Here is a 66106-nt window from a genome sequence, read left to right as displayed (position 1 = left end):
GGAGAAATTTTACTTCATAATATAAAAATCATTACAGGCTAGGTCAGAGTAAAGTGATCATCAGTTACTGACGAAACTATATTTGGGGCCCCGAGAGAGAAACTACGACTGTCGTTAGCGCGCAAGCAAGAAAAATGACGACAGGCTCACTTTAACTAGTCTTTTAGTCCGATTTATTAAAAATATTCAAACCCAAAACAGCCCAACTTGCTTAAGCGGAATTCTAAATAATGTAACATTGAATGGGCAAACGATCCAAAGAACCAGGAACTATACAACATGGAGTCATTGAGTAGTTTTTTATGAATATGGTAATAACGTCCGTGTTCTATGACGGAGAGGTATTTGTTTATGACCCTTTTTCAAGTAAGTAAGTCTATTAAATAATATCAAATAAAATGTATAGTTATTTTTCGGTAAATGACCCAAGAGGGCATTTAACAAGCAAATTCGATAAATTGGTATCCCCCGCTGAAATGGTTTGTGGTGATGAATGGAAAAAAATATACCCGGCAAAAAGTTAAGGATGTTACTAAGAAGCAAATAATTTCATAAGTCAAAATCAATTTAACAGAAAATGAATAAATGAATGTTTTGTTTTGTTTTTGTTTTTTTGGGGGGGGGGGGGGGGGGGGGGGGGGGGGGGGGGGGACAGCGGGGGGGTGCCCAGGTGAGGGTATAAAACTTCCATATTAAATTATAAATAATTGATGGAAAAAAGAAAAAAGAAAAAAATGGGGGGGGGGAAATGCATGATCGAGGTGGTAGGCATGACTGGGTAGAGGAGTGAGGTGGGGCAACGGTTCAACTTTGCATGTTGATAAATATACATGGAAGGTTTGAAAAAAAAATTAAAAAGGAATGAAAAAAAAATTGGGGGTTGGGGGTGAGGGGTTGGGGGGCGGGGGGAGGGATGTGACCAAAGCAAGGTGGTGACTAGGTGTGGGTACACAACTTCACATGCTTATAATTAATGTTCATGGAAAAGAATGAAAGAAGTTTAATGAAATTCTACCAATTGGTTGGTTTTTTATGTACAAATCTGTGGATTTTTAAATAATTAAAGGGCAATAACTCTAAGTAAAACTGACCAATCCAAAAAAAACTTGAAGAGTATCATTGCAGTATGTTGGTTCATGTTTATTTCAAGATTTATGAAATTCTACTTCCTAGTTACTGAGAAATGGCTGCGGAGGGACAGTTTTCATTAAATCATGGGCAATAACTCTAAAGGAAATTGACCAATCTAAAAAAAAGAACTTGACGGGTATCATCGCAGTATGTTGGTTCATGTTATTTTAAGTTTTAAGATGCTAGTTATGAGAAGTGGCTGCGGACGGACAGTTTTCATTAAATCAAGGGCAATAACTATAAGAAAATTCATCTACCAAAAAAAAAAATTGACGGGCATCATCGCGTATGTTGGTTCATGTTATATCAAGTTTTATGAAATTCTACCTCCTAGTTACTGAGAAATGGCTGCGGACGGACGGACGGACAATGCCATTTCAATACCCGCTCCCCCATTTCATCGGCGAGGGATAAAAAAACGATTGTCCCTTTCTACCCGACTTTTGACTTGAAAAAATTTTATTAACATTGAACAAAAAGGGCCAGTGCAATACATTTTGTATAGTGTCTGCCCTTTTTTCGTTACGAATACAAACATTCTTTTTCGCATCCGTTTTCCCTCGAAAGCCTAGTCGCGTACTTGATATGAATACGCCTGAGTTTCATTTACAAGAAGATGGAGGGGTATTGTGATGACATGTGGGAAAGTTTAAAGATGTGGGAAAATATGCAGGAAAATTTAGGAAACTCGCCGATGGAGTCACATACTGTAAGTGTACTTATATTAGCGCAAACACCTTTAAAATTTAAAAGGAATTTTTTCGACTTATTAGCCCCCCGTATTGTATTAGCGAAAGTATCACCCAGGTAAAATGCCCAAATTGGCGATTAAAAACCAAAAAATTTTCCCGATGAAATACGGAATCCCCCTCAAAACGTGCCGTTATAAAAAAACAGTTTCTGCCCGGACATATAAAAACCCCTTTTTTTTTTTTTCTTTAAAGATATTATTTTAAAAAAGTTTGCTTTATTATGTATGTGTAATTTTTAAGTCCTTTTTTACATAAAATTCAAATAAATATATACTTTAATGCATGTTGATCTGTATTCTTTTATTTTTTTTCTCTTACGGGGGAAATATCTCTTTTAAATAAATGAAAAATTATCCCCAATTTAATTTTTTTTAAACACCTTTTTAAAGCGAAAATTTGAACTGAAATTTTTGTACATTTTCCCCCCCAACCCCCCCCCCCCAGAAGGGGTGAAAATTTAAAATTTTTTTTTCAAATTACACGGGGTTTTTTCAAAGCAGTAAAATCCCTTTTGGGGGACACTCGCTTTTATCGCTACCAGACAAACTGGCGATCTACTCCAAAAGGTGTTATACACGATGTTTATGAACAATGGCAAAATTTAAAAAAAATGCAACTTAATTTAAAAAAATAGATGACTTTTGCTTAAAGGGTATGTAACTTTTTGTATTTCCGTGAATAACAAAAAAACCCCAAAAAAATATTCGGGTTTTTTCCCAAAAACCTTTAATATTATGATTAAACCCAAATATTTTCCCTTTTGTCTGCCAAAAAGGGGACAATTCTTTTATTTTAATACGAGTTTTGGGTTCCTTTTTATAACAGACAATAAACTAAGACAATAGACTTTAAAAATGTGACTTCGGGGGCCCAAAAACAAAGAAAATTTGAAGCAAAATATTAACGGGAAATGTAAAGAAAAGTTTACACACAAATACCCGACCAAGATACTTTAAAAAATCAATGCATTTGCAGAATAGAGAGAAAAAATTTTGACAGATCGTGAAAACAATGAAAATTTTTACAGGTATATGATGACTAAAGAGCAATTTTTTTTTTTTTTTTTTGGAAATTTTTTAAACTTCCAGTTTGATTTTCATAACATGGGTTTTTCCAAAAATTTTTGCTTAAACCCGGGACTTTAAAACAATAAAAAAATAAAGGGGTTACCCCCAACTGTCGTTTTGGGGTTATCTTTTGCTCTTTGGGAATTTCCAAATTTCCCCTTTTGGGGGCAGTAATTAGGGGGCAACCACGGGTTGGTTTGCTTTAAAAGGAAACCCAAAAAAAATTTCCCCCTTAAAATTTTCCCTTTAGAAAATTGAGGGATTTATCAAATAAAGAAAACAGGGGCATTTGGAAAAACAATTTCAATCCCCGCTGTGTATTGTAATAATGCTAAACAATCTCAGCCGGGGACGTTCCTTATTTTTTCAAACGGGTTTTTTTTTAAATTCTGTTCAAAATTTTCTGCGGAAAAATTAGTTGGGGAATGCAGTTTTTTTCATATTTACACAATAAAAAAGTTTTTCTCTGTGTTCGTTGAATTGAAATTTAAACGGAAAATTATTTTTTTATTGGGAAAAAAACCTTTCATTTTCAGTCTAATTTTTAGCGCAAGAATAAATTTTGGCCCCCCGACCCCGCAAATTAGCGGGGAAAAATTAATACCCCCGCTAATATCAATAAAATTAAACATAATTCAAATTTTTCTTGTTTTTTTTGGGATCAAGTTTATTTGAAGCTTTGGGCCCCTAAAAGAAAAAAAAATCTTTAGTTTAAAACTGAAAAATTTTTAAATTTTTTTGGGAACAGACCTCTTAGTAAAAGATACACTTTGAAAGTTTTTGGTTCAAATCAAAAAAAAGCTATTTTTTAAAAGACGATACACCCCTTTTTAAGTCAAATTTTTCTCCCGGTTAAAACAATTTTAAACATACTTTTTGTTGAAAATGCTTAAATAGTTAAACATACAAACAAGACAACACGACAAAAAGCATTTTTATTTACAGAAAAAATTAAGGGAAACACCCATCAAATTCAAATAAATTTTTTCAAATTTCAAACTAAAAAACCCGGTTGGGGAATATTTAAACACAGAACTTTTTCTTAAAAAACAAACAGCCATACTTATATGTATCTTAAAAACGTATTTTGAAAAGGACCTAAAAAAGATAATTAATGTTTTTTTGGCACGTTCTTTTTTACTTAATATTACGGGAATTAAAGTGTTTTTTTTTCCCAGTTAAAAATGCTGTTGAATTTTAAAAGATATCCTCCTCTCAAGTGTTTTAAACTTAAAATCCTGCTTTTATCGGTCTTATTTTTTTCCCCTGTGTAAAAAAAATTCATCCCATTTTTGGGTCTAAACTAAAAATTTGGGTTTTTTTTTTTTGGTTTTTTGTGGGCCCACGAAAACATAAACAGGCATTTTTTAAACTGTTATTACCCAAAATTAAAGGGTTTTTTCAAGTCATGTTTTTTTAAGACAAATATGTTTTTAAAATATTAAAGGAAGTTTTAGGACTTTTGGACCAGGACAACTTGACTCATTTTGGGCTTTGCAGCAGCACTCGTTTTTTTAGCGGAGGGTTGGAGGGGTTTGTAATTTTGCTTTTTGAATTAGTGCTGGGGGGCTTCAAATTTTTTAAATCTGTAATTCCCTGAAGGGGAAATGCTTAAGAACTGCTCAAAATGAAACCTTTCCAATGTTTTTTTTTTTTAAAAAAAGCCTTTTTAAAAGGGAAAATAAAAAGAATTTAAAAGGAAAATATTGGTTGCTTGCAGAGAAAAAAAGAACGAAAAAAATTTGTAATAAAAAAAACTTACCAGCTCCGCTTATTTCTTCCTACGGCTCGTCCGCGGGCGGGAAATCTAGAGCAATCGTCGGGGGTTTTCATTTCGTAGAAGAGGTGCCCACAAGGTCTGGGAGTTTTTTCATTGCAGCTTGGTAAAGAAACAATGGTGCCCTTATGGATCCTTCTCAAACGTTGAAAAAGCCGCCCCCTGTATTTATTTTTTTTTTCAAGGCACCAAACAAAGGGCCCCCGAAAAAAGTTTTTGTAAATTTTAGAAGGTGTGTCAAAGGTCAAAACCCCTAGGGTTGGGAAAAATTCAGAATCTTTTTGCAGCTTGTCAAACCCAAATTTACAAAAAAGAGGTCGTCAAACCGAAATGCCCCCCTTGACCCATTCGTATTGCACAAGGAACAGAAATTAAAATGTTATTTGTAAACAAATGTTCTATTTTCGGGTTCAAATCTGAGTGTTTTTAAAAACCCTTTTAAACCAAAACAAAAAGATCAAAAGAGTGATCTTGGCCCCAACCCAAGGGCCCAAATTTTTGAATTTTTCCAAAATTTTAAAGTCTAGCTCGAGTTAAAAATCAAGGTTAAATTTTTTTTGGGTTTTAAAAAAACACGTGCATGTGGCCCAAAATTTTGAAAGCTGGGGTTTGAAAAAATGTGAAAGAAAGGTCACTAGATCTTTTTAAAATTTTAAAAATTCTTTTCGGTAGACAGAAAAATGTTTTGCTTAAAAATTTTGGAGGCTGTAGCTTGAGAAATGGGGAAAATTAGATACTAGAAAAAACAAAATTGTCAAATCAAAAACAAAAATTTTTATGCATGCAGCCAAAATTTGAAGCCTGCAGCTTCAGAAATTTTGAAGTAGGTCTGGGTCAATCTCAAAATAAAAATTTTCTTTTTGGGAACCGAAGCAAAGGAAATTGTTTTCCCAAAATTGAAGGTTGAAGCTTGAAAATTTGATAGTAGGTCACTAGGTCAAAATAAAGGGTCAAAGTTTATTCGGAACAAAAAAACTACCCAATTTGGCCCAAAATTTTGGAGCCTGTCCCTTCAAAAATGTAAAATTAGGTCACAAGGTCAAGATCGGGTCAACTAAAGTAAAGGGTTTTTCACTTCCCACTATTGAAAAAATACATGGGCCCCCAAAATTGAATGTTGTGGGTTATAGTCTTAAGGGTTCTAAGTTTTCCCTATAATTTCTATATTTTACCATGTGCCCCAGGAGGGGGCCCCTTTTTTGACCCTAGAGGGATAATTTGAACCCCTTTGGGGTTGAAAACCAAAAAGATGCTACAAAACAAAAATAAAAAGCCCTATCTTTGGGGTTGGGGACAAGAAGATTTTCAAAATTTTTCCCTACAAAAGTCTATGTAAACAATGTGACCCCCAGGGCGCGGCCATATTTAAAACCCTGGGGAAATAATTTTGGACAATTTTAGTAGAGGCCCCCCAAAAAGTTTTTCATATACAAAATATCAAACCCCTTGGGAAAACCTTTGGGGGTTTTGGAAAGGGTTTTTTAAAATTTTTTTCCCTAAAAAAGTCTATAAAACCCATGTCCCCCCGGGGTGGGGCCCCATATTCCACCCCGGGAAAAATTTCTGAAAAATCTTGCTAGAGGCCAATAATTTTGCTACATCCAATATCAAAGCCCTGGGCCCCAGGGGTTTTTTGGAAAAAGAAGACCCAGAAACCTTTTAATTTTTTCCGGGTCCCGTGACCTTGACATTTGACCTAATAAACCTAAAAATTCAATGGGAAATCACTAGGGTTTCATGAAAAACCTCACTATCAATTTTCTTGGCAAAAGCCTAAGCTTTCCCCTTGAGTTTTTTGGGGCCCGGGAAAAAAATTTTTACTGTTCCTGGTCACTGTGCCCTTTTTGCCCTTTTGACTAACTACCTAAAAATCAATGGGGGTCATTTGGGGGTTCATGACCTCCCCGCTCTATTAATTTTCCCAAGGACCCTAGGCCCAAGCATTTTGATTTATCATCGGGGAAACCGTTTTACTGTTCAGGGTCACTGGCCCTTGCCCTTTTGACATACTGATCTAAAAAATAAATAGGGGCCTTCTGCTGGTGATGAAAAACCCTTCCCTATCAACTTTCATCCCCCTGGGCCCAAAGCGTTCTTGGTTTCACCGGAAACCGTTTTACGTTCAGGTAAACTGTGCCCTTCCCTTTGGGAATACTGACCTCAAAATCAAGGGGATCATTTGCGGGTTGATGACCAACCCCCCTTTTAAAAAATTTTCAAAAACCCTTTAGGCCGAAGCTTTCTTGAGTTACCCCCCGGGAAAAGGGTTTGGTTTCTCCATAGGGGCCCGACCGCCCCAACCCCGATCTGCAAAAAAAATTACCCCTCCTTCTTGGGAAGGGGGGGGGGGGGGGGGCAAAAATTTGGGGGCCTTTTTGAAATATTTTTTAAAATAAGGGGTTAGTGTTAAAAAAACTTTTTTACCTCTTGTTTTAAAGGGAAAAGGCTTTAAACACCTAAATTTTAATTCTTTTGAAAAAAAAATTAAAAAAAAAACTAATTGATTCATTCAACTTTAAATTTTGTTGCCCTCTCAACAAAATGTTTGGTTTAATGTCATTGATAAAAATTCCTTTGAAAATAAATAAAAGGGCCGCATTGTAAAAAATTTTAAATTTTTAGTAAAAATACAACATTTATGTTGGGGGGGGTTACCTATAACGGGCCCTTTTGTTTCACACCATCGTTTTTAAAAAAAACCAAATCCTCATACCCAAACCCCATCTTATTTTGGTGGCCCCCCTTTATCCTTTTGGACCCACCGTCCCGGAAAATTGTAATCAAGTTGCTTTGGTTGACACTGCAGGGACAGGGGAATACAAATAAAACCCGTTTTTCGTTATCCAACCCCTGATGGTGTTTTTTGGGACTGAATGCGAGGCTTTTCCCCGTTTCCATTTCTTAAAACTGCAAAACATCGGGGTCATTTTGCTACTCACGTTGAAAAATCCATTTCCCTTTTAAGACCTGGCAATATATTACATTTTAAATAAAATCACAAGAAAATGCATTCCAAAAAATACAAAAAGAGAAAAAGGGGATTCTTAGAAAAAATTGTTTTTGAGTGCCCCCGACAAAAGTTGCCGCCTTAAGTTTTCGCCCTTTTTTTTCCCCCCTACTGTCCTTTACCCTTTGTCCAGATAATTTTTCAATCTCCCTAAAACCTTCAACTGAATTTGGGGTATATTTCAAAAACGTAAATGATGTAAAGTGCCGGTTTTATTTTGCAAAACATAATTAAAATTGTACCCCTTTTTAAAAGTTTTTCAAAGGACTTAGCCGAAACAAAGAATTCCCGGCTTTTTTAGTACAGTTACTTATATTTCAGGATATACTTTACGGCCTTAGTTATAAAACCCTCCTTTCCCCCTTAAAAAACCCCAATCTCTTTCGTTTAAAAACAAATGTTTTTTGTATTTACTTATTTTCCTGTATACCATATTCCGCAGTATAATTTTGTTGAATATAAAATTTTTTCTATTTTAACCTTATGCCTTGGGTTTAAAAACCCCCCATAAATCAAAATAAACGCTTTAAGGCTTTTTTTGGTTAAAAGAACATTTTTTTTCAATTTTGGGTCAATATGTTTTATGCTCCTTTTATCAAGTAAAATTTTTCCAGATATACATGATTACCATATCACGGGGGAGGAAGTTTTCCGAAGGATGGAGTTTTCTGTTTAACCCCCGTCTTTTTTTTCTTCTGAAAAATGTTACGGATTTCCCGGAAAACGTTACAGGTTCTTTTTAATTTCTATATGACAAAACAAGGAATGGGTCCAAAAAATGGTTTTTTCAATTTTTAAAAAAAGGAGGGGGGGTTTGAAAAAACTAAATTTTTTGATGATCAAGGTTGCTCAGTTTTGTGCCAATTTTGCCCGGGAAAAAAACGGTTTAGTTTTAATTAATTTTCGCCACTTTCTTTGAAATCGACATTTTTGGGGACAAAAAATTCAAAAAGGGGGTTATTATTTTAAACTCATTCACGTTCTTAAATCCCACCCCCACGAAAATAGTTTAATTTTATTGCAAAGCTGAAAAAAACATAAACCCCCTTCTAACAATTTTAAAACCCGTTTTTTCTAATGTTACTCAAAAACACCATTTTCATACTTCAAATAACCACAGTTTTGTGGTTTTATGAGTATGATATTGTGTTTTTGATTTCCCAAATATAACGTTTTGTTTTTAAAATTTCTAATTCAAAACAAGGGTTATTTTTAAAAGGGATTTGTGTCCCGCCCCTTAATGATGATTACTACTCCCCCTTTTTATTTTTCCAAAACAAAACCAAAATTTGGACTCAAAAACGTCTTATACCCTTTCGGGAAAATGCAAAAGGTCTTTTTCTGATAAAGGGGATTGTATAGAAAAGCATTTTTAAAATTCACTTTAATTGCTTTTAATGATATTCTTTAAGACAAATTTAGTTATGAAAGTATGAGGAAAAAACCCCCTTTTGGAAAACGCAGTAGTCGGGCGCTTTTAAAATTTTAAATCCCACTCGTAAAAAATTTATGAAAATTAAAAATTTTAAGTTTTATGAAAAAATTTACCCCAGTCACTTTTAAAATTCACCCTATTTTAAAAGGGTCGCATTGTGACTGTTTTTTTTTTTCTTTTCCCCTTTAAAATTTTCTATAAATGAATAAATAGAAAAATTTATGATGGAAAAGTTAAAAATTATTTTACTGAAATATAAAACCCTTTATTTTTTAACATTTTTACATTTTATGAAAACTATTGATATGAATACAACTGTAAACATAGTATGCAAAAAGCTTTGGGTTTAAAGGTTTAAAATTTTTTTGGGTTATAAAAACATAAAAAAAAAAACAAAAAAAATTTGCATAAACACAATTATCCTTAAAAAAATTATATGAAAATTTTCCATGTACATCTAAAGCTAAAATTTGGTGGGGTTTTGGGTATAATTTCTTTTTGGGCCGTTAAAGTTTTTTTGTTTTGTTTTTGTACAATTTTTGTTGTTTATGGGTAAAACCCTATGTCGCGGGGCAAATTTTGGTCCTTACAAAAAATATCATACAATAAAAATTTTTAATTTTGAATTTTTCCTTCTTGTCTTAGCATGGTCACGAAGGGTTTTTAATTTTTGGGCCCAGGGCCTAAATGTTTTTAATCCGTTTTTCCCTTTCAGGGGAATTTTTCAACATGAGCAACTGTTTCAGACGTGTCGGGAAGTTTGTGACGAAATTTAAAATTGACTGCACATCTAAAAAAAGGGGGGGGGGCAATTGAGCCGTGCCCATGTAAAAACCCAAAACAAAGGGGCTTTACGACCGGGCATGGATCCAACCAGCCGGCGCATCCCGCAGTCGGGGTCAGGGCCCCTCCTGTCCGCAACGATTTCTTTTAATTCAATAGCCCAATGAAAGTGAATAGCACGGACCCCTGAACCAACTCGGGGAAATCCCAGGCGGTTTTGGATCCATGCGGGCCCACAAAGCCACTATTTTGGGTTTTTCCCCATAACACGGCTCAATTATCTAAAGCTTTACCTAGCATTTGGCCTTTTCAACCTCCACATTTTAAATTCAACGAAAAAGGTCATTTTATGAATATGCAAAACAAGAAACAAAAAAAATCCTGGATTAAAAACGGGCAGTCGTACATAGAAATTTGCAAAAAACCACTTCAGAAAAAACAGCTTCGGGAAAAATTAAAGCATTTAATGCCCCCAAATTTAAAAGAAAAAGGTTTTGTTTAAAATTCAAGATCAACCCAAAAGGGGAATCCACAAAACTTTTGGGTTCAAAAAAATTGGGCAATCCATTGTTTAGAATGAACAATAAAATTTTACGGGTTTTTTTTAAACCTATTCTTTTTTAAATATATATAATTACTTATTTTACTCACATTTTTTTAACTTTAAAAAAAGACTCAATAAACTTTATAAAAACCAAAATTACATCCCCGGGGGAAAAAATATCTTAATTTAAAAAACCTGATTAACCCCCTTTTCTAAAAAATAAAATTAGTTTAAAAGTATCTTAACAAGCTAAAAAAAAAACCCCCTGGAAATAACAAAAGTTATCATAAGAAAATCTGTGACCTCTTCAAATTTTTCACCTGAACTCCCCTAACATCAGAAAAATCGGGTATAAAATTGTTAGACAGTGGTTTATATTTGCAGAATTTTCACTAAAATTTGGATATTGCGTTTTGTGAGGTTTAAAAAAACGTGAAAGAGTAGATTAATATGGATGAATAAGCAAAAGATTTTTATATTGTACCAAAATTTTGATTTTAAAGAAGTGGGGGGATGATTATTAACTAAACCCGTTTTTTTTGACAATTGCACAAAAAAAAGAGGCAACCTTTATCATCAAAAATTTAGTTTTAACCCCAAACTTCTTTTTAAAGATTTATAAAAACCCCTTTTTACGACGATTCCTTTTTTTGTTACAGATAACAGAAGAACTCCGGGGAAAATTAAACAGAAGAAAAATGGGAAAGGGTTTTCAGAAGAAAACCCCCCCCCTTTGAGTAAACTTCCCCCCCCGTGCATATATCCTAATATTTTTTGGGTCCCCCCCACAAATTTAAAAGGGGCCCCAACCCTTTCCCTTTGGCTAACAAAAATATAGTATACCCTTTTATATTTTCAAAATTTTGTAAGCCTACCGTATTTTTTTTGGGCATGATATATGTCTTTTTTCGTATAGACAAAATTGCGGCTCCAAAAAAAAGCACCCCCCATTTTGTTTTGGGCCCAAAAAAAAAAAAAAAGGCAACTTGTTTTTTCTTAAAAAATTTCTTCCATGTTTTTTTAATGCGCAGACTCGCGAAACTTATAAGCGGGTTAAATCCTAGACAATATGTACCTGGGTTAAAAGTTTGTCCCTTTTTTTTGCTGACTTTATATTTTTGTGGTTTCTATTAAAAATCCCTTTTTTCGCGTAGGCTGGGAAACCCCGAGTGTGGATGTTTTTGTCCAATTTTTAGCGACCCCTGTTCTTGGTCATAGTTTTAAAAATAACATAAGAATAAATACCATCAGAAATAAGTTTTTACTTCTTTTTGGTTCGGAAAAGGGAAAATGAAAAGAAAATCAAAAAAATATTAGCATCCCCATTTTTTAAAAACCCCCCTTTGGGGGGCGGGGGGGGCTTTATAAAAATTAAGTATTTGGTAAAAATAATTTTTTTAGAAAGTTTCTGTCAAAAAACCTAAATAAGTCATATCTCCCGAGTTTATTTACACAAAGTCCCCCCTTTTTTAAATTTATTTATTAAAATTTTTATTAAATTTAAAATTTTTGCAAAACAAAGACGGTGCATGTAAAAAAACAAATTTGTGTTTTTAAAAAAAAACTGCGAAAATACAAAAAAAATGCAAACTTTTTCAAATATTTAATATTTCGGTGTATTTTTTAGGGGTTTTTCCCGATTGTTTTTATTACCTGCCCCGGTTTAAGTGGACGATTTGTGGACTTACGCCCAATTTCCCAACCCAAATGCAATTGTGGGTTTAAGTCGATTATATTTAAATAATCAGGAAAAATAATTTTCCCAATGCCCAAAGGTCCCCTATGTGGGTGTTATTGCGGCCATAATTGGTAAAAAACAAAAAATTGGATTTTTAAATTTCCCCCAGCAAGATTTTTAGATCATTTTTGTCCCCGAAAGGACTATCACAGTATATCCGGGGCTGAAAATTTTGCCAGTCCCTAGAGGGTTTTGGTCCCTAACCCTTTAAAAAGCGGGTGGGAACCAAGCGTTTAAAAAAGCCCTTATTTTTTTGGGGGGAAAAAAACCCGAAAGTTGATTTTTACTGCATTTTATTGAATGCTATACCAAAATCCCGGTTTCCCACACTTTTTCCACATATTTAAGAAGGGGAAGTTAATCACATACACTGAAAAGGTTTGTTTAAAATAACTGAAAAGACGAACGTAATAAAACAATAAATAAATTCCCAAATTCGCCCGGTTTTTACAGAAAATTTGTCCGTGACTACAAACCAATGTTGGGGAAAAATTTTAAACGGGGGGAGACCTTCACTTAATATTTGTTTGTGTATGCAAAAAAGCCCTACTTGAAAATTTTTAAAACCCCGAAAGAATAAAACAGAAACATTTGGGTTTTTTTTTGATCAAACAACCCATTTATGAAAAAAAGATTGGGGCCAAAGGGGAATATCGATAAAGTGTCCCCTCTGTGGTTTGTTTAAAGGTTTTGGTTTTCTTCTAAAATTTTAGCAAAGTCCAAATGTAGTAAAAAAAGCATTTTTATAAATTTAGAATCTTTAAAAAGAATGGCAAAAGGCCCAAATTTTGGTGAATAAGGGGGATTTGGGGGGTTCTGGGCAGAAAGTCATTTGTGGGTTTTTCTGTGGGACCTCGAATTTCTAAGATCAATTGAAAAACAACGTCCTGCAAAAAAATCGGGTCTTGGTTGAAAATGTTTTTTCTTAAATTTTAGTGCATTCAAATTTCCCTATGCTAAGGAGCGTTTTCAATTTGAACACTCCTCAAAGGAACCAGGGGAAAAATGGTACTTTATGAGAAAGACGGAATTGATAAAATGAATCTAAGATCCCCAGACAAAACGACTTTTTTATGTTTAATTAAATTTTAAAGTTAAACAAAAATTGTATTTTGGGATTATGTTTAAATTATTTGTGACAAAAAATTTTACTTTAAAAAATCCCCAATAAATTTTTTTTAAAATCCCCTTTAAAAATGGCGTTATCAAGGGGTTTTAAGGGTATATTACCTAAGTTTTAAAGTTTTTCCCGATTTTTTGAGAACAATGTTTTTTCTATCATATTGCAATAAAAAAATATACAGTGGGGTCTGAAAAAAATCAAAATTCTAACACATCCGATTCATTTTCCCATTAAAAAAAAGAAGAGGGAAAAAAGTGAAATTTTAAACAACATTCACTGTTCTGGGCGTCACAAATATTTGTCATAGCGTCCCAAACGGCGTAGGGCGCGCAAAAAAGAACCCCATTGAAAACGGGGAAAAATTTAATTCTGCCGACAAGGGTGGGACTTTAAAAATCCTTTATAAAAGTTTTTGAAAACGAAAAAAATATATCTCATTTTGTGAATTTTTCTCTTGAATTTAAAACATGTTTTTGTTTTAGATGCGTAGCATTATATCACTCGGGCTGCGCCCTGTGGTTTTAATTCCTTCGCATCTTTAACCCCAAAAAGTGGGTTTTTAATTTGCGACCCAAAACATGATGAATATATTAAAAACTTAATTTAAAAAAAATGTTCAATACAAAAATATCAAAGACAACTTTGTCCGACAAAAAAACCTAATGGGGGAAAAACCCTTTAGACATACCCCTTTTTTGAGTTATTCCACTCCAAAAAATGGGAAAAACGTTATGAATAGGGTTTTGCGTCAAACAGTTGGGTCGTTCCTCTGAAAAGGGGATACGCGAGTCCCCCAGTTTCTATGAGACACTTTCTGATTAAAAATAAATAATGTTTTCAAACAACAACATTTTGGTACAGTCCCAAAAAAAATAAACAAAGGTTTAATTTAAACAGAGTTCATTAAAAACGCAACATTTTGTCTTTCATATTTTGTTTTAAAACCCCATTTTTTGCTCCATGTTTGCCCTCCCCCAGGCGAACAAACCTACATTTAATTGTTTCCCAAACCCGATAGAGTTTTGTTCTAGTATGAGGTCAAGGGCGTTTGTCTCCTACTTCTTTTTAAGACTGTGGTCCTTTAAAATAATCCAGAAAATAGATAACGCCTTTTTGGGGAAACGGGCATGTTCCCAGTCCGTACTGCATAAACCGTCAACCTGGCTATTTAAAAAAATGATGCAGAAAATCAAAATTCGTGAAAAATTTTCGCAGGGACCGCAACATATTGGAAATTAAAGTTAAAAAATTTGTTGTTTCAAATAACTTTGACAATTTTTACTTACGGAATTTGCTTAAACTGAGGGTTGGTTTTTTTTTATAAGATTCCAAAAGGAGAAGGTATACTCGGGGAAAAAAAACCCCTTTTTCGCGGGGGAAAACTATGTGTAATTTTACCGGTCAAAGTTCGCCTTATTTTTTCCCCTTTTTTACGAAGACCAAAAAGTACTGGCCATGAGGGAAACACCGTTGTTATTTTAAAAACTCATTAATGTAATGTAACGTTAAATCCCTTTAAATTTCCAAAAGCTTTATTACATTTAAATTGTTTGCCCACGTAAATGTAAGGCAAAAATTTTCCTGGTTTTCAATTTCATTTAAGCAAAAAAAAGGAGTTTACGTTTCAGACTTGAAAAGGGAAATTTATTTTATCTTAAAATTTTTTGTATTTTTACTTTTTTTAAAATTTTAGATATACATGGATTGTATTTATTTCTTTGAAAGCGTCCCGATTTAAAGAAACTATTTGTACCTTTTAAGTTAGGGCAAAGAATGGGGCAAAATTTTCTTCAAGGACGTACGCTAGAATTCTCTGTATTAAAAGATGGGCGAAATGTTTCCCAAATAACAGAAATTTTTTCAAATTTTGAAAAACTGAAAGGGCAATTATCCCAAACACAAAAAATGCAATAGAATTAAAGGGCCCCGGGAAATTTAAAAAAAATCAATTTCCCCCTTAAAACGGCATTTTGGGGGTAAAAAATGTTTTTTAAGAACAGATATCTATTTTTCAATAATGGTGGCCTTTTGTTTTTTTTTGCATTTTTTTTTGTTTTTAATGATTGTTTTCAAAAATTTAAAGCTTTAAAAACAATTTGGGGGGAAATTTTGCCCCCGAATTCAAACGTAAGCCCCTTTTTAAATTTTTTAAAATAATTTTTGGGGTCCCAAAAATTCAGGGTCAAAAGGGACAGTTTCCAAAAATAGACTAAATTTATTTTAACTTTGGGGTTTTAACTAATTCCAAAATAAAAATTTTTGGGTTTTTAAATTTAAATAAAATGTAAGAAAATGAAACACAGAAAAAAATTTTTCTCAAAAATTTTCTTGGTAGTTTTTGAAAATTTTTTGCATCAGGAAATCTGAAGTAAGGGTTTAAAACGTTTTGTGCCCTTACTTTTGACTTAATTTTTTGGGTTTAGTTTTTAATACTGGTATAATACAGAATAAACTTTTCTTTGAAAAAAAATTGGATATACTTGACAAGAAAAATTATGACCATTAATCAAATAATGAAAAAGAATAAATGTGCATATACATTTTTTTTTTATGGGGGGGGGGGTATACCTTCCCCGCCATTGGCATCTCATCTAAACACCCTCAATTTCACCTCCCCCGTAAATAAGAAATATTTAAAATTATTTAAAAAAACTGTATTTACCTTTTTTTCATATTTTTGCTGCTTCCTGGGTTCACACGAATGCAAAGAATAGGAGAAAAACTGTGTGATCTCATTCCGGGAAAAATATTCACGGTTTCGAAAAAGGGGGATTACAAATCACACAAATAAGCACTAAAAAAAAGTTATGATCTTTTTTAAAATGTTTCTATGATTTTCCTACAGCTTTGAAAAAATTTTCAATATGTTCCCATAAAAATAAAAAAAACAAATTTAAATTTTTTCGATAATATTAAAAGAGCACATATACTTTTTATAAAGTAAATGTAACTTTTATGTATAATGTAAAAAAATATCCCCTTTTATCCAAAATTTTTTAAAAAAAAAATCAATATTATTATTTTTATTGCTTTAAATTTTTATTTTCTGTTACATTTTCCCCCTTTTTCCCTTTTCCCCGTTGTGAAATAAAAAATAATTGGGTTTTTTTGAAAAAAAATTTCCCTTTTTGATTTTAAAGTACAAAACATTTAAAATAAATAATTTATTTTAAAAATGCGAGAAAATCTAAATTTGGGCGACAGGGCCTTTACTCAGTAATTTTTGCTCCTTTTTGAAACGCCGTTGACCTTAAATGTTTAATCTTTTTAAAAGTGTTCCCCCAATGCCCGGGTTGAGTTTTTACATCTGGGACCACCATTAAACAAAATTTGAGCAAAAATTGTCTGCAAAAATTAAATTTGATTGGTTGTGAGGGGAAATTTTTGTATTATTTTTTTTACCCAAAGCCTCAAAAAACATTTAAAACAACAAAAATAAAAAAAACCCCCCTTGGAAAATTTTTCAAAATGAAGTTAAAAGTGTTACTTGCTTTTTAAAACTTTTAATGAGCACTAGAAAAACTTTACAAAAATTTTAACCCACAAAATTTTCGAGAAGCATAAATAAAAACCTTGGGACTTTCAAAGAAACAGATTTCGGTAAGAAGGAAAAAATGAAAGTTGGTTTGTTTAGGAAAAAATCCCCAACATCTATTTTAACAAAAAAACCCAAAAAAACCCCGCCCCGACAGGATTGTAACTTTCAATTTTTTTTTTTTAATTTTATTTAAACTACAAAAAAATTTTGAAAAAATTACAAAACCCCTTGATAATGCCAAAAAGGTTGGGCGGCACATCCCAAAACAATTTAACAGACAAAAAAGCTGTTTTTGCACCTTTCAAAACGAAACCAGTAATTTCAAAAAATGTTACCCAAAATCCAAAAGTTTTTCCATTTTTTTTTATTAACGCTACCATTTTTCCGGGGTGGTTTTTGGTTTAAGACAATCTAAAAACAGACCGAAATCATTTTTCAAAATTTAATATGGGCATTTTGTAAGTTAAATAATATTACAGCACATAAACATGGTTGGGTTTTTCAGGGATTTATTCAAGACTGACTGGTTAGATCTACGGGAAAGCCATGTCTTTCTACTAGGTAGCTGTTTGAAATCAGAATTCCCACAGAAAGGACCATCTAAAATGATATGATAAAATAATATCTCTGATGCCTTGGTTTGAATTCTGGAAATTACGTTTTAACTTACAAGCAATCTCGTTTTTATCGGTCTTTTTTTATTTGAGGAAAAAAAAAAGTGCTACACCCCCACGTCCCCAAAACAAACTTAAGTGGACTAAATTTAACGGACCCATGAACCCAAAGGAATCAAAAAAAATAAAATACACCCATACAAAAACATCATTTCTCTAAATTTCAATGCTATTTTTAGATTTAAATTGGGGAAAACCCGGGAAAAAAAACCCCTGTTCCTTAATTTTTTCATAAAAAGGGTAATTAAACGTATTCCCAAAAAAAGAGAAAAATTAGCCTGGGGCCCCGGAAAGTGACAAAGGACCTACAAGGGGGGGGATCAAAGGGCTTACTAAAAAATTGACCAGACAAAAAATGACTTAAAATCGTTTAGATCTTAAATGTTGTGGAAAAAGACCTTTTAAATGGGGGGGGGGGGGGGGGTGCCACGAAGCGACAAGTTTTTTCCCAAAATGGGGTTTTTTTTCATACCATATTAAATGAAATCTTTTGATGAACCCGGGCATTAGAATAAAATTAACCCTTTGGGCCCTTTAAGTGTGTCCCTTTTGGCTTGGGGGCTCAGGATCTAGCTCGGGGATGGCGGACACGTCCCAATCATTATTTTACAAAGATCCCGGGCTTAATTAAGGGCAAGTTTAAACCTTTTAAAATCCCAAATGTTTTCATTGGACTTACAGCTAAGATTGTGGGTCCCCTTTCTCTCGATTCGTCGTCATTTATCCGGAACATCAAGCCCGGAAAATCCCTTGATGTATGCCGAGGTGACAGACCCGGGCAAAAAGAGACCCTGCTAACACCCCCTGTTTGACCAACATCGGGCTAAAGTTTTGAAATTTTCGCCCGAATAAGACTCATTTTAACTCTGGGGACATTCGAAACCCTTGCAAGTAAAAATTTAAAATCCTTCAAGGTTTGGGAGAGGAATTGAACGAAAAAGAGCATGCTTAAAAAATTTTTTTTTTTAAACCCAATATGACAAATTTAACCCTTTGGGGGGCTAAGGGAAAGTTTTCTTGGTGCCCCACATCGAATCTTTTAAATTTCCGGGTGAAGAGACGGGCGAATGAGGGGAGCCCCCTTTTTTCATATCCCTTTTTTTTTCGGGAAAAAAGTATTGGGAAAAAAAAATATAAGTTAAAATAATACCATTTAATTTTTTCAGTTTACAGGGAAAGAACAGTCCCAAAAACCCTTTTCTTTACATATGGTACTGTTATCTCCAAATAACGTGTAGCCCTTTTACAACCGTAGTTTTCCCCCTGACTGATACGTTGTGCCCCTTCGATACGAAAACTTTTTTATTTAACGGGTTCGTCAGGGGTTCCCGCAGTCTAAAACAAGTAAAAGAAAAAAAGCTGTACTTTATAATTCAGAAACAAATGGTCGAGAGGTTTTTTTCACATGGCAGTGTGCTTACACAAAAAACTATGGCATTACATCAAGATGAAAAATTTCAAAGTTTTGATAAACGTTGTAATTTTTGCTTTTTTTTGGTTTTGGTTTAGGGGGCATTGATTGGGTAGAAAGGGAATTAAAATAACCAGTGTTTTTGGTTCCCGTACCAGTTTCTAACCCGTCTCCCCAAGTAAAACCACTTTTCCATACAAATCAATGAGGCAATGAGGGGGGACAGTGCGAAAGGTTTCAGACCCCTTTTTATTTTATGGATTTCCAAGGAAGCATAGTTTCGTCATCCCCGGGGAAAAGGAACGGGAAAACGTTTCTAAAGGGGTTTTTTTTTTAAAAGACAACTTTTGAAAAAGGGGAATTTTAAAATTTTTTAAAAAAAGTTTTAAATCCATATTTTACTAGACAAACAGGTTTTAATTTCTTAAAAAAAACTTTTTTACTGGGGGGATAATTTGTAAAATAAACCCCCTTTCCCCCTTTTACTAAAACCGGGGAATCTGTGATGAACGTTATTAAAAAAACACTTTTGTAATTGAACCGATGGCAATTTTTTTTAGTTGTAAGACGATATTGAAATGCTTTTAGACCTTTTCTAAATTTTCCTCTTTCACTTGTTTATAAGTTCTTACATGGGTATGACTCGATTGCAATTTATTATAACTTGAAAACGTTTGAACAAAAAAAAAAAAAAAAAAAACCTTTAAAATTTTACAATATGTTGTGCCGCTGCTCCAATTTCCCTTTGGGGCCCCCACAAGTAAACTTCTGGGCCAATCATTTTATATCCAGGTTTACAAAGTATGAAGCACTGGGGCCCTAACGGGTGTCAATTTTTGCATACGGGTCGTTTTCCCTTTTTCTGGATTTTTGGGAAAAGAAAACAAATCCCGTTTTAACACTTTTAAAAAAAAATTTAGCAAACATGAACATCAAACCCTCTACTACCCAGGCCCCGTTTTTTTGATACTTACAGATTTTGACTTTTGGGGGGGGGGGGGGGCATGAGTGCCAAATTTAAAAAGGAAAACAGGGTTTCATTTTAAAAATTTAAAAGTAAATTAATTCAGAAAAGCCGAAATACAGAAAGCAAATAAGGGGGAATAATAGAGACCGACTTGAACATTTGGGTTTTTCAAAAACAATTAATCTACAAAACCCAAAACGCCCCCAGTACAGGCATAATTTTAAAATTTAACCGGGAAAAAAAAGAATTTGAAATTCAGATCCGGAAAAAATAAGAGCAATAAGTCCAAGACGCTTTTTCTTCGTTTTAGATTGGAGTTCTTCTATCCTCTTTAATAACAGCTTCGTTCGTAAGACTAAATTCCATACGTATGTTTCGAAAATAATCTTACTGCTAATGAAATAAAAGAAATACGGCCGAGTTATAGCTTTGTATTCAAACATTACTTATTCTATTTCTATCCATTAAGTTCATATCAACTACAATTTCTTTTAAAATAAAAACGTCATGTTTAAATCAATAAGGAGTTATAATGTATTTGACATAGCCAATGTAATAACATCTGTAAGAAGACCCTTGGGGTGTTAAGAAATCAACTGGATAACTAACCTTGGCACTGATGACTCCTTTAAGGTTTGTTGGAAATCTTTACAATTGTGTAAGAAAAGTTGCCAAAAATATCTTAATATTTGACAAATAAAGGGCAAGAACATGTCGATGATATGCATAATGTACTGATAACTCCATTAAGGAATGGTTGCAATCTCCTACTATAGTATAAGAGAAATGTCTACAATATCGAAAGTTTGACGAATATAGGGCGAGACTCTGTCGTAAAACACTAAACAGGAATATGGTTATGATATGCGCAAGTAGGCTTGGCTATGACCACTTTTATGAAGTTTGTTGCAATTCCTCCTGGTGGTATTGGCCGGACAAGATTGAATGCCATAACCTTGCTCTAGATCGCTGAACCAAAATATGTCGATGATATATATAACTTAACTTGGCACTTAATACTTCTGTAAGATTTCATGGAAATCCGCCAAATTATATAAAAGAAGTGGCCAAAATATCATTACATTTGATAGATCATGGACCATAATTCTGCTGAAAATCATCGAACCGGAAAATGCCAGTGATATCTTTAATAAGGCTTGACATTGATTACTCCTGTAAGGTTTGGTGGAAATCAACACCATTATTTAACAGAAGTTGCCGAAACATCATACAAATTGATGAATCAAGGGCCATAATTTAACTGAAAATCATAAAAACAAGAAAATGCCGACGATATGCACAACTACGCTTGGCAATTATCATTCATATAAAGTTTGTTGTGAATCCATCCTGCGGTGTCGGAGGAGTTGGGCGAAAAATCTTTGTGGCATACAGACGGAAAAACTGACAAACATACGAACAGCAGAAAACCAATGTGTCTAAACCGCTTCATGTATGAAACATTACTATCTGCCATACTTTGATTAAATAGGAGCTGCGAATGTGTTCTTGGTTTTCAGTCGTCTCCTAGTTATTTCAATTATCAGAAATTCTTACTCTCTCAGTCACTGAAACATTTATTTAGGAAATCTAGTTAACATTAACTAATTTTTGTAAAAATAAAAAGATCATTTCTATACATACATATTACATTTTTATCACTATTTCTAAGTATTTGAAAGTCTACACCATAAGTAAATCTGCAACAAACAATGCTATTTCCTATGAGTAAAACAATTTCTGTATTTACTATTGTGTAGACAGCTCCACAGTAATAAATACAAACATTTCAGATTCTTACCAGATTGTTTTTTTTTATTTCTCCAATCGCACTATGATGAATCAGCTGTAACTGACGTTAATAAAAAGTGAAAATGGCAAATTGAGCAGAGATGATATGTCGGCATCAAACAATTATTTAACTGTTCTAAAAAGTGACGTAGCTCAAAGAAAGGTAAAAAAGATTTCTGTAACATTTAAGACGATTGTTTGATCCATATGTAATGAACACAATTTATAATTCAAATAGAAAAAAACTTAAATCAGATTCATTATCTCAGAATAAACAAAGGTATACCGTTTCGACCAACAGTAGTTTTTGTGCCACTAACACCTGTTTTCCTCTGAATAAAACACATTTATGCAGCAATAAAAATACTTTTGTAGTCATTTTGTTTTTATATTACTAAAACAGATAAAATGTACAGCTTATTTAAACTTCAAAACAAAACCTATGTTACCAACAAGTATTATGTCGATTAGATCAAGTACGTTCCCTCTTATCAAAGGTTTGGTTGATAAAGACGTCTAAAACAGCAAACAGCACAACCAAATTATTCTGCTTGAATAAGGAAAATTACAGGCCATAGCGACCTTCTGCCAAGGCATTGAGTACATACGTTTTTGGGTCTTAAGGTTTGCTTTTTATATATTTATACACGAGCATTTTTGTGTTTTACATGCCATGCCTTTTTGTTTCCATTACGTTTGTTAGAGATTCACCTGGAGGGGATTACTTTTATTTACACTGTCCCGTGTCTTTGGAACATGGTGGGGGTAAGAGTGAGGTTGGGTGCGCACCATAAACCGGTTTAAGCTCCCCAGTGGTGTTTTTGCCACTGACCGTTCCAAGGCGATGCCCCTCTGTGTTCCTTTGTTTGTTCGTTTTGTCCTCGTGTGTTGGCTTTGTGTGCGAGTATGTGTTTTTGTGTGTGTGTTTGTGTTTATGGTGTGCACATTTGCGTGCTGTGGGTTTCGTTTTGGGGAGGCTGCGTTTTTGGTACGTGGCATTCTCTGTTTGATATTTGTCTTTGTTTGTTTCTTGAAGATATGTATGCAACACTTAATCATGAATGGTAACAACTGCGTTAAGTATAAAAACATAAAACAGGTCAAGTACCCCATTTCCTATATAAACAAATTTGACAGAAGACTTTCCAATGATGGTAAGATCAAAATAAATGAAAATTTATCAAGACGTTCAAGGAAAACAGACATTTAAAGAAATTTCTGTTTTTAGCTAGCTATATTGTGTCCCCTTAATGATGCCAGATGTCCCCATGTTACAAGAGAGGACTTTATAAGAAAGCTATAGACAATGAATGAAGATCCATCAAGCGCTTCATGAAAAGAAGTTGTTTAAATTTATTTCGAAGCCCTAAAAGGGGGTCTAAGTGCTCCCATTTGAATAAAAATGAAGACAGGACATTATTATGATGTTACAGACCAAGTGTGATATAGATCTATCGAGCAGTATCATTTAAAGGTATTTCTATGGTAGTGCTAGCAGCCCCTAAAAGGGAAGGAGCCAGGGAATTTATAATACTGCGACAGACAAAATGTGATGAAGATCCATCAAGTGTTTCATAAGAAGAAGAAGTTGTTTGAATGTTTTTCAGCTCAAACTGCACCTACAAGAGGCCAAGTGCTCCTATTTGACTTTGGGAGAAGACCAAGGAATTTTACTACTGCTTGCAGATCAAATTGCCCCTTCAACATTTTTGAAATCGATAGAGTTGCACGTTTACGTCACAAAAACGGTGCAGCTGAAACTATTTTTGAAGTAATCCTGACAGGTAACCGTTAACCCCGCCTCATCCACAATAAATTATTCATTCACCTTGTCGTGAAACTTTTTTTCTTTATCTTGACGTCACACAAAGCGCGTGCTCTGACTCTATCTTTGAAGTATCGCCGTACTTGCATACATTGTAAGTATAGGTTATAGATCATTTATTGAACTTCTAATGCAATTAAGTTTGCTGAAACGGAGCGTAGCGTAGATACATTATTTCTTGTATGCAGTCCCTGCTTTGGTAATTGCTCCACCTCGTAGAATGTGGGAAATCCATAGTAGGCGGAACAATGAATACTCATTAATTTTGAACTACTTTATAAAACATTATCAGCACAATTAAAATCATAACTAAATGTATTTCATTTTAAGGTATTAGATCACTAATAGAGAACCTCCTTTTTGAAGAGTATTCAATTCCTACCATAAACCTACTTTTACTGCAATTCTTAGGGGTGCATAGGTTCAAGCCCTACTGGGACCAAATATTTTTTCCCTTATTTTCCTTTTTTACTAGTAAGTTTTTACTTCTTTTAAGACTTGTTATTGATTTTTTGTACAAAAGTGGAAAAAGATGAATATTATAAGCGATTTCTTGGTGTTCAAAGTGAATTTACTACTTAAACAGAAGGGGTAGAGTTACACATCTTTAAAAATATTGAGTTACACGCGGTGAAAGTTCTCTATTTTGCTTTCACTCTTAGATTATATATTGTGGAAGAAATTTAGGTAGGTTTTACATCTTCCCTAAGGTTATTTTTAAATGGAGTAAGCAAAATTCAAAACAGAAACACATCATTCGACCTTTTTTTTTCAATGTTGAAGCATGAATTCTGTCTCATTATATCCGTTTACTTGAGGCACCATAGAAAAAATGATATTGACATTTTTATTTTGTGTTTTATAATTGTTTTCCAATAGTTTGATGTTTCTTCTATTGAAATTAATGGTAAAATGAATTTTCTGCAAACGTTTTGGATAGTGGCTATCACTTTGAAATGTGTCTCTACATGAGCTTAAGGAGTTACCATAAGTTATTCAAAATTTATAAAAAACGGCACGGTAAAAGTTGTTTAAAATTTGCAAAATAGTGCAAAACACGGTTACCTTTCAGAATATACCAAGCAAAGGCCATTTTGTAAACATTACTATTAGTGACCTAATACCTTAAACTACTGATTCACACAACACAAGACGCAAACTTGATTATGATACCCAATGAGATGTTTGAGATGTCAGCTGTGGTCGGTGTCCGTCAAACATTTCCTTATAGTGAAAATACATATTTATGCATGATTTGGTAGAAATAAAAATGGATTTTCTTTAGATGAGCAACATGTTTTATCAGATAACACCTTAATATTACTACCAAAATCAAATATCTACATATGTCACACTAAGGGGTCATTTGTTATAAAACACAACATATGTATATCACAGAGTTGTTAATTGTTTCAACGAAGAACTGAATATGTGGCCGAAAATAATAATGTGTATGACTGTGTACTTTAACATATGGCACATATGTTGTTCATCACATTTCGAAATTTTAATAAATTTAAGTTATGCGATCATAAGATTTTTTTGCATTCACAAGTATTAAATTTATAAACACTTTATAAAAATTACAAACAAAAATATAATGTTGACATAGATTTTTCTATTTGACGGTAATTAAGGAGAACAATTTGATTTTTATTGTTCTCAGTTCCGTGAATACATTTTTGTTTTTATTAACGCTTTCAATTTGGTATTAACAAATTTTTCCGAGTGATTATATTTTTTCTCAATATTTTTTTTTTAAAAACTGGATGTCACAAAATGAACAGAATAATATAATAACATCATCCATTCATACATATATATTGATGAAAAATCGGTATGTTATTTCTAACATGGATATAAAATAAAAAGTTTCAGACTATTTAATTGAAATAAAAAGTGAAGAAAAAATATTTATTTGCGATGTGCAGGCTAGAACTTGAACAATTATAACGAAATCAGTGCAAAATCTATAGTTTACTTATGCCATTGCACAGTGAATGCACTGATTGTTTGTCCGCAAATCGAGTCCCGTGCTATTTTTAGATAGCAGACATTATCGGTGACGTCACAGATCCTTACATACGGGAGAGTGCTAATAGCATTTCTCGGTCATGCAGCCAATGTAAACAAGTTCATTCAGTGTAGATCCAAAAATAGCTTCAGCATCGCTGCTTTTGTGACGTAAAGGTAAAAGTCTGTCGATTTAAGAAAAGGCGAAAGGGCAATTTGATCTGCAAACAGTAGTAGTATTAACAACATTTGTAAACAAGAAAATATCGTTAAAACTGACGATTGCTCCCCGAAATAAGATTATTGCATATTAAAAGAACAAAAGTGGAATTCATCGACTGGATACATACCAAAGAAGTTTCTAAGAGCTCCAGCAAGAAGTTGAAAAGAAGCATGCACAAGATATGTACCTCCCTCTTGGAAATTAAGCTTCCTATGAATTTTTGCTGAATATCAGCCAAGGGATGCTGAGAATACTCAAGACAAGGATGGCACCATAATTTACTAATGTTGAATAATCAGGCAATAATCACAGGCAATAACTCATTGAAAAATTATCCGACCGTAACATGAAAAGAATAAGCGCATCTTCTCTTGAGAGAAAAGCATCTATTGAAGTTTCGATGAAATGTAGTTAGTAGTTACTGAAGAACACTGCGGACAAGTTTACTAATGTTGAATAATAAAAGGACAATAACTCAGTGAAAACCATCCGACCGAAACCTGAAGACAATATGCGCATCCCCTTTTGAGTGTGAAGCTTCCTATGAAGGTTCATTGAACTTCAGATAAGGGTTGGTGAGGAGTACTCTGGACAAGAAATGATACTACAGTATACGAAGCGGCGACAATATGTTCCCCTCTTCGGGAAATATAATACCACATGATAAATGCTCATAAAGATTCAATTACATAAATACCTTTCTGTGTATTGCAAATGTTGAATGACTTTGAATTCTACGATTACTGAGCAATATACTAACATGATCATATAACATAATGTAACGAAAAACAAGCACGTATAGTGTAATGAAATCTTACTTTTCGAATAAGTATGAACAAACACAAAACAATTAGTAAGCAATCAAAAAGAACTAAAAAATCAATATTGCACATAGAATTTTAATCAAATCCTACCTTAAATAGATAGATCTATATAAGAAATAAGAATAATAACTTACACTTACCGGTATGGAAAATTTCCTTTTTGAAAATGGGCGCGACCGCGGTAATATAGGGATATTTTGCGTGCTAGAAATTGATAACAGTCAACAGAAAAAAGCAAAAGATATAAATGTCATGAAAATGAAGAAAAAAAACATCTGATATAAATATATACAGAAATTAAAAGATAACAACACTGTGCACAACTGTCAAAGCTGATCTGCAAGAAAAACGAAACTTTTAACGTTTAGTCATGGCAGAAAAAATACATTTTATAAGTCTGTTAAGATAGAATTCAAGAGAAGAAAATTGAATACACTGTTTGCTACTCTGAAATTCAATTCATATAAGTATTTATTTAATTTAGGATTTCAAAAACATAAAATACTACTAGACGTTCAAAGACAATCAAAATCGCCATATAAATAGCAAGAAAAAGAAAAATAATTTGTCAAGTTATTTTGACTTGAACTTAATAAGTAAAGTGTAATAAAACGAAAATTGAATCTATTAAAACGATTGATAGAGTACGATAGAGAGATCTAGAAGATAACAATGTTTTCAAATGAGGCTATGATACTATGTAAATTAAAAGTATTAGACTGAATGTTGAAAAGGTTTCAAATAATTTACCAGATCCGCTTCTCATATATCCGATAAGTGAGCGCCTGTATCTTCCAATGGGCTCGTCCGCAGGCTGGAACATAGAGCAATCGTCAGACGGGTTCATTTCGTAGAAAAGGTGACACAAGTGTCTGTCAGTCTTTTCATCGCAGCATGCGTAGAAGTATTGAATGGTGTCATATGGATCCTTCTCAAACGTTGCAAAGCCACCACCAGTTCCATCTTTTTTCAAGGCACCATAACTGTTTAGCGTAAAAGAAACGACTGACGTAACCTTATATTAAATTGAGTACGATTTTGTGCTTTATATTCCATAGATATTCAAATAATTAACGATAATTTCTGATGATCTTTATGTTATGTTTGAATCTGGGTCATATGGAATGTGACCTACTGACCTACTTTGTTTGTTTTTTTAAGATACAGCATTGAAATTTGGATGACATGTGCATTTTTGCACACCGATCTTAAAACTGACTTCAGTGACCATGAATGTGACCTACCGACCTACTTTCTTGTTTTTAAGATACAGCATTGAAATTTGGATGACATGTACAGTTTTGCAGACTGATCTTAAAACTGAATTTCAGTGATCATGAATGTGACCTACTGACCTACTTTACATATTACTCAGGTGAGCGTTCCAGGGTCATCATGACCATGTTGTGTTCTTTAAACATGACGATATCGTGATATGATATATGCGTTGTAAGCCGAAAATCCGGGTATTCATCATGCTTGCGAATTAATCTTGTTTTACAGTGATCAATTTATGGCGGAATTCAAAAAATTATTTTATTATACATGATGACAGAAGTTGTCCATGTGACTTTTTTGTACAGACATAAGCCAAGACTTATGTGTAATACATGTGCAAACATCAGATGACGTCTTACCTATAACAGCACGTTTGTTTCACACCATCATTGTTAAAGAACCAGGCCTCATAGCAAGTCGTCCGCGATTGTGAGTCTTTATACATTGGGTTCACCGTGTGATAGCTATAATCAAGCTGCATCTGTTGCTCACTACAGGGACATGGATACGCTAAAGCCCGTCGTGTCTCTATCCAAATCCTGATCGTGTCATTTTGTCTGAATGCGAAGCATTCCGATTCGTTTCGCAAAGTTGCACTATTACCAAGGTCGTTTCTAGTAACGTTGTAAATCCATCTTCCTTTAAGACCTGTAAAAATAAGTGTTATTTCTGATCATCCGTTAAGTGTATGCATTTGCTAATGGTTATTTAAACTAAATCAGAAATATCATACAACTCAACAGATACCTGTTTAGAACACATCTATAGAAAAGTTTAAAATCGAAACCTTGTGAAAGTATGATGCCTCTATTAATATCATTTGTATCAAGCCCCCTGACATCTAACCTGGACCGTATATACTCTGATTAAAATATTCTTATTGTACACTACAAAATGTTTATAAAATCCAGAATGCTCATTCCACATATTCGGAAATAGATGGATGTTTCGCATATATACAACACTCATAAGAGTTGGTATATTTATAGCTATTTGATAAAGCGTGTCTGTTTTCGACTTGACCTCATATATATCTTTAATATTGAGAAACTTTCGGTAAATAACAGTGTGCAGCAGAAAAAAAGACAAAAATGCATGGAATTTTATGTGACAGTGTCGTTATTTAAGTATAATAACGTCAAAAATTGTTACTCTTGATACATTTGAGGGATGACATTAACTTTTGTCAAACAAAGTTTAGATGTTGTAATAGTGTCTGAAACCTGAGATTTTGTATGAAATAGTGTTTTATACTCATTGACAATATGTACCTGGATTAACGTTTGTTCCATTATTAAGCTGACTAACATTTTTGCTGGTTGCCGTTATGAATCCAGTTTTGTCTTGTAGACTGAAACCAGCAGAGCTTGGGATATTTTTGTCCATTTTGAGCGACCACTGTTCTTGGTCATAGTTAAACATTACATAGGAAAATATACCATCAGAAATTAGTATCACTTGCATTGTTGCGTTCTGAAAGCGAAAATAAAAGGTTATATTTTACAATTCATCAGTATTTGAAAAATGACTTACTACAAATATCCATTGATAGGATTCGAACAAACAACAACAAGAATAACTTTCGCTAAATAAGTGCTTGCATTATAACAGCATGAGCTCTCTTGTCATCAACTATGTTCTAAAAATGTAATATTTACTGTCTCTACTACTGGCACCACCTTTCATATAAAGAATAAGTTTCAACATAATATCCAAATAAGTAAATTGTCTGCTATTCTTGATGGTAACATATTACACCTGTTCTGTTGTTTATATAACGTATATGTACACACACATGCATACTTGCATATAATCAACAGACAAGGAGAACATAAGATAAGATAAAGAAACATAGTGGAATATTGTCTTGGAGTGGTTAGTGGTAAAATTACTATTATAAGTACTATTATTCCACATCTGTATATTTTTTGAAAGCAGCCAGCGTATCAGCTTCCCTAATCTTGACTGAAAGGGAGTTCTTTCTTGGGAGCAGTGAACGAAAATATGTGATTGTCATACATCACTGTTTTAGTCTTTGGCACAACTGCGTATGTTGTGGCCGGTCTATATACTATTATCATATCCCTTATATAGGCGGAGTACTGGTCGTGTAGAGTCTTAAAGGTGTGGGTAGGAGCCTTGTACTGTACCCTATATTTCACTGGTAAACAATGAAGCTCCTTCAGATCCGGTTTCATATGATTTAGACGGGACTCCCTAGTGTTAACGCGAGCTACCATGATCTAGACCTGTTGCAAGTTGTTAAGTGTGCTGTTCGAAACACAACTTGAAAAGGCATTACAGTAGTTTATCCGTGAGGTGTCCAGGAAATTGACAAGGGTTTTTGTGGCATAACAAAATGCAATTTGTGAGCCCAAACATGTTATTACTGGGTACTAATTTTGCTCCCTTTAAGAATCAAAGTATAGCATTTATAAACACGAAAAAAATGCGACGTGTCAAAAATAGTGGGATCATAGCCTAATTTAATGTAATGTTTTTATATTTTTTTCAAATACAAAAAGAAAAATTGTCATTGACAAGAATCCTGTAACATCCCAAAGAAAGTCATGCTGCCGTACAGGTAAAACTTTCAAAGAAAAATTCTAGTTTTGATAGTAAAGTAAAAGAAAACTAGAGCTATCACTAAAGGTGATGAATGTACCCCCCGCATGCACTGACAGTACATTGCAATTTGACGCACACAAGATTGCATAATTATGTGGACTGTATGTATATAGACTGTATGTATACAGTATAGTAACAAACAACAAAGTCCCATAACTATGCAGAATATTTATCTAAAAGAATGTAACATGCATCATGCACTACTAGGGTTGGTACTGATCACTTGTGTGAAGTTTCATTAAATTGTGTGTAAGGGTTTGGTAGATTAGGCACGCACAAGATTGCATATGCAGACTGTATGTACATAGTATGTTAACAAGAAACAAAGTCCCATAACTCTGCAATTTTTGTCGCTGAAAGAACCTAACATGCCCCATGCACAACTACTGTTGTTACTGATCACTTGTGTGAAGTTTCATTAAATTGTGTCAAGGGGATGAGGAGAGATGGTGCGCACAAGATTGTGTCTATGTATATAGTATAGTAACAAAAAAACAAAGTCCCATAACTCTGAAAAAAAAAATTCTGAAAGAACCTAACATGCCCCATGCACAACTACTGTTGGTACTGATCACTTGTGTGAAGTTTCATTAAATTGTGTCAAGGGATGAGGAGAGATGGTGTGCACAAGATTGTGTCTATGTATATAGTATAGTAACAAAAAAACAAAGTCCCATAACTCTGCAAAATTTTTTTCTAAAAGAACCTAACATGCCCCATGCACAACTACTGTTGGTACTGATCACTTGTGTGAAGTTTCATTAAATTCTGTCAAGGGGATAAGGAGAGATTGTGCGCACAAGATTGCGTCTACGGACAGACGGACAGACGGCCAGACGGACAGACAGACAGACAACCTGAAACCAGTATACCCCCCCTTACAACTTTGTTGTCGGGGGGTACAAAAAATATCGACCTAGTTTATGACAACAATCTCCATACTGAAGGGATGTATTGGTTATATAATTTATTATTTAGTTTTTCAGATTTTTCAAATGACTACATCTTCTAGTTATCTAATAAATGGAGAACATATATTCAATAGAATTGATAGCACAGGATAAATCCCCATCAAAAAGTGGAATTGAAATTCTTACCTTTATCTTAATGGATATTACCTTTATACATACAGATATATACGTGCAGAAAGGAGATCCAATATCATCCGAACTGATAGTTTTATTTAACTTGAACTCCCAGCGGTATAAAGAATCGTACAATGGAGTAAGCAAATGATTAAGAATGTTATCCAGACTATGTGATGTATTATTAACAATAATATGCAATAATATATGACTGCATATCAGGAGACAGCTTCAGTGCAAACTAGATTTTATTACATTACAACCAACAAATTTGCAAGCTAAACTCCAATTCATGACAAAACGAAAAACAAATCTGCGACGATTGGTACATAATTAGATTCCATGGAAATACAAACTACAAACCATCTGTCCGAAAACTGTATTAGAAAACCTGACAAAAATATTGTTATAAACAGAAGAGAACTTAGAATGCCAAATGCGTTATCGAAATTACATGCAGCCTCTTTAAAATGTATTCTTAATAAGAGCAGAACAGTTGTTTAAAAGAATATATCGAAAAGTGGTATATAAAGTATAAAAATCACATGTCCTGATCGGACCAGCCTACCTTGTAAATATCAATTTTGATTTTTACTGAGATTTTCTAACAATTATTTAGTTTTTGACTGACCAATCAGGTTAAGATTAGAGTTTTCATGTATTTGTTGCATAATCTTTAAGCTTTTGTTGCAGCAGTTAGACATGAAATTATCATTTTTCAATTATTGATGGTAATATATTGGCTGGAATTATTTTTGTTTCTGTTGGGTTTAACGTCGCACCAACACAAATATAGGTCATAAGGCGACTTTCCAGCTTTGATGGAAGACCCAAGTTGCCCATCCGTGCATTATTTCATCACGAGCGGGCACCTGGGTAGAACCGCCGACCTTCCGTAAGCCAACTGGATGGCTTCCTGACTTGAAGAATTCAACGCCCTGGGTGAGGCTCGATCCAACATCGGTGAGGGGCAAGTGATTCTAAGTCAGCGACCTTAACCATTCGACCACGGAGGCCCCCTGGATGGAATTATTAGGGACGAAATGACTTTTTTATGTCTGTGTATGTAATTTAAGAATCTAATTCATGGTTGGGCATCGACAACGTTGTACATAAAGAGGACTGAATGGAGTGCAAAAACAAAAGCTTACAAACGTTCATTTAATTATAAGCTTCTTTTAAACACGTATGTTACGGAGTAAACTATGGTTACCTGAGTTTTAATCAGTCTGACAGGTACTATGTATGACGACTTTGTCACGTTACGCCAAGTGGCTACAATTGCTACTCGTGGTTTGAAGTCAGTGAGGTTTAGATAATTTGAAAACATTTGTCCAAGCCGTGAAAGATTTCTGTGTTGGCTGTCATTTTGACCGTAATTGGTATAATATTCAAACAGATGGACATCAAGTCCTCCGGTAAGATTTGTAGAGTCAATATTTGTCCAGAATGGAGCTATCACAGTATATCCGCGGCTGAATTTCTGCCAGTCCGAGGGTGTTTCTGGTCCATAGTCTTCATACAGTGGCTGGTAACCAAGCGTAAGAAAGCCATTCATGTTTGGCTGCAAGAAATAAAAAGCAATCATCAAACTATATTACATTCAAACTTGCATTGTTGGTCATGTTATGGATATTGGTTTAAATCCATCAGGCAAATCAACAAAACTTTATGTTCTGTATAAACTTGATTGAGGACAACCCCAAATACCTAAGACGAAGTTTTGTGACGATCAACCAAGTACTTATCGAGAAGAAACTATTAAAATTATAGTTCTAGTAATACCTGTTGAGAACTCTATCGAACTGTGAAGCGGAACAATTTGAACAGTGTTTGAATGAAAGAATTAGCCAAGGCGCTAGTGATCACGTTTGATTATAATAAATCAAATAATTCGTGAGAAGAACTGGTTTAAATGTTTTCCGAAAACATGAAAAATTTTAACATTTACTAAGCGGTAAAAAAGCAAAAACGTTAGCTTCTAGACGGAAAATCGCTTTATAGTATTCAAAACAATTGGTCACGCTTATTTTAACTAAGAAATGCTGCTACGTATATTCAGGAAGTTCCGAAGAAAATACCCTGTAAGAGTTGTATTCCACTCCGAAGTATGGAAATCTGTTATGAATAGGTTTTGCGTCTATCAGTTGATCTTCTCCTCTGAAGCGAGTTACAACCGTCTCCAGGTGTATAATGACATTTTCTGGGGAAAAAGAAAGGACTTCCACCGATAAAGTTTTGAGACAAAAGGTTACATAATATTACTGCAAATTCAGTCATATTAGAAACCCTTATGAATATCAAAAAAAAAAAGCTTGTGTTTTTTCTGCATACGTCAAAAATACATGTAGCGTCGTCCGACATTTCATAAAATGCTTTCTCTTGATCTTGTGAATATTTGTTTTAAAGATTATTTTTTGAGTTCCAGACAATGTTTATTCAAAGAAATACGTATTCTTAAAATGTACTAAGAAAATTGTCCAAAGCGACACTGCAAATTTTCATTTAAGGTTGAAAGCGAGTTATTATCTTTATAATAACCTACGACCCCCTCACACATTACCTTATCCCCTTCCACTTGTTGGCTTCAGTTACATGTATTTCTTTAAAGTGTTTCATGTTTCATAGTATACATGCCCCCACTCGCCCCCACCCCCCAAATTAACCCTCAATCGTTTTATCTTTAACACCACTCTCTATATTTTACTATCTTGTGCTTTCATGTTCTTTTCTTTCTTTATATTGATATTCACTTGCCCTCTCACACCCCGAAATGGCAACCTGAAAGACAGTCACCATTCCAGACTGTGCTTTTGTTTTAAGTTTTCGTCTTTGCCGTCGAGTTCCGTGTTTGCTGACTACTTTGTTATATTTGTTTTACATATTTACCCACTGTTTATGAGAAAACAATATAAAACTGGAAAGAGACCATACCGTAACAATGTATTTTCGGATCTCCTTTAGGGAATTTAGGATCGCATGTGCAGTTGTAGCCTCCATCATAGTTTTCACAAGAAGCTAGAACACCACAAGTGGTATTATCCAAGCATTCATTTATATCTGTAATTTAAAAGGAAAACAGAAGTTGTAAAGACAAAGCTTACTATTGTATTGAAATTATTCAGAGGTTTGTCTGGATAAGCCAATATATCATTTTTATGAATAGCTCTTTTAAAACAAATTTACTTGTCACAAAATCGCTACTGACAGATGTTTGATAACATATATGTTATCTCGTGTTTCTTGCTCTTGATGAGATACTAAAATCTTTAAGGCGATTCTCTGGCAGCAAAGAATGATATCAAGTAAAAATTAGTACTCTCTGTTTGATTGAGTTAGATTATAAGAGGTAACTGATAGTACTACACCCCCTTGTCCCCTAGCACTGGCACAGAGGATCAGAAGTAATAAATAACAACATTAAGTATAGGTCCGACTTTATGGCCGTCATGTTGCTGTAATGATAGTAAAACAAATTGTTTCTTAGTGTAATCATCAAGATAAATCTCTTTTATTCAGAAACACTGATTGGATTCCATTACCCAAAGGGGCCAGTAACCGATTACGATGACATATTTCCATAATTTCTAAAATGTCTGTTGTGTACTGTTTCAGTATGCAATTTTAATTGCTCTTTTTGCGGTTATTCCGATTATACAAAAATGTAGAAGTCGAGTTATTATTTTATGGTAACCTTTTTCACATTTAATGCGCACCACTCAAAGAATTTCTCATCTGATAATATGGAAAAACAAATTCATTTACGTACGCTACTTTGTAACCCTTACCCTGCTAAATTGCTATAATGAACTTTTCCATCTTTCCATTTGGACAGTACCATTTACTGTTAAAAGGGGTGCTTACCATAAAGATACTGACTGAATGGCGAACAGTGCAGATTATGACCAGACTGTGCGGATGTGCAGGCTGATCTTGGTCTGCACTGATCGCCAGCAGCCTTAAGTCTAAACCATTAAAACAATGTAATATTTAGCTGAGCGTTTTTTCGTTAATACAGCAGACTTCTTTTGCGAGGTGTGTATCAGATACTGTCCGGCAAGCTGTATAGATGGGAACTGACCCAATCATTCGGCATTGTGTATTTCTGTTCTCAAATATGTATGAACTTTTACCAGTCATCGTTGTTCTATTAGTGTTACACGCTACATATGCTATTTATATAACACCTGTTACTTGATATACATTTTGAAATAATTATGATATGTATGTTTTGCTCTTGAATACTAGATGAACTAAAACAATCTAGCTATCTACCTAAACAGAACTATTAATTGTTTTCAGCTAAAAGCAAATATTAGTATGCCACAAAAATGGCTTCTTATAAGTCATTAATTTGCACTAGTATAATGAAAACATCTTGAGTCTAGGAGCAGAGACCTCAAAATGGATTCTTATTCAACCCATCTGGTAGAAAATTTCCAGTGGTACTTTTGAATAATACAGACATTCAGGCTTCGAAAAAAGGTGGATGCCAGATCTGAAAGTAGTGCAGATTTTCTTTAACAGGGGCAATAACTCATGCATCCAAACTGATATATGAAGGCTATTGACATTCTATGTTGAAATGTGATTTTTTTGTTTATGGGTGTAGTGACAAATATTTGCATGGATGTCATTCATTTGATAATGTACATCGAATAGAAATACAAAACAGACAGGTTTGAGGTCAAGGTCAAGGTCATTTCAAGGTCAAAATATATAAAAGCTAAAAGTTAATATTTCTTGTCTACCGTTCTTATTAAATCAGATGTTTTGAATTCAATTTGGTTATTAAAGTAAAAGAGGGGTCGGCTAACACATATTCTGTCATTATAAGTTCTGTTTTTATTCAAAATATTATGACTTAGAGAAAATTGCCGCTTTACGCACTTGCATAATGCCCGAGATGAGTTTGACATTGGTAAATTGCTGCTTTGCTGATCATGATAATTCTTGATACTAAAATATGACTGATTGTTTTCTAATGGTTTAAGGAATTGTTAGTATAAATATTTCTATCAACTTTATATTATTATACACATGTACAATGTCTCCTTAGTGGACAAAATACTGACCGCTTTAAGGTCAGGGTCAATTAAGTTCAAACAAAAATACCTCTAAATTTCATATTTTGTATCAAATGTTCATATTATAATGAATATACTGTACATTGTATTTTGGCCCATATGTCATAGGATATAATCTCGGCATATATTCATTCAATAAAGTAATATCTTCGACTAGGCTTATTAAAAATTTGAAATACATCATCAATTTCACAAAATGATACAGCGCATTTTTCAATTAGGCAGCCATAATTTTGTTTCCACTTATCATTTCATGTTGGAATATGTTTAACGTTTATTTCATATTGTTTAACAAGATTGTTACACAAATATTTATATCTAGTAGTGCTTACATAGCATTTTCGTGCAATGCTGACCATTCAAACGTCAAGGTCATAGTACAACAACTCCTTAGAATTTGAATTTCCACTTTTGTCTAGAAACTGGATAGATGGGTGTTATTTCTCTATCAAAGAAGATGATTTCTATTGATGAATAGCAAATACATAGACATTCAAATTAGGGCTGAATGTCGGAATCACAAGCTCTGTAATGTTTTGTTACAGCAATATTTTCGAACCCCACACACCTGAAACCAATTGTAAAGTTCAGAGTTGTATTTCTTCTTCCTTTTTGATAACATAATGTTTCCACTGGGAAACATCTGATGATATACGACTTCTATATTTCAATAGGTAGTATCGCACCCATTGAAGTGTTGTGATTTGAGTTGCAAAACCAGACATATGGAGGGAAGCTGGTTAATATATGGTTGATACAGTTTTGTATAAATGTGATTTTATCAACCTTTTGGATACAAATAGTCTTTATTTGCAACTGCTTAAAGTGGAGTAATGAGTATGTGGCAACATAAGTAGAACACGCAATGATATATGCCAAATAATGTATGTTTGGTTTAAACATTCTCATGTCAACAGTTGTATACAATTGTGTTACATACCCATATTAAACTAGGAATATTAGGGAAATGGTGAGTATCCCATAGAGCCTTGGATGGCTGTATTATGTAGTGGAGGGTGCCTTATAGGGCATTGGGTAGCTGTACTCTGTGGTAGTAAGTACCCATACAGCCTCGAATGTTTGTACTTTGCAGTGATGTATACCCTATAGGGCCTTGGATGGCTGTACTTGGTGGTAATGAATGCCCCATAGGATCTGGTATGGCTGTACCCAGAAATGGTGAGAACGTCTAAGTGCCTGATATAGCTGTAGTTGTAGTGAGTATCGCATATGGCATTAATGGATGGATGTACTCTGTGGTAGTTAGTATCCAGTATGATCTAGTATGGATGTTCTCAGTGTCGATGTGTCCCCATTAATGTCTGTCTGGATTGACTATTGTCCATGGTGGTGAATACACCGTAGGGCCTCGAATGCCTGTACATTACAGTGATGAATACACAACAGGACATGGAATGGCTGTAAATAGAGGTAATATCATTACCTCATGGGACCTGGTGTGTCTGCACTCAGAGATGGCGAGAACCCCTTAAGGCCTGATGTGCCTGTACTTGGCAGTGATGAGTACATCGTAGGGCCTGGGATGGCTGAATTATGGGGTGATGAGTACCCTATAGGGCCGTGGATGGATGTTTCCATAAAAAATACTGCCCTGTATAGCTAGTAACAGTGGTTGTTCTTGAAATTCCATAGGGTCTGGGAATTATATTTTATACTTAGATTCATTAATATTTTACAGCATAACATGTACTAGATTAATTTGATTGTTAGGGTTTTAAGGCACACAAACACATTATAAGTTATATGGCACCTAACAGGAAAAATGATTTTGGTTCCATATGTTATATATTTCGATCTAAAATAGCACATGGAACTAAAACCTCCACATCTGCTGGTGTCAAGAGTTGCATTGACTCCAAGCGTTCAGACTTATTTAGCCTTATACGATGCGCCCAAGGACCGGGCGGTGGTTGCCATTATTTGCCCTCCTACGGAAACCATCTACATCTACATTATACTCCCTAGCATTAAATTTTGATAACGAATATAATAAGGAGGCGCGGGTTAGTAAAACAGTGTCAGTTCTATTCTTAAGTGCAATCTAAGCCCCTGTTTGAAAGCCTTGAGGGTTGGGCTAGATTTGACCATGTAGGGTAGACTATTCCAGTACTTAACTACTTAACTATCCGTGGAAAAATGAATTCGAGACTGGGGAATAAGGAAGGTCAAATTTCTGGTGGGAGTGAGAAGATTATGATTACATAGACTAGCTGGTGATTGAATTTATATAGCCTTACAAGGGAGTTTTGGGTACTGCGATGGGCAAAGGTATTCTATTGTAGGTTATAGGCTATATGGAGAATAGTCGTTTAACCCCCAACCACATTTGAAAGTTTGCTGTTTTTTTATTTAGACAAATAAATGGACAAATATTCAACAAATACATGAACAAATAGTATTTTTCGATTCTGCAAGAACCTTCTGACCAAACTGAAAACAAGTTCTAAAAAGAAGATGAATAAGGGGATTGTCTGCACTATTAAATCTGTACAACAGTGTTATTCAGTAATTTGAAATAAAACTTTATATTCATTAAAAAAATGACCGAAACAATGTCCATTATGTCTGCCATATTGGACAATACATTGAATCAATTTGTGTGATCAATGATAATTTTCAAAATTTTGATACTCCCAGTTAAAGCTAGAGCATCGCTATCACTGACATAATTAATATCCTGCCCAGCCGAGTCCAAGGGCACGCAACTCTGCAATGCGTTGACCGACACGCACAAAAATTGTGTCGTGCGCACTTCTACACTTTATTATGACTACATTTCATCCCAGTATCTGAAGAAATGTGGACGACGTTTGCTCAACAACATTGTACACTTTCTTCCGGACAGACAGATCAACCAACCGACAGACAGACATGATGACTCTAATATACACCCTCTAAAACTTTGTTTTCGGGAGTATAAATATTACTTTTAATCAATGAATATACCCTAAGAGTATAACATATGGCATATTTGCCAAAATACAATGTACAGCATGATCATTATATATGTAATATTAGAGCATTTGAGACAAAATATGGAATTTACATGTATTTTTGTTTCAACTTAACTGACATTGACCTTAAAGCGGTCAGTATTATGTCCACTAAGGAGATATTGTATAATAATATAAAGTTGATAGTAATATTTGTACTAACAATTACTTAAACCATTAGAAAACAACAGTCTTATTTGAATATCAAGAACTATTATGATCAGCGAAGCAGCAATTTACCAATGTTAAACTCATCTCGGCCGTCATGCAAGTGCAAAAAGCGGCAATTTTCTCTAAGTCATAATATTTTGAATAAAAACAGAACTTATAATGACAGAATATGTGTTAGCCGACACCTCTTTCACTTTCATAACCAAATTGAATTCTAAACATCTGTTTAAATAAGAAAGGTAGACAAGAAATATTAATTTTTAGCTATTTTTTATATGTTGACCTTGAAATGACCTTGACCTTTACCTCAAACTGGTCTGTGTCTATGTATATATGATGTACATTATCAAATGAATGATATCCATGCAAATATTTGTCACCACACCCATAAACAAAAAAATCACATTTCAACATAGAATGTCAATAGTATTCATAATCAGTTTGGAAGCATGAGTTATTGCCCCTGTTAAAAAAATCTGCACCACTTTCAGATCTGGCATCCACCGTTTTTCAAAGCCTGAATGTCTATACTATTCAAAAATACCATTGGAATATTTCTACCAGATGGGTTGAATAAGAATCCCTTTTAAGCTCCTTTTAAAATGCGGCTCCTAGACTATTTCATACATAGCATTAAACTTATCAAAATAAACAAATACATATTAATCATAAAAGTTCGCAGGTCTCTAAATAAGTTTCTAGAGACGGCTGTATATCAAGTTTATACGAAGTGTATAATGCTTTTTTTTTAAACATAAATAAGTTACATTTGAAACAAATACAATACAATACACATGTATATTGAATTGTAGAATGTTACTGGTTCTGTCTTTACACATTTCAAGTCTATAAGTAAATCAGAAGGTAAGTAAGTAAATAAGTAAGTAAGAAAGTTAGTTAGTTATTTAGATAGATTTTTAGTTAGTTAGCAAGTTAGCTAGGTGGCTAGCGAGTTAGCCAGTTACATATATACTTACTAATAGTTAATTCAAGTATTTACTTATTTGGTTACAAAGTTAGTTTCATTTAGTTTGTTGCTTGGCTGGTTGATTGGTTAGTTAGTTAGTTAGTTAGTGTGCAGACTCAGACCTAATATTTCAAGAAACTGTATGGTTTCGGTTTTAAGTTATTGATATGCACAATAGTACAATAGTTTTATTTCATTTTATTGCAAACGAATTAAAACATGTTTAAAATATATGTTTACACCTCAAACATAGCACAAACATTAATTTTATGTTTGAAAAGTATGAACCGTACAAATCTATAGAAATAAAAAAAACAAGAGCACTACAATGCGGAGCAATATACACCCGAAGGTATGACCTTTGACCACCAAGTGTGACTTGACCTTGAAGCGAGTGATCCGAAACATGCACTCTGCACGTCGTCTTGATGTGTTGAACATTTGTGCCAAGTTTCTTTAAAATTATTCAAGAGTTACAGAGCGGACACGAAATAAATTCATATGACCTTTGACCCCAAAATGTGACACTGACCTTGAAGCAAGGCTTACATGTGCTCTGCAGGTTGTCTTGATGTGGTGAACATTTATGTCAAATTTCTTTAAAATCTTTGAAAGGGTTCAAGAGTTACAGAGCGGACACGAAATTGCTAACGAACGGATAGACGCTCCCACATAGGGTATTCATGTGGTTACCCTTTTGTTCTCTCTATTGTTCTTTTAGCCACGTAAAAGAAAATTAGCCACATAAAAGCCTTTCTGAATGAATGACATCAAAGAAAAAGTACAGTTATCTATTGATCCCATAGCCACTTAAGTATGCATATGTAGGCTCGAACAGACGGACACCGGCGTCATAACATAATACGGCCCTTCGGGTATTTTATAAAGGGACACAAGATTCAGACATCAGACGATATTCAATTAACCGGAAACTGTTTACCTGTACTGCAGTTTTTGTCAGTCCAGCCGTCGTCACATAGACACAGAAACCCTCCGGGATAGTTAATACACTGGGATCCTTTCTTGTTACAGGGGTTTGTCTTGTCGTTGGCACATTCGTTGATATCTATACGGGTATACATATCTTATTTAATTTTTATTTTTATGACGACAAGAATATGATAGCATAGTAGCTCGTACATGTAGCTCCCAAGTAAAATTGTAAAGTATTGTAGTCCCTCTAACAGGTATGATAACCCTTAATCCAGTTTTAAATAAAAAATACTATAGGACCATCATATTAAAATGAAAAAGAGATATATTCACCAATTGGGACTATTTAATGTTTCCAACAGAAATACTGTGTCGTTATGACATTGAACGTTGCACGTGACATTGCGGTGACATTGCGGTGATAAAATATATCAAAAATGGCTAAAGCAATATTGCAAAGACAGAAAATAGATATATCATTATTTTAATTTAACAGTGTTTTACCGGTGAAAATATTGCCTGCAGTGTTACAAGGTGGAAGATAGTTCATAAATAAACAAATCAAACGAAAGATTCTACCTTGACATTCAATTCCTACTTCCCCATTCTTAGAGATATCATCAAAGCCATCATCGCACTTGCACTTGTATGACCCATTGGTGTTCGTGCACTGTGCACGCCTATGGCACCTTGCTGTATATCGATCACATTCGTCAATATCTGCAAATATATCATCAAGTAATTTGATATGTTACGTGCAAGCATGTACGCTACTTACATGTAAGGTATCCGATCCATAAATAAGTAAGTTCTATATGAAAGGGCTTTATTGAGGATATTTGTTGTGTTTGTTTTGAGTGAATACGGAATATATCTCACTGATGTGAGAAAATTTTAAATATTTTCATGAGCGCGTAGCGCGAGTGAAAATGTGAAAATTTTCTCACTATGAGGTGAGATATTCTATATTCACGAAAAACAAACAAATTATATAAATTTCTGGAGACACAGATTTAATTTGTGATTCAACTGAAGATTTACAAAAGACTAACACTTGGACAAAAGCTAGGACAATGTTAAATGTGGAATTTCTTTGATTGTTCATGTGTATCATGTGTGTCATGTATGTCTTAACCAATACTTAATATAACATAACTAGCAGTGCTTAAATCATCACAACGGTATTATGTTGACGTCACGTCGACGTGACACTTAGCGCCATGTATCTAGAAATAGCACTTTCAAACGTAATGTCACATTGCACAATAGTCTGACTTGCTTAATTTACACACATACAGATTTGGTTATTCGCTTTGCGGAATATTTCACCATATTTTCACCTAGATTCAACTCTTCCGCAAGACGAGTTACCATTTTCGGTTTTGGCGTGAACAAACAAAGAAGCGTGATGACCTTCCATCTGGTGCCATGCATGCGCGAAGAAACAAATCTATCTCATTTGATCTAAATTTTACAATAAAAGACATATAAGAATCAGAATAACTTATAACAAAACCGTATTTGAACACTTTTTTATACACTCGGGCAGTTAAACGTCGTTCGAAATATTTTCACGAGGGCGCAGCAGTGCATAAATAGTTTTAAAACACAGTTTTGCTATAATTCATTTCTTAAATAAAGTTTAAATCAAAATGATATATTATCAAATACCATTGCACTTCGGTGGCAGACTACTCCATTTTCCAGATGAATTACATGTAATTAACGTGACATCAGCTGTTTCGAAGCCGGAATTGCATTTGTAGGTTACAGTATGATTGAAAACCGTCAACTGTCTTGCATCTAGCGAGTACTTTCCATTGGTTGTTTGGTTTGGTTTTCCACAGTCTTGTGAAATACGAGATAAGGTAAGCAAAATACAAATACTGTTACATGTTACCCATTAAATATTGTCGAATTTACTTAAAAAAAGCCCTTTGAGATTTATTTTCCGTTTCTGCAAAAAGATAATAATGATATACATATCTATCAGGTAAAATGCAAAGTTTAATTGAATTGCAATTACATTTTAACATTTGAGTAGTTTAATTTAGTAAGACATTTGTCACATACCTTTTATACTGCATGTAGGCGATGTTATATTCCAAGAACTACTAGCTTGACAAATGGCATGTCTTTCGCCTTCCAAATCGTAACCAGTGTTGCAAGAAAATGTTACAACAGACTCGAAAGTTGTTCCTTTTGGTGTGTCAACGCTACCGTTACCAGGCTGGACTGGAGAACCACAATCTAATCAAAAGAAGCCGACTGTTTTATCTTAACACACATCAGTATAACATACATATATATTTGTGTGTTGAATGTATAGCATTAAAAGACACAGACATGATTCAAAATATTGATTATTGGCTTCATTATAAGTATATGTGTAAATAAAATACATATAAACCATTTATTTAGAATTCCACCAATCTACGACATTCTTTATTGAAAGTCTTGGGTTTTGGACATGCTAATAATATGCCTTATTGTTTCAGTATCTCTGACTTGCGTTGAGAGTAAAGGGTTTAAAATCTCGAATGTATCAAAAGGGAAATAACAAAACAGATTATACAATTAAGGGACCGTGAGACAGACTACCATTTATTTTGCATTCCACGCTATGATTCTTCCAATGTCCTGTTTCTGTACATGTAGTACTGTTGTCTCCATTTAACGTGTAACCGGTGTTACATTTGTACTTTCCTACTGACTGGTATGTTGTGCCATTCGACATGTTAACTCTTCCATTGTGTAGATGGCTCAGGTTCCCGCAATCTGTATCAGTGGGCAAAGGAGCATGTTGACAATCATGAAGGAATTTAATTGACCACCGAGTTTTACTGATTTTGTACACATTTATAATGCCTATTCATATGTTATCCCAGAAGTTAAAAAAAAGAAATATGTAATTAGAATGCACATTTTAAAGGTCTATTCTTATAGAAATTTATTTACAAGTTTTATTATTTGTGAACTGCCTAGCTAATGTTCATATATCAATGATTCGGATCTTCCATCTATTTTCATGCACAAACTAGAACAAAGTTGTTACGGGTTTTTATGTCTATATAACGAGAAGATAATCTTGAAAATTATTCATTACACACAAAAAAATCAACGGATTTCAGTTGCAAATGTAAATGAATTCTTACTTTTTATTTCACAATGTGTGGTGTTGCCGCTCCAATTTCCTGATGCTTCACACTGTTTTATATCTGAACCATTTACCTTATACCCAGGTTGGCAAGTGTATGTAGCACTGGACCCGTACGTTGTCAGATTTCTGGAATAGGTGATCATTCCGTTTTCTGGAGTCGGTAAGTCACCGCAGTCTGCAGATAAGACCGGACTATATCGTTCAATTTTGAGTTTGAATTAGTACGCAGTAATATAAGTACATGAATATATGATATACATGCAGTCATTCAGTATGCCATTAGCGATACACGATCTATAGATACTTATAAATAATACTGGATATATTAACTGATAAATAATTAAATGCAAGGATATACATATGAAAACATAAACAACCGTTATGAAATTTTACATCCTAAAACACATATAATACTTTTATAATGTACGGTACTGTTGCGAAAATATTTTACATGTTACATAATTGATACTGTATGAATAAGAATTCTTATTCTGCAACAATAATTGTAAATTACTTTGAAAAACTAACCTCTAATAATGCAGCTAGGTGACGGCACATCCCATGAACTATTAGCCATGCAAAAGACACTGTTTTTGCCCTTTAAATCAAACCCAGTATTGCAAGCAAATGTTACAACAGATTCATATGTTGTCCCATTCGTAATACTGACGCTACCGTTTCCAGGAATTTTCGGTGGAAAACAATCTAACAATAGAACGAAATTTATTTATCTGTATTGTTTTCCTGACTATAAAGCGAAAAGCTAAAGCTACATAAATTTGAGGTAGAAACGAGCATTTCCCCCATGCATTATTTAAGCGTGCATGGGATTATACGTAAAACAATACAGTTATATTGCTTTTTTTCAAATAAAAAATCAACCCCTGAAAAACTAAAAACATGAGTATTTCAAACAAAGCTTTGTAATCTTATGGGAGCCATTTCTCCAAAACCTGCTACATGAACACACAGAAAACCAGTTACCGGTATCCCTGCTACCTATAGTAAAAAGCTTATCAGTTTTAATTCTTTGAAACTAAAAAAAAGGACAGAATAAAAACAGTACCATTTATTGTGCAGTTCACGTAATGATCGCTCCAATTTCCTGTGGCTGTACATGTCGTAGCGTTATCTCCATTTAATGTGTATCCGATGTTACAACTATACTTGACCACTGATAAGTATGTCGTGCCGTTTGACATGTCTGTTTTTCCGTACAACGGATCTGTAAGGTTTCCACAATCTAAAGCAGAAGGTCACAACAGCATATGAGCAAAATTGAGAAAGCGACAGACACTCCGGCAGAAAATTTTCCTTCGTTGAGAACAATTTATGCGAGCTCACAAGCAATGCACTAGATGTTGATATTGATTATTAGTTTTAAATTTTTCAGATGAAACTTCGGATATCATTTCAATAAAAAGGTGATAAAAAAGAAAAATAATTAACAATTTAGTTTATCCGAGTTGTCACAAATTCAAGCAAAGTTTCAGTTAAAATGCGTAAGAAGTTGTGCCGGACCTACTAGGTAGTTACTCAAAATTTCGACTTTATACTAACTCGAAATTTCGACTTATGTAACTCTAACTCGTACAGTGACCTTTGGGTTTAAGATGGTTCATCTGTCAGTTATCTGAGTTTTCTTGGACTTGCAGAAGTGAAACTGTAAATAAAATCCTTATAGGCTTTAGTAGCCAATTGGTTTAGGATGCTGGCTTCAAATTTCATACACTTCACTGCTGTGGACTTGCTGGGGTCTTTCTTAACCATGAAAAACCGAAAAGTCACCAATGAACTATAAATGTGTGGGTGTGATGTTCACCTCGATCCCCAAAAACACCATAGATAAATTATTTGATAGTCTTTGCTCAGCAGATGACTTTAGCTATCATGAAGTAAAAGGCCAAGTTCACCACATACTTAGTAACTAGGGTACCTCTGATAGGCTAGATCATACTGTAAAATCATTATACCCCCACAAACGAAGTTGGTGGATAAATAGAATTGAGCTTGTCTGACGGTCTGTGGATGGGTCGGTCGGTCCGTTCTAACCCAACATTTCGAGTATTAAGTAAGCCGAAATTTATTTAGAGTCAATTAAGACGAAATTTCGAGTTTCGTAAGTCGAAAAATTCGAGATATCAACTCGAAATTTCGGGATAGTAAGTCGAAATTTCGAGATAAGCATCTCGAATTTTCGTGTTATTAACTCGAAATTTCGAGCTACTTTCTCGAATTTTTGAATTAGTAAATAAATCGTGCCTGGAACTAATGCTTTTCTGTAGGTTCGAAATAAAATATGAAATTTTTTAAAAATTCATTTTTTTGAATATACAAATTAGTTTTAATTACATATGAAAATAAAAGGAAATGATTATTTGAGTTTGTGGCACAATGAATTTAAAACACGTGAATAGTTTGCACATATATGTCGTAGAAAATCTGTTCCGATAGTGGCATTGTGACTGAGAACAGTTTTATTATGAGAAACAATACGAAAATGTAAACGATGGAAACATCTTTTGTGATGAGACTATCTGAAGCTGGCGTTCTTATCGGTTACAAAGACAATCCTTACTGAATGTATTACTTCTAATCCATTATAACATATATTTATGTTCAGTAAGCGCTTAATGCATGTTAAATTTTCAGTTAAAGCATTTTTAACATGGAATTTTACATCCTGGCTTCGCAACATGATAAAATTATTTCATTTTGAGAATAACTTTGATAAACTTTCTTTTCCTGCGGACTTAAACGAATTTGAGACCTACTATCATATATTTGTCAAAGAGTTGAATCAACAATTATGAAATTCTAAACAATTCATTGCAAACGTCCCTCTGCAAAGTTAGTTTTACCTCACTTTGTCTGTCGTGGATAAACAAACAAGATAAAACGTAGATAAAGGCAACCAGAAGCTACATTCAATTTCAAATTTTAAGTTAGATTGTCAAGATAACCCAATAGTTATCAATGTAAATGTAGGAGTAATAATCAAATGGAATTATCAGCCTTTCAAACACTCTCATATTAAAGGAGGATAAGATATTTTTTTTTTAAAAACAAAAATGCACTTTCATATAAAATGGGTCTTTTTTGTTCCTTAAATGAATCTCTACAGAATATACAAAATGTGAAAACTACCATAAATTTTGAATACATTGTATATGTGATTATGTATGACTGAAAACCTTTCACGGATATTTGTTTTATCTTCGAGCAGTTAAGGTTGCTGAACCGATGAAATCGCTTGCCCCTCGCCGATTTGGGGTCAAGCCTTACTTAGGGCTCTTCATATCCATCCAGCTGTTTTACGAAAGGTCGGTTATTTTACCCAGATGCATCCTGTCCCCTCACCACCCGCCATTATGAAATAATGCTCAGAGGGGCAGTTGGGTTCTTCCTCCACGACAAGACGCTGGGAAGTCGCCATATGATACAACATTGTGTTGGTGTAACGTTAAAAACCCAAAAAACGAAAACAAACAAAAAATAATAATACAATCAAATGAAATAACCTTTTATCTGACAAAAAGTTGTGTTGCTGCTCCAATGTCCTGATGCATTACAATATATTGTTTCAGGACCAATCCTGTTATATCCAGGTTTGCAGGAATACGTAGCATTGGAACTATAAGATGTCATATTTCTGGCATATGTGATCACTCCACTGACTGGATCTTGCAAAACACCACAGTCTGCAAAGGAAGTGGAAATTACATGTTTGACAGAACAAAGTAAAATTGTAATGATACAAAAGGGTCACTGAAACTTGACTACTAAGAGTTCTACTAAATAATGTGGTGTTTTCTTTAAAATTGTTTTGAGGTACATTTTCTTACATTATTGGACAACTTTAGTTCTGAAATGGGTTTGTTATCATTATTTAGTTAAAGATCTGATATCATCTAATTAGTAATTTCAATTTTCGTTCATTACTACCCATGTCTGGATAATACATATTATTCTAAAGAACGAAAACAAGCTAAGTAGGTTGAGGAAAATATACATTCTTATGTGATAAGCTCCTTACAAAGCATCCAGGATATCATCAACACCAAAACTATTTCCGTTAGGACTTAGTGCGTAGTGTAAAGGGCAAACGTTCCACAAGAATTTTATACTAAATCACGTTTTATATCATTAAATGAAAAAAGATTCAATATCTTCTCTTCTTGAAACGCATAAGTGGCCTGCTTACTAATAGGCAATGTAAATGCTAATCATAGCGTTTAAGACAAGCATTATTTCGATGGAACTTCATACGTAAATAATTATTATATGCAATGAACTGGCACAACAACTTTATATTGGATGTGTGTATATACTTTTTACATTTACCAGGAAGAAAGATTCACCATGATTGGTCTTAAAATTTATATTTCCTGCAATGACATTGAAGAGATGTATTTTCCTGTAAAATAAACCAGATTACGAGACTGATAGAACCAACTTAGTCAATGTTTTGACAGTGATTTTCAAGCTAAATGAAATGTGCTTCAGTAAATGTTTATTTGGAATGATAATTTTGGCAACAGTTACATTTTAGTTGTTTGTAAGTCACAAACCTTTTATGATACAAATAGGGGATGAAACATTCCATGAACTGTTGGCTTGGCAAGCAGCGTGTTTTGAGCCTTTTAAATCAAATCCGTCATTGCAACTGAAAGTTGCTACAGATCCATATGTTGTTCCATTTCTTTTGTCGACTGTACCATTGCCTGGCCTGTTTGGTTGGTTGCAATCTAATAACAGAATACAAATTCTATTGACTCACAGAAATATCAAAAACAAATATGTAAAAAGATCTCTTGGAAGCATCGAATGCAACCAAGCAGAATTATATCAGACTCGGTTTGATTAATTCTGTTCAAGAGTGGTAATGGAAAGTGCAACGCCCCTTACCCCCCCCCCCCCCCACCCCCCCCGCCCCAGCATCGACTTAAGCGGAACTCTATTATATAGGTTAATGGACTCCATGAGTATATTACAATACTAGATAAACCTCGCTGCAAAATAGTATGGATATGAATAATGTATCTGTCTTATCAATACCCAAATGTAAATTAAAAATCTTAGGTATGCATTACCATTAATTATGCAGCTCACATAATGATCACTCCAGTTTCCAGTTTCTGTACATGTGGTACTGCTGTTGCCGTATATCGTATAGCCGGTGTTACAGTTATACTTTCCAACTGACAAGTAAGTTGTGCTATTTGACATATCAGCCTTTCCATTCGACGGATCTGTTAGATTCCCACAATCTAAAATATTTTTAGAGTTATTAGCTATAACAAACACAATACAATTTTATTGTTCTGTTCTTATATATAAAAATATTAACTCTGAAATTTCACATATTTCAACTAGAATGATGAATAGATTAAATTGCATTTACTGTGACATTTTTCTTGTTATGATAGGTAGAATATTTAATTTAAGTTAAACAAAAATTTCAGAAGAAAGATAATTTCTTCTAACAAACAAGCAGTGTAATTTAGCATTGCATCTATGCTGCCTATTTTTAATGTTACACAATGCTAAGCTGATAATCATTTTACATTTTGCATACAGACAAGCAGTAAAAGATTTAATTTCTAGCAGCATCAACAAACTTCATTTTCAAATTAACCGAATATATGAGAACAATTCTAATGTTTCAATCAGATAAGATCAGAAAACAAGTCCCTGTTACTAATAGTATTAAGAAATTGAAAAGACAAATTTTGACACATGTTAACACTAATTAATTTCCCATAGAAGTTATGAATGAACAAACCTTCATTAATACTCTCTTTCACATCTTTACCTACCTTTAATTTTGCAAACAGGAATTTCGCTCCACTTGCCAGAAGCGTTACATCTTGATAATGATTCACCATTTAGTTGGTATCCATTATTACACATAAATGTTGCTGTGGCATTGTATGTAGTTGCATTACCATTTAAATACACTTCACCATTTAATGGATCATATATCTGCCCACAGTCTAGAACGACAATGGCTGAGTACAATACCGTAATAAAGTTTGTAATGCAAATGTAGCTGTTATTTTTTTACCAAACTGGCGAGAAAATTTAATAACTATTTGTGACAAGATATTACTTAGGGTATTTTCTTTTCGGAAACCAGACAGACTTGAAAGCACTCGGAATTATAGAAAGCTATTTGCTGATTTTCTTATATTTTGAGAATTATGATATTTAGAATTCTACTCTCTTAACACATTACTGACTGTTAAAAATAATTTACGATTATGATATTGAACATTCTTACCTGTAAGTTTATTCTTTTTAAAGTCGTTTTCAGGTCATATAACAATACAATCATTATCGTTGTCGAATACTTTAACTTAAAGCCGACATAAATTCTACAAGATGTAAATAAATTACTCAGTATCACTGTCACAACTCAATTTTGCTACAAAATAAACTGTGTTAATAATACTCTTTATTGTAAACAACGTCCTTACCTTTAATTTTGCATGTCGGAGGTAGATTGTTCCAGCTACCATTAAGATTGCACACAAGTGTATTTGATCCAATTATTTCGAATCCTCTGATACAAGAATATACAGCTACAGAATTCTTACTAGTATTAACGTACCCGTTTGCTGGAGCTGTTACATTAGGACACACTGTTAATAAAGAGATAAGATGTTATGTTCATGTTTTATCGTGTATTAGGCTTAAAACGATTGTTTGTTTCCAGTAACATGCTAAACAAATTAAGGTAGATAGTTCGGTATTTTTGGTGATTATATTGGACTTTTCAGAAAGTATTTAACAAATAATCAAGGCCTTTCAGTGGTTTATCTTGTAATTTACCACGGTTCATCATTCAGATGCGTAGGCATTGAACCACGGGGGCGTTAGCTCGAGTGGTTAAATACCGAAGCATCTGAATGATGAACCGTGGCATATTAGACGATAAACCACAAGAAGGCCTTGATTGTTTTCATTCTGACATGCTCATAGAAATATTTTGATTATTATTCTGGACTTCATTTAATCGAGGAGGAATGAACCGGGCGTCATGCGGAAATTTGACATCATATTTGACGTCAGAAGGCTTTCTTACCGGTCCGCGCGTCAATCGTTGTTTATCGCAGAATATACAGAGCTTGATCTCCTTCTTTGTTTAACTGGTAATCAAATCGAGCCATGTTAGAATTTTGTGTAGAAAATATAAACAATTAAGTGGGGTATGCCTTAAGAGCATCAGTTAGTTGAATACTAACGTAAAAAAAAACATGTTTAAAGCATAAAAAGTGCAGTTTTGCAACTTGAAAAAAAAACTTCGCCAAGGCCATAGAACATTTAGGGTCGTGCCAAGAATTTAGGGAAGGTCGGGATACCGGAAACAAACACTTTTTTGTTAATTTGTGTCTACAATGTTTTGATGAAAAAAGATAAAAGTAATATAAACTATTTATCAGTTGAGTATATATTCAACAGGGGCTTTTACAGATGTAAAGTTCACACCTGTAAAATTCATTTACGTCTATTGTTGAAACAACAATGCATTGCCGGATACTCCTTCACCAATATTTGCGGACGGTTTCGTAATATTACGGGGTATTTGTATCCTGAGAATATCGACATAAACTAAAATAACATTTGTAGTTAACCAATGGCTCGGAAGCGCAGTGATATATGTTTGTTACCATGGGTTCGAATTCAGGTCAGACCATTTCTTCAATCGATGTAATGCTATTGTATCGATATAACTTTTGTTCTCAAAAGATTTTATGAAACAGGATGTAATCAATTGCAGATTAGTAACAGTTGATAGATTTAAGCATTCATTTGTATATCAGTTTCTATTTAATTTCTAGCTTGACTCCTATCATATTAACGAGGTTTTGCAAAATTCAAGTGCAAAAGGGGGATTAACTGAAATATTCAAGTGAGCGTTATGCGTCTTGTACACTGCAGTTCCTCTGATCGTCATCTGTTAAGGTACCATGCTTAATAAAACAATGTTTTGAAAATCGAGTTTAAAACGAAGAATATAACTCAGTAATTATTCAAGCTTGAATTTAAGTTTCAAGGCCTGCACAGTTGGTCTCATTACCTATCGTCAGTAAATCAAGTTTCTTAAAATTCTATTTAATTGTTGCATAGTAATTGTCTTGAGAACAAAAAGTAAAAAAAAAAAATACAAAAATTTAAAAAATCAAACATTTGTAAAACAATTTTTCTACAGCCGCCACACGGCACTTATAAACTGTTAAAAATATCTAAAGGAAGGCCTCTGGAACCATAAATTGTGTCGGTGTGTCGTTAAACAAACAAACTAACAACAAAAAAAACATAAGCAATCATAAAAGTAACACATAGCTAGAAATCTGATTTGTTATTAGTCTTTTTATCATACCATTCAGAGTGCAGCTGGTACTGAACGCACTCCAGCTGCCATTTGACAAACATTCTGTGATACTATCACCATGTAACGTATACCCTGGACTGCATTTAATACTAGCAAAAGATCCGTATGTTGTACCATTGGCTACATCTATGTCTACGTTTGAAAGTTGTTTTGGTATTCTGCAATCTAAAATAGAACCGGAAAAAAATCAGATGGAAATGATAAGGAACTAATAATCGAAATATTCACGAAAAGTGATTACGTTACTTGGAACAAGAACTATTGATTGCTCCTCTGCTAAGGAAGCTGCTGAATTAGACGAACAACATCTAGCACAAAATACCTCACAACGTAATTATATATGAACTCCAATAACATAAAATTATCTGACTAAAAGTAAATATTTGACTGACCACAGACTGAGCTACTGGCATAAATATCAAGAGTGACCACTACTGTTGTTTTGATACCAAGCTTACCTTCATATATCAAACTGATACAACATACTGGACTTTTACCGTCACATACTTGCACCAAAATCAATAAGGGTTATACAATTTTCGGATAAAATATTCTGATTGAAAGTCGGTTCCAGACATTCCCCGGCAATAAGATGCTTCTATAATTAATCGTCCTCACATTTTAATCGCAAACGATAAGCAGTTTAAAGTGTTTGTAATAACATCCTTTAACCTGATGACCTCTTACTAGAAATTATTTTGTGAAGTGTTACAGTCGTCAAATAAATTGCTGGATAAATGTCTGAAGAAAATTTCTATCAGTCTTTCCAATGACATTTCTGCATGTATCATTATTTCGTAAATGATGCCAATACATTGTTTGGAATTGACCAAAGTCAATATCAGAGAACATTTATGTTTAGAAAACTTTTAAATTACATGTTCATAAATATGACAGTCTATTGTTCTTTCAAAAATTAGGACCTTACCGTAAGTTATGAACTATTTACCCATACTACAAGTATTATAGTATATCTATGTTTCATGACTTTGTAGAATCATTACTGGTGCAGTTGAATCAAGTTGCATGATTATAGCTTCAGCTATAGAGTAAAATTAGTGTTTTATTGCTTTAAAATAGCTTAGTTGAAGAACGACTACTTTGTATTAGAGACTGTAATTTGAATGATGTTGAATTCGTGTTAAGAAAATAAATTACCGTATTTAACAAGAGATTTTACAAATATGTTTCAGCAGTTTAATCTAGGATCAATAAATCTACATGCAAGATAAAGAATGTAACAGGAAAATGGATGAAAGCGGATATTTCAAGACATTTCTGACATCATGAAATATGATGGATTTCATTTTTCTGAAAAGTACAATTGCATCAGTTTACAACCTGCAAAACATGCTCTTGTGTTCTGTGATTCAGTCAAAGTGAGTTTTATGGCTTGTGTCATTAACCAAAGAAATTATTATTTTAAGTCCAGTCTTCGCTGTAAGTTTCTATGCTACTTGATCATACCATTACACTAAGTTAGCTAGTATTTAGCCTGTATCCTTTTGTGAACACTTTCCTAGCTAATAACTCGGCTCAGAAATGTTTGTTGTATTATGTTATGAATCCGAGACCCGAAACGCCCTAACAAAGAATCAGGCCAGAAATCTTTCACGCTATAATTTCATTAACTCAAAAATTCTACCGACTATCTTCATACTTTAAACTGATTTCTCATTTGATGCGACAAAAATAAACCATGCCACTCAGTTCGAAGAAAAGTTCAGCGTAGAATATCGAACGAGTAGCATTGTATACAATATTTTGCACCCATTACTGAAGTCTTTTTATCGAAGTCGGGACAAATTTTTTGAATTTTTAAGAATCAACATGAAAGTATGTTTTTTTTTGTGGGCAGCGAAGCATACCCGCAGATTTACCATACAACAAATTTATGTTTTATTTGAAACGGAACAAAAGTAGTTCCATATCCTCCATACATTTTACGTAATTCAAGTCTGTTTTACTTTGAGAAAAGCTTCTGAGATTTAGAAATATTCCGTGTAATCCGGCAAGTTTGTAGCATAGAAATGGGTTTATGGAAACATATATTGCATTAATTCAATAATAGATGTATTATTTTATTTATTTTACATAGAGAAAGATACGAATCTTTCATAATATTCACGAAAACATTTTTTATTTGAACGACATAGGAAAATATTTGCGGCTGTAGCGGAGGGGCGAAAAATTCGCACCCGTTTCCCGAAAATACGAACTTATGCAATTCAATTTGATTATTGTTTACATTCTAGCTGGTTTTTGTTACTGATATATCATTAAATGGTATAAATAATACGAAAGAAACATTATGTTAAACAACTTCGCCTTTTAATCACTAGCAGATTTGCGGTGTTTTGTCCCCAAATATTCACGTATCAGCGTACGATTTTTTCCCGGTAAATTATACTATAGCGGGCTTCGGAAGACTGCAATGAAATCATTTGAGATAATTCAAACTTATTTGGAGATTTTTCAATTTTCAATATTTGCATTTTTAACAAAAACACGCATGTTAATTATGAGGCATATTAATAGCTACCTTAATCTACAGCTGAAAACATGACTGAATGCAACTTGAAGGTCATAATGTATGCTGATAATGGATGCACTAGTAGTTGTTTTAATTGTTTTGAAAATTGAATTTAAACATTTTAATTTCATTGTGAATTTTCTTTTATCGTTGATTTTAGTTTAGGAACTGTTCAGAAATTTCTTTAATCTATGTAATTCATGTGTAATATAATATTCATAGCCTGTTTTACCAAGATGAGATGTCATTTGAATTTATTTTTTTTAAATCCCTTGTCAAGGTCACAGGGGTCTGAACATAGGAAACCGTTTCTGATCACTAACTTGAGAACCACTTGGCCCAGAATGTTGAAACTTCATAGAATGATTGGACATGCAGTGTAAATTATTCCTATTGCGGTCAACCATTAGTGCCTCTTTGACTTCCGCTCCTATTCTCTATTGACTTCTTGCCTGTTACGACTATGCATTGGTGGAGACAAGGGCTTTTCTGCTAAAACATCTTCTAGTTTTAAAATCAATTGCTCTCCCACCCTACCTCCGAAGGAGGAGGGGTGTATTGTAAATATTATTGTTTGTCGATGGTTGTCGGTCGGTTTGCGACCAATAAGTTTCTGGATGATAGGCAGATGACTCCTACTGATTTTGCAATCAGTAGGCCAAAGATGAAGGACACAGTGACCCGGAACAATAGAACTTTGTTGCAAGATAACTAGAGAATGTTTGGTCTAAGATCACATTTAATACGGAGGTCACTTATGACTGGTAAATGACTCACAATTATTGATTTGAGGTCAGTTTGTCAAATGCCTAGTGCACATTGTCCAAATGATTGTTGTTCCTTGTGCAGTTACTGAATGCATTAATGGGTCATTTCGTGTTCTACGAGCGCTTGTTATAACTAGAATATCCAAACATTACATAATTATCAATTAGTGCATGACCTTCGTTCACATTAACTGTTATCCCCCTTGTTCTAGTAAAAACAAGTGTTTTCCTCTTGATTTGATAAAAAATGAAAATGCTTATAATTCAGAAAAGATTTTGAGCAAGAACAACCAAACCTCACAAATTTATCAATAAGCATATCAGCTTTGCTTATATATTTGAGTAAAAGCAGATTTTTCCTCATCGATTTAGTAAAACAAGTTAAAAATACTTATTCATCAAAAGTAATTTAACGATATCACGTATATATATGTGCGATAATTGTATACACTTGAAACAAAGTATAACCGATAATGTTATTTCAACTTAACACATTTGAAACCTTTAGTTTTCACGAAAAAGGTTTTCTTCATATATCCTGAAAATTTACGACAGTTAACAAACGAGATTTTCGTCGTCGGTCTGCGATTTTTATATTTTGTACTTATTTAAGATTGTTACATAATTTTTTTAAAATAACAACATTATCAAGATAAATTTCACATAAACAATCTAAGGCAACCGACATCCGGTTTTTAATTTATTTTAATTCGATCATCTGAAAATTCAGGAAAAATACAAATGGGGTTTTGTCCGCTATGTCAATTTTTTATCCGCGGGAATCTTGTGCGTATTCTTGTTTTCCTGATCATTTATTAACATTTTTCGAATTGATAAAACAACAATGAAACTTTTTCCAAATTTACAGGGTGTCTATCTACTACTGTGGACTCAGCCCGAGTTTCTATTTTTTAATACTTCTAAACATCGATAATTTTTAGTTGTCCCCTCAAAAAAATCATCACAGGGCGCCGCCATATTGTTTATATACAAGAAGTGAGGCGACATCATTTAGCATTAATGTCTATGGGAAAAATACAAAAATGAACATATTAACTTGAATTTTTTTATTTTATTTCATTTTATTTTATTTAGAAAAATGAAACAAGTGCCTAGAGATATTCATCATTACTATATAAAAACATATTTTAGGGCATCATAAGGCATATCATAATTTAAAAAAATGATGTTAACCAGATTGGTGGGACAGACTTTAGAATCACCAAACTTAAATGATAGAATAGGAATTATATGAAACCAATTTTGTTAACTATTTTGTTGAACTCAAATCATTGTTGTGATCAGACAAATATCTGATATAAACTAAATGAATAAAAAAACAAATGATTGTTCAAATATAAATATATAAAACAAATTTTGTTTAAAAATTATATTCTAAAAAGACTAGCAAATAACCTATACATGTAGAGCAAAATCTATCTCAGGTTATTCTGCAATAAACCACTCGCGTGCAATGACGTCATCCGATCCAGGTGCGTAGCACGGTCGTAAAAAGTAGTTACCATTTTTTCTAACACTTTTTATACTGTCGTGTTAGAATCGAAATAGTAAGTTCCCAAGTGTGATTTATCATAGAATAACCCGAGTTTTCCGTTCTTATGCGAAACAATATATCACTCAGGCCTACGGTCTTCGTGATATATTCTTACGCATAAGAACTCAAAACTCGGATTATTCTGCGATAAACCACGTTTGGGATCTTATTATTTCTTAAATAACCTTAAACTAATGGCTCATTAAAAACTAAATGCATGTTTTACATCAAATGGCTCAGCAAAAATATTGTTTCAGAACTAATATTTTTAACAGATCGTTCCGGACATTACAAAATAAATATAATACTATATTTTCCTCAACCTACTTAGAGTATGATTACGGGACACATGACTGTATGTATAGAATAAATTGTTTCCAACTGTATGCTTTGTTTCGGACTAATTAATATGTGTTGCTTCTCAAACCTCTACAACAAGAATTTGTTTTGTATCACTTTGTAATACTTTACGTGTTCCCGATATTTTATTGTAACTGCAACGCCTGCCTCAGCTCAGTCTGGGAAAATCTAATCTCTACCTGGCCTGTATGGAATTTGCGGACCGAATGACATAAAACTTCAACTTATAACATAAGCCGCTTTCTGTGTGATGGGGGATGTTAAAAGGGATCTTTTGCCCATTTCGGCAAATAGAAAATATAAGGTCGTCTGCTTGGTTTTTGCAAGTCTTATTTGTGGACCTTACAGATTTTCACAGTGAGAGTCTATGGGAAAATCACAAATAAATTATATTTTCGCAGGCTTTTTTCTACACCGTAGATTTTACAGAAACTTATCATAAAGTTGTAAATGTTCATATCGTCTATAATATGGTGAAATAAAATGCAAAGGTCCGTGTGCTTGTACATGTATTTGAGAAATTTGCTCATAATTATAGAGATCCGCACATTTAAAGCTAATATTAAGCCATTAATTGGAATTATTTAACATGTCAATATTTTTATTATCGTGGGTTGACATTTATTCTAGCATATATTATTATGTAAAACGTCACGAAGTTGTTTAACGAAACTCCGTATATCTGCACATAAGTTACGTATAGAGTCTGCCAGGTACGGCAGAGACAGGTTAGAAAGACACGAACGAATGTGTTAGTTATGTGATCTTAATGAGATTGAAGATGAATTTCATTTTGTTCTTAAATGCAGAGTTTATAAAGAATTACGTAACAAATTCATCAAACGTTATTTCTATATTCATACAAATATGTATAAATTCTTAGAATTGCTACAATTAAGTAATAAATCTGTTCTAGTTAATTTGTGTAAGTATATAACATTAGCTAATAACAAGAGAAATGAATTATTGCAAGGAATTTAAGCTCGTGTCTTGGAAATGCTTGTGAGTTTGTTTGTGTTGACATTAATTATTATATAACATATACTGCCATTCAGTTGATCACCAAGTATTAAACCACCTATACTTCTTGAATACGTAAATGCATAGTATTTATTAGTATTAATTTTTGTATACTAGTACAACAAGATTGATATTGTTTCTATTGTGATATCGTTGTAATATTCCTGTAACATACTGATGGTTAAAATCAGATTCATTCTCTGCAAATACTTAAGTCATTTTGCTTATCACGTGTATTGTATTATATGTATAATTTCACGTTGTATTAACAAGATACATGTATTGTATACGTTAATAAAATATCTGTTCTGTTCTGTTCTGTTCTGTTCATAAAATTGCTGTTATTGTCACTTTTTGGGGGTGTTTTAACAGGAGAGAAAACATGTGTTAACAGGGAGATTTTCGCACTCACGCGCTGTTATACACCTTATATATGCGCGTTCCGTGGCAAAGCGTAAACGCATTACGGCCTCAAAACGGATAACTCAAATGAAATGAGGTCAACGTGAAAATACAACGTACACTTTACCGCGCATTTCATGGAAATTTAATGATGTTGAGGGACAATATATTCATTTACCTGGTTTTTACGCGTTTTATGCTAGAATAGCGTTAGTGTATGTTCTTTTCGTGTTAAAACATCTGCAGAATCGCTTGAGAATCGTCAGTACCCTCGCCCTTACGGGCTCCGGTACCAACCAATCCCTCGGGATTCTGCAGATGTTATAACACGAAAAAACATGCGTTATCCCTACATTCATCCGATGAGTTTCGTTTCCCTATGCCGGGTCTGGGTTTTATTCTACGTTATCCGAAAAATTGACGTTACGCCTTTACTTCCGTTCTTTTTCAAACGTGCATAAATACCTTAATAAGATATCCATACTCCAAGGTGTTTCCTTATATAAGTTAGTTATTAATTTGTCCGGTTTGGTCTGTCAGTCATACATATGCAGACGATGGCCAAATGGATTAAGTATCAGTCCCGCAATAGTGAGGTCGAAGACTCGAGCCCTCTCAGAGGCTGGACTTTAAATTTTACTTAATAAAGACCGGTCCGTGAATCTCAAGCTACATGTAGTTAAATAATAGTTTGCCCTCCAGCCTGGTGCCTAACATAAAATTTTGGTACCAAGAAGTAATGAAGTTCAATGTAAGAAGTTGTCTCATTAGCCAACGTTGTGCTATAATCAGTCACATCAGTTAAAATATGGTCAACACTCTTTTATTGTTGTTTGTCAATTCGTATAACATACCATTTATTGTGCAGTTTAAGAAATGTCCACTCCAGGTTCCCGTAGCTGTGCATGTTGTATCGCTATCACCATATAATGTGTAACCGGTGTTACATTTATACTTAGCTGCTGACTGGTAGGTTGTGCCGTTTGATAAATCTACTTTTCCGTTTGAAGGATTTGATAAGTTCCCACAATCTGGAACAATTTAATTCAAATTGACAAAACTAAGACAGATATAAGTATGATAACAACAACCTATCGGACGTTGTTCTAGAAAGGAAGACTTATTTAATTGTTAACATGAAGTTTCACAAATGATGATTAACAGAAAAAGATGCATTTATTTGAAAATAACGCAAACAAGAGACTATCTTTATGTCGTAAAACTAAAACTAAAAAAATAAACAAGCACAAATAACTTTATAGTAGAATTTTCATCATAAAAAAATCTATCGTTCAATTATAAGCTAAAGAGCATTATGTAGACATTTATGTATGGCTTCTTAATGTATATGCTGTCAGAGCTGCAATTGCCAAATGGATTAAGGACATTTCCCGCAATGTTGAGATTGAAGGCTCGAGCAACATCAGAAGCGTCTCTTTACTAAACGAATACGGGTGTAACAGCCCAGTTTTTCCTCAGTCAATTTTTTCCCCGGGGAAAAATCAACCGGTTGGTTTTTCCCCCCTGGTTGGTTTTTCCCCCCTTCATTTTTGTACACAAAAGGGGAGAAAAATCCAACCAGCTGGTTTTTTCTCTCTTATGATTATTTTTATGCCCCCCGAAGCTGGGCATATTAAATAAAATAGCACTGTCCGTCCGAACATCCATGCGTGCGTATGTGTTAGTTCTTGTAACTCTGCTATCCATAAAGGGATTTCAAAATAACTTGGCATAAATATTCACCATAATGAGTCGATGTGTCATGAGCAAGACCCAGACCCCTAGCTTCAAGGTCAAGGTCACACTTAGATGTCAAATGTTAACAGGGTGTGTTTTAAGTCCAGAACATAACTATGCCATCCATCCATGCCATGAATATACTACCACTTTAGATTTTTGTTAACTCAGCGCCGGGTTATAGTGATGAGTACAGCCAGTCTACCTACCCCTCTGATCCGTGACATTCGGTGCAAAGCATAGTTGTAAATACATGTACACTACTGACAAGTGCACGAATTAAACCCACTAGAGCTAATGCGGCTTAATATATTATGTTATTATTAAGCTATTAAGCATATATCTATTTTGTGAATTTTAACAAAAAATTGATAATTTTAGGTTTTTATTTATTTATTAATAACTCTCTTTAAACGATGTTTCAGCAAATAACTTTTTATTTACGCTACAGTTAATTCTTTGATTTTTATGCCCCCGAAGGCGGCCATAATAAAATTGCACTGTCCGTCCGTCCGACCGTAACTTTGCAAATTTTTGTCCGGGCTGTAACTCTGCCATCCATGAAGGGGTTTTGAAATAGCTTTGCATAAATATTTACCTTAATAAGACGACGTTTCATGCGCAAGACCCAGACCCCTAGCTCCAAGGTCAAGGTCACACTCAGATGTCAAATGTTAACAGTGTCTGTTTTAGTGTCCGGTCCATAACTCTGCCATCTATGAAAGGATTTTGAAATATCTTGGCATAAATGTTATCCATAATCAGACAATGTGTCATCAGCAAGGCCCAGATTCCTAGCTCCAAGATCAAGGTCATACTTAGAAGTCAAAGGTTAATAGGATCTTTTTCGTGTCCGGTATATAACTCTGTCATTCATGAAGGGATTTTAAAGCAATTTGGCATAAATCTGTACCATAATGAGACAATGTGTCACGCGCAAGATCCAGACCCTTAGCCCCGAGATCAAGGTCACACTTAGAAGTCACTTCTAAGGTTAATAGGGTCTGTTTCATGTCCGGTTCGTAACACTGCCATTCATCAAGGGATTTCAAAATTACTTAGCATAGATATTACCCAAAACGAGAAAACGTGTCATGTACAACAACCAGACCCCTAACTCTAAAGTCAAGGTCACATTTAGAGGTTAAAGGTTAACATGGTATGTTTGTTGTCCGTTCCATAACTCTACCATCGATGAAGAGATTTTAAAATTACTTGGCATAAACGTTCCCTATTTTGAGTTGACTTGTCAGACGCAATACCAAGACCCCTAGCTTCAAGGTCAAGGTCAAACTTAGAAGTCAAAGGTTAACATTGTATGTTTGTTGTCCGATCAATAACTCTGCCATTCATCAAGGGATGTTAAAATTACTTGTCACAAATGTTCCCTATAGTGAGTTGGTGTGTCATGCGCAAGACCCAGATGCCTAGCTCTAAGGTCAAGGTTTTTTATCTGGTCACAAATGATTCATGCCTTAACTATTCTGGCATATTTTAGCATTCTTGGGCACACTTCGGGTGCATTTGTCACTAATAGTGACAGCTCCTGTTTGAGGTTCAATTTTAAGTACTTTGTATATTTTGAGAGTTATATCACGCCTGGTAAACAACAGAGCTACCTCTTTCAGAGATATACGGTAAATCTCTCTGTCGCAACTTCCGAGCTAGTACATGTCGCGATAAAAGAACGTCAACAAAGGTGAGTGTCATCATATTTTTGTATTTTTACACGAATTGTATCGAAAATAAAAAATCGGGGAATGTTAGGCGATGTAGATTTGACTTAACTTTACAGAGAACTTAAAGTTCGCTTATTTATTTTTAATTTGTGGTCGTGGCGATGTTTACAAGCAAGCTGATTTAAAGGTAAACTGGGCCGTTCCGTCATGAAAGCACTTTCTTTCTCACATATTTGCATTTTAACTGATATCAAGAAGCAAATCGAGTAAGTGTGAGATAGCTGTAAAGTGTACAATGTGTTTGAAAATAAAATTTGTACTGAAAATGGTTTGTGAGAGGAAATATTCACTTTTTAATGTGAGAGACAGCTCTGTCGTGAAGGAGATAGTCATGTCGCCAAAGAGTTAGCTCTTTTTTTATAAGATAGCTCTGTGTTCATAATTTTTTATGCTGTATTGAGAAGTTTACAATATTTACGTTCGACAGTTTTCTTTTTAAAATAATATACAGGCACTGTTCCATTGAACATACATATATGTATTAATTTGCCTAGTATTTTGATAAAGATGTTTTATAAGTTTGAGGGTCACGCTCGGACAATAGTTCCGCTAGCTAATCAGAGCCTTGCTTTCAACTTTCTGAAAATGAAAGTAGAAATTTAAAAACAAAATATATATTTAACCTGAGATTCCAGCTTTCGAATATAGGATTATCACGGGTTTATAGTTCTATGGAGAGACGTAGGAATAAAATGTTTTTTCATTTTTTTTTTTTTTTTTTTTTGGCTTTCAAAATTGAAAAGCGTTTGTAACGGTGTAACGGAGGTGAACTGCCTTTATTTTAACCATTTTGAACTACTATTTTATCGCGGGAAAGATTTTGTTGCCGCAGCGGCCCTGGTTCGATTACCGGCTTGGGCATGTTCTTTTTTTATTTTTTTTCTTCTTGATTTCGCATTGTATGATGCTTGTGTTCTTCCATCATAATATGACGAAATTTCAATTTTAAAGAAAGATAATTTTACCCTAAATCTGGAGTCCAGTCCCTTTCAGCCAAACGCTTGTTAATAACTCGTCTGATTGGTTCGAACAAAAAAAGATAGGTTGAAATGAAAATAGCAATATTAGATTTCCAATTATTAGTCATTTTGTCAGTTATTGTGTGTGTAATTGAGGTTCCTATTTTAATGTGTACATTGTTAACACACTAAATACATCATAATAAGCTTCTACGAAAAGTTGTCATATAAATTTTATTTAGCCGATAAATCAGTATGACTGTTTAAAACTTAAGATTTTAGATTCACAAGTGCATTTGAACGTGCTCGTACAATGATGAAGTCACAGCGTCTCTGTTATTTGTACAAAGTATTTACGTACAGACAAAGTGGCTGTGTCCACAAAAGTAATTACGATATCATTATATTCAGATTTGATTTTACAAGTGTAATACATAATGTAAACATGTTTCAGAGCCATTGCCACTAAAGTTGGCGTCTTAAAAAATACGGATAACCATGCACACGCATCTGTTGCTTTTCGAAAGCTAACATCACATAGTACATTTTCTCGAACTGAATTTATTCATTTTAGACAAAAAGTTGCACATGTACATTCTAAGAAAATATAGCCCGCTTAGCTCAATACTGAGTGAAGATCTGATCGCGGGCTTTGAGTTTGATCCCCAGTTTAGGCGTATGTTTTCACTGAATATTTGACAGTGTGACTGAAACCATTTGTCTTCTGTCTATGAGGAATGATTCATATGGAGAAGTTGACTGTTACTTGCGGGGAACAAGCTAGTACTGGTGCTGAATCAAGAAGTACTGGTTAAAACGGCACTAAACCCAATACAAGCAAAATAAATATAAGAAAATATAAAGCAAGATGTATTATACATATGTTAAAAATGTGATAATTGATTTGTATCTCGTAACTGGACATAACTACTATCCTGTTACGATCAACACTTCAAAACTGTAAATGTAACACAGAGCTATTTCCTTGGCGACATGACTATCTCCTTCACGACAGAACTGTCTCTAGCAATAAAAAGTAATATTTCTACTCGCAAAATATTTTTAGTAATTTTTTTTTCAAATACATTGTATACCTTACAGCTATCTCAATCTACTCGGTTTTCTTTTTGATATCAGTTAAATGCTAATATGTGACAATGGAAGTGCTTTCATGAAGAAACAGTCCAGTTCACAGCTAAATCAGTTTGCTGGTAAACATCGCCACGACCACAAATCAAGAACAAATTAACGAACTTTAAGTTCTCTATAAAGTTAAATCAAATCTACATCACTTACCATTCCCCGATTATTGGTATTCAATACAATGCTTGTAAAAATACAAAAAATATGATGACCATCACCTTTGCTGACGTTCTTTTATCGCGACATGTACTAGCTCGGAAGTTGCGACAGAGCGATTTATCGTATACCTCTGAAAGAGGTAGCTCTGTTGTTTACCAGGCGTGTATATGTACTTGTACTTTTTCCCTCTAAAATGTCAAGGTCAGTAGTAGCTGTTTGTCAAGTTTACTTTAAGACGCATCACAAAATAACTGTATTTCCATCATGGTTAATATACATTTTTTTGCACTGAGAAAATGAGAAAGAACAAGTATCTAGTTACAAATTGACAGTGACATATAAGACAATGTGTTTAATGTCTAAATATATTATTAAAATAATGTAGTAG

General features: G+C 33.9%; 2 protein-coding genes and 1 long non-coding RNA gene across 3 annotated transcripts; all 3 read right to left on the bottom strand.

Annotated features, from left to right (window-relative positions):
- Nucleotides 1–27008: 27008 nt before the first annotated feature.
- LOC128554798 (uncharacterized) lies at nt 27009–33172 on the bottom strand. The gene is made up of 4 exons (XM_053536110.1): nt 32828–33172; nt 29173–29374; nt 28261–28549; nt 27009–27606 (listed from the first exon to the last, which is right to left on the bottom strand). Exons 1-4 carry the CDS (start codon nt 33170–33172, stop codon nt 27312–27314), a joined length of 1131 nt encoding a protein of 376 aa, XP_053392085.1. The 3' UTR covers nt 27009–27311.
- A 475-nt stretch (nt 33173–33647) lies between these two features.
- Nucleotides 33648–45646, bottom strand: LOC128554800 (sushi, von Willebrand factor type A, EGF and pentraxin domain-containing protein 1-like). Its single transcript, XM_053536112.1, has 9 exons — nt 45475–45646; nt 44942–45121; nt 44388–44564; nt 43860–44036; nt 43458–43634; nt 42366–42506; nt 41794–41919; nt 34549–34674; nt 33648–33817 (listed from the first exon to the last, which is right to left on the bottom strand). Exons 1-9 carry the CDS (start codon nt 45521–45523, stop codon nt 33663–33665), a joined length of 1308 nt encoding a protein of 435 aa, XP_053392087.1. The 5' UTR covers nt 45524–45646; the 3' UTR covers nt 33648–33662.
- A 372-nt stretch (nt 45647–46018) lies between these two features.
- LOC128554799 (uncharacterized) lies at nt 46019–49645 on the bottom strand. Its single transcript, XR_008369699.1, has 3 exons — nt 49518–49645; nt 48468–48647; nt 46019–46189 (listed from the first exon to the last, which is right to left on the bottom strand). It is a non-coding gene; the product is annotated as an uncharacterized LOC128554799 (long non-coding RNA).
- Between the last annotated feature and the right edge of the window lie 16461 nt (nt 49646–66106).

Source organism: Mercenaria mercenaria, unplaced genomic scaffold, assembly GCF_021730395.1.
Source record: "Mercenaria mercenaria strain notata unplaced genomic scaffold, MADL_Memer_1 contig_757, whole genome shotgun sequence".
NCBI lineage: Eukaryota > Metazoa > Mollusca > Bivalvia > Venerida > Veneridae > Mercenaria > Mercenaria mercenaria.
This window is presented reverse-complemented; position numbering and strand designations above follow the sequence as displayed.

Bases quoted from the DNA above. Each gene is read 5' to 3' on its own strand.
- LOC128554798 (XM_053536110.1), bottom strand. From the start codon at position 33,172: ATGAATGGCTTTCTTACGCTTGGTTACCAGCCACTGTATGAAGACTAT. The intron at 28,550-29,172 runs GTACATATTGTC...TTATTTTTACAG, and splicing joins TGGAACAAACGTTAATCCAG to GTCTTAAAGGAAGATGGATT. The intron at 27,607-28,260 runs GTAAGACGTCAT...TACGCTAAACAG, and splicing joins AAACAAACGTGCTGTTATAG to TTATGGTGCCTTGAAAAAAG.
- LOC128554800 (XM_053536112.1), bottom strand. From the start codon at position 45,523: ATGGCTAATAGTTCATGGGATGTGCCGTCACCTAGCTGCATTATTAGA. The intron at 44,037-44,387 runs GTAGTCTGTCTC...TCTTTTGATTAG, and splicing joins CGTGGAATGCAAAATAAATG to ATTGTGGTTCTCCAGTCCAG. The intron at 43,635-43,859 runs GTATGTGACAAA...GTATTTCACAAG, and splicing joins GCCTACATGCAGTATAAAAG to ACTGTGGAAAACCAAACCAA.